Genomic DNA, 70,459 nt, shown 5'->3' with positions numbered 1-70,459 from the left:
CCTCAATTGTGGACTGAAAAGGCAAACCCTAAAATTATTTGTTTACAAGGGGATTTGTTCATTTGTAAATGAACTGTGTTGCAACAGTGTAAATGCGTGGAGATTCATTAGCTGGTTAAAGAGATAACTACATGAAGTCCAGATGCTGTGACTCCACTTCAAGACATCCCAGTGGTAAACAGAAACAATTTAAAAGCAGTTCCTGAAATTACAAGTGTTTTTGTGGATTTTTGCATTCATACCATTTTAGTCATATTTTTCTAGGGAAAAGAAGCAGGTGTAGAGCTAAATGGTTTATTAAAATTCACTCTAATCGATGTAAATTTCTTCCATTTTGTGCAAAAAGTTGTGTAAAATCATCAGATCTAAAAAAGTTTTGATTTTGTCTTATTGGTCATCATGATGCAGAGAGAAAGTGAAGATGGTTATAATTTGTGATAGTTCCATAAGTTAGGTTTTCTTTTTTGTTTTGTTTTTTTCCAGTGTAACTTTGATTTTGCCAGCTGAATTTTTCTGTCCACTCAAGTGTGAAAGCGAACTAAACAAATCAAGGTGAGAAAGTTTCCTACACTTACTTTCAGTTTTGCATTTTAAAGCTGTGCTAAAGGAAGAGCACAATGAGGATGAAATGTTGAAAGTTTCTCACTTACTTTGCTAATTAAGAAATAATTAACTTTTAAAAACACAATTGTCGTCCACCATGACAAAAAAAAAAAAAAAAAGGTTCACAATGCACACAATTAACCAAAAAATGTCAAAGTTGTTTTAGACTGCTGCAATAGTTCTGTTAAAAATATGTACATTTTGTGCAAAAATAAGTCAACTTTATTAAGGAAACTTTTTTGGAAATATATTTTTTAAAGCACAAAATGCTTAACAGTAAATTAAAGCAAGAATTCAGCCCACAACTTGGTTTCCGTGCTCAACCATGCTCACCCACATCAATGTTGTTAGACCAGAAGGTTTTCAGCTTGCAATGAAATGTAAAGTCTCGCTTTAACATTTTTTTTGTACCACCAGTCTCTCTGCGTCAAAGACTTTTTCTGGAAAGAGTCCTTCTGACCTTTTCTGTTCTCCAACAGCATCCTCAAAGCAAAAACTGCATCTATGGTTCTTTTTCTTTGCCTGAAACCATACTGTTGTTCTCAAATTCTCTGTCTTCAGTTCACTTTGTGCTCCCACTCTTTCCCATAACTTCATTGTGTGACTCATCAACTTAAATTCTCTGTACTTTCTACAATTAAGCAAGTCTTCTTGCTTTAAAAAAATGGACACCCCAACACATTTAAACCTCAGAGTATTTACTGACAAATTATGACCTGATCTGTGTAAATGCAAAACCAAAAGTGAAAGCTCTGTCCTGACAAGAACATAAGAGAAAATGTTGGTAATTAGAATGACTGTTACTAAGTATCAGTTTACTTTGTTCTTTAAGGCATTCATGAAAACACAACTGATCCTGTAAAAAATATTCCTTGCTTGTTATAATAGGAAAAGCAGTTTCTGTGGGTTTTTTATATAAGTTCAATGCCTGCTCTTGCCTGAACATGTTCTTTATCTTAGTGTATCCTAACCAGACTACCGTATTACAGCAACAGTTGGTTTAATGTAATAGTTGCATCATCCAGTTCAATTATGGAGGATTAGAAAAAAAAGAATACAAAAACATAATCAAACAAAAAAAAAAAAATCATGGCCATTATTACATAACTCTATCATTAAAAAAAAATCCCTAAAATGGTATTAGGCCCTCATATGAAAGTGCTTCATCCTCCCCGTAACTCTGCAGCAATGGAATATTCCGTAAACAGCAAGTTAGCGAGCAGAGACAGACCCTTCTATGAGTTTGAAAAAAAGTGGTTTTCAACCAGCTGGGAAAAATGGAAAAACCAAATAGAAACATGAAATTTGTTGCCACGCAAACAAGGAAAAAAAGAGCAGAATCAAAGGAACTCATAATGAAGATAAAGAAAGTCAATAATGAGAAAAGGGACAGAAAAGGAGAAGAAAGGCAAAGTTGTAATTGTAGTTTTTGAAATATTTCTTTAGAAGTTCAAACCAACCGCTGCAAGGCCCGAGGGTGTTGTTCGCCTGGGGCCAAAACTGCTTAGTCCGCCACTGGTTTAAACCTGTGGTTGAACTCTAACCTACATAAAACTCTGCAGTGCTGGAGTTTTTCTTTGTGCCATCTGTTGACAGCACTCCTGAATTTATTTCCAGCTAACAAAAACAAACAAAATCACATATGTTGTTACTTTTAAGTAGATGCTACATTTGGGTAATTTTGGAGCCGAATTGGTTTGTTGCCTATTTGTGACAAGGAGTTAAAAAGCGGATAAACTTTACATTTTCATCATAAACTCAACCCGAGAAACAGAATTGGAGAAAACAATCAAATTTTTTTAATTTTTTTATTGAAATAATTGATTAATTTTTGGTGGAATAAATACTTGGTTACCTATAAAATAAACAAGAATACCATCAAACATCAACTGGGAGCTGCATGGTGGTACTGTGGTTAGCACTCTTGCCTCACTGTAAGAAGGCTCTGTTTCAAATCCCAGCTGAGTCTTATCTGTGTGGGGTTTTGTGTGATGATTTAAAAAAAGAAATACTCAAAAATGCTTTCTTAATTTAAAATTATTTCCATACACAAGTAGGTTTCCTCTGGGCACTCCAGCTTCCTCCCACAGTCCAAAAACATATGCCATAAGTTCATTTTGTTACGTTTTCCTAGGTGTGAGGGAGTGATTGTGAGCCCAGAGGCAAGCTGCTGATCTGTGCAGGGTGCAGTAGTCAGGACAGGCTCCAGCAACCCCATGGCCCCAAAAGGATCATAGCGGGAAAGAAAATGAATGGATTGAATGGTGTTGAATAAGCTTCTGCTTTTTTATTCTGGACAAAGTATTACTGACCCCAATGATAACCTTAAAGTCCCACTCCAAATGTATTTTTCTATTGTAAAATCATTCCCAGTGGTCTTTTGATTATGATTATGCAGTTTTAGCCAAACTCAAAAAACATGGGGCATTTTTAAAGATATATTTTAAGCAGGGGTTCATTAGAAATTTGATTCTGGTTTGTGGACGGGACTGTTGTCAGCTCAGATGAAGAAAATGAAAACATAAATGGATCTATTCGTCTTTAAATGGATGCTTCAGAACTGTTGAAGAGCAGGGAGAGTTTCTCCCGCCCATTGCAGTTGCTGCGTCACAAGATTTTGCAAATTTCCTCCTGATTCAACATGATTTAAATTAAAGGCCTCGTGCAGTGGCAAATTTTTTTTTTAATTTAGAAAGTCAATGGAACTTGGAAAACGAATCTGATAAAAAATATTCACTTAAAATGATCCAGCGCGATTTTATTGATCATTTTATGGTCGTGCACAGCTTTAAATTTGGGCGATAGGTGGTGATGGGGGGGGGGCTGCGCGTGACGTCACTTCAGGGATCCCAGAGTGTAAACAACAATGGCTGACGGTTTGAGAAGCGACGTAGACCACGATTTAGCGGATATTTCTTTGGATGAAGGTGATGAGCCTTCATCAAACACGGGAATTTTAACGACACAGGGTTCGGAGGGTCTACAGTCCTACCAGTTTGAACCGGAGGTTTACTCATCTGAGGATGCAGGGGCTTCAGATGACGATGGTGAAAGCTCATACAGCGATAGCGGGGAGAAGACGATCAAACCTGACTATTTAGAGGAAGTAAAAGTCGTAACAAGGTACCCGTAGGTGAAACTGCGGAAAGATCATTACCGGAAAAGGAAAGGCGCCGCCGCTGCCGCGGAGCGTCCTTTGTCGTCCTCCTCCAGGGCCGAGGCGGACGGCGGACCCGGACGAGGGTCTGCTGCTGCTGCGGCGACGGGTGGGCTCGCTCCCCTGCCGCCCTCTCGGCCTCCCTCACCCGTGCGCAACCAACCCCAGTGCGGGTCCTCTTTCCAGACGGCCGGTGGGGTCCTCCTGTGCCCTGCGCGGAGGCCACCCCCGCCGGCCTCACAGCCCTGGGAGGGAGTAAAAACCCTTTGTGCGGGCTCGGCTGCCGGCGCCGGACGACCATCCGGCGAATCCACGGCGCCCCCCATGCCCGGCCCGGGGCCTCGGAACCGCAAACCCCACTCAGCGCGGCGCGGCGGCCTCACCCTGGCCGTCCGGCGCGCGCCCGCCAGGTGCCCGTACACCCCCTGCGTTCCTCCTCCGGAGGGCCGGGGAGGGCTCAAAGCCTCCCCCTGACCGGGGAGTGCCCCTCTTCTTTATTGAAACGGGAAATTCATGAAGGGAGACCCCCTTCTTTGGCACATTACTGCAACCAAATACTACACTCCTATTCACCATTATCCCGTTCGAATCCCCAAATCCACGGCAGTCCAAATTCTGTTATGTTAAGTAATTCCATGCCCAGAAAGTCATCACAACACTAGCGGATCTAGCTGTATGTTCTTGTACTGACGTCACACGACCTATGACCTACTTATCGGTGGCTGCCCAAAATCTGAGCGACCGCGCTATCTTTGAACGCTTGAAGAGAGTGCACGGGGCCGCGGGTGACAAAATAATTATACGGGGGTTCATTTGTGACATAAATACTAATGTTTTATTGCAGTTTAAGAAAAATCACGATTTTCACCGCATGAGGCCTTTAAGAAATACTAAAAAATGCATTTTTTATTTAAAATTATTTCATACATGTCCTTATGAGAAAAGTGCTAAGAAGACGTTACAAACACCTAAAAGACCATTTTAACTGGAGCGAGTCTTTAAACAAGTCATAAATTCAGCTCTAGCTTTTTTAAAAATATTATTCCAATGCAAGAGTGCTGGGAGAGAAAGCTGACAATTGCTAAATCTTCAGGAGACAAAAGCACATCTAAATAATTGTTTGCTCCAAGAGATTATCAGACCTGTGCAAAGATGAAACAACATATTATCAAGTGAATTTATAAGACTAAAGGTCATTTGACCAAATCAGAGAAAATCTGTCAGTTGGTCTTCTCTTTTTAATAGTTACAGAGTATAGAAAGAAGAAGCCTGAAGTGTGAAAGTCACAAAAAACATCAAAAAAGAAGGGAAAGGATTCTTGCTGGTGAAAAAAACATATAAAATGTGTGCGGTACGGAACGGCAGCAGTCTAAGCAGCTCCAGGACAACTTCCAATTTATTTGTCTGTTAGGCAGAAGCAAGAAAAGTGAAATCTATTGTGTGTCACTTGTTCTGAGGAAGAACTAATGTGGGTGCTGGGTGGGGAAGAAAGTGAAAACTTGTGGATTTTTTCTGTTTGTCGTTATTGGAAATGTTTTTCAAGCAGAATGAGCCTCTAGCACTGATTAGAAATCATCCCACGAGCAGTCACGTTTCCCTGAGATGTATGGTTGTTGCCCAGACTTGTGTGGAATTACCTGGATTCTTTATTGTTCGAACCGACTAGCAAGCAAAGACTTGTGGTAGATCCCATAATGTGTTAGTCTTAGTAGAATATACTGTTTTAATGCCCTTTAGCCGAGTGGGAAACAGGTTGCTTACTTTTAAGAAACGTATTTCCTCATCCATATCTATTGCTTTGAGCCAAGTGGCTCCAATGCTTTCTTGAATGGATGTGAAATGCCACGATCTGCTGTAGTCTGGAGTGAATCTGATGAATCAGCTTCAAAATCAGTTTTTCTCTCAGGATCCCTGCTGACAGACTCATTGCGTGTCTATCATTTGTTTCTCACTTATTTGTCTCTTTCAAAACATGAACTAGAAATGTGACAATTCTATATTTCTGAACTTTCTCTGTGTCATTAGATAAATCAAATATGCAACAAGTCCCACCCCCTGTAAAACCCCTGAAGTGTATGTGTCATCATGTTTCATCCTCACACACACATCTGCAGGCTTGCTGCAGTGCTGTGTGATTTGCGCAGGAAGTCTCAGCAGAGGAAATCCGCGTTCAGTCCGTTTAGTTGGAGCCATGGCGCGATCAAAAGCAAAGGTGTATGTCTGCCTCTCGCTGATTCTGATCGGCGTTATTGCTGCCATTGTGTGTATAGTTTTGTTTGTGAAGCGTGAGGATCCAGAATCAACAAAGTGTCCTAATGGAACTTTCTCTAAAGCGGCAGTGGCCACAGACTCAAAGATATGCTCGGAAATAGGAAAGTAAGTGCACTCTACCTCATCCTTATGTCTGTAAAAGCAGCTGTCCAATTTTTACGCAAAGCTGGTAAAACTAAATGGGAGTCTTTGGAGCAACGTTGATTAAAATTTCTACTTATACCAGAAAAAAGCATTTTAATAAGTGTCAGTTATTTCTTGCGTGGTTTGTTTCAGTGACATTCTGACAAAAGGGGGCTCTGCGGTAGATGCCGCTATTGCTGCTCTGCTGTGCACCTTTTTGGTGAATCCACACAGTGCGGGGATCGGAGGGGGATCCATCTTCACAGTGATGGACAGCTCTGGTAGCAGAAACTCTCACATTTGCCCGGATTTCTTCCTTTCCTTCATTTCATAATGTCTGATGAAGTTCTGACCAATACTATTTGACATCTTTAAAGGTGGTGTCAAAATTATCAACTCTAGAGAGGAACCGCCTAAAAAAGTGAAATCTAACTTACTGGAATCCTGTCCCGAGAAGAGCCCGACAGGTAGTCTGTACCAAGAGAATAACATGTTTCCTGTAAATGAATCATTCAAGCCTGTTAGGAGCTCAGTTATGGATCCTAACTCTGAATCTGGTTATGAATGTAAATTCTGACCATGTGGAGGGAGAAATATCACTCTTGTCATACAATGCAATTATATATTCATGTTTAAACTAAATTCTTCATATTTATTTGCTTGAAAAAAATTAACCAAATTGTTGAAATCAAATAAATTCCAACCATTATTAATTTTTTTCAAATTTACTCCAACCATGTTTGGATTTTACATATTCTCTTTCTATATGATGACACATTGTTTCTATCCATAACATGTTTACTAAGTATTTCAGAAGACCCTACTTTATTAGTTAAAGTCATGAACTAATAAAGAACTTTGCCCATTTTTCCATTCATTTAGATTTAAAATGGATCGGAGTTCCAGGAGAAATTCGTGGATATGAAATGGCTCACCAACTGTATGGAAAGTTGCCCTGGGCTGATCTCTTTCAGCCCACCATCAAACTGGCAAGACAGGGAGTTCCCGTCTCTGACATCCTACATTCACACATTAAGAACATCCCAAATTCAAAAGAGACCCAGTTTTTACGGTATGGATAAAAGTATGGCAAGATGATCCAAAACTGCAAAAAATTTAATTTGTTTATCTTCATTCCATTTGTAGACAATTATTCACAGATGACAACAATAACTTGCTTCAAACTGGAGATATTGTTAAGTTTGAGAAACTGGCTGACACTTTGGAGATGATTGCAAAGCAAGGAGCAGATGTCTTTTATAATGGAAAAATAGCTGAAGATTTAGTCCAGGATGTGAAGGCTGCAGGTATGATCAGTGTTTTCATCAAAAACTGGAATTAGTTTGAATTTGCTGAGCAGACATTTGTGTCATTGTTCTTCCTCAGGAGGAACACTCGATCTGGAGGACCTGGCATCATACAACGCTACTTTGACTGACGCCTGGAATGTGTCTATGGGGGAGTATCAGATGTACTTCCCCCCTCCGCCTGCAGGAGGAAGCCTCCTCACCCTCATCCTCAACATCATGAAAGGTCCTTAGTGGAAGAGCTGTTGAACATGTGAAACAAAATTAGCAAAAAGCTCAAACTGAATAATATTTTCCAAGTATGTTTGGTTCTATGTTGGTTTGTTTGCAGGATATCAGTTAAATCCCGACACTCTGACTGGAAAAGAAAAGACGCTGTTTTATCATCGTTACATTGAATCCTTTAAATTTGCAAATGGACTCAGGAAATACATTCAAGATCCAAGGTTCACCTCAGAAAAGGTTAGTTCTGCTGAATTCTATCAAAGTATTTTCTTATCAGCTACATAACTTTAGCTGAATTTATTTAGTTATCCTTAACCGAGCAATGAGCATTTATTGAGAGTTGTCAATTTCTGTTTCAGTAATTTTCTGTAGTTAAAATGTAATTATATGAGTGCTTCTTGTGATTCAAGTATAATGAAATGCAAACAATGTATTATAAAGGAAAAAAAACAATTATGAATAAAAGAGGAACTATAAGAAAATTTGATTTGGAAGCAAATTTTAATTGGAACAAATGCAACCACAAGAGGACACAATGCACGGCTTTTATTTGCCAATCTCAAGTCTTAGTAACTGCAGGAGATCCTGTCAGGAATGGTATTCAACATAAAACCAAAGTCATACTAAGAATGCATCAGGACAGAAGTTGGTGGACTTTGGCAAAAGAATGTAAATTGCAGTGGTAATCACATTTCTCCTGAAAATAGAGGAGCACTTAAAGAGGGGAGCACACAAGTTACATTTTGTGCAGACTATTCAATCTAAAAGATTCATTTTGAAAGAGACTGGAAAGTTGTAGCTGGGGGGAGTGTAGTGCATGGATGGTAATGGTGGTGATCATCTCTGGTGGTGAGGAAGATGAAGAGCACAGGGGGAAAACAGAGGATTAAGTAGTAAAAGCTGAGAAACGTTATAAGGATGAAGACACCAGAGGAACAGCTCATGGTAGATGTTTTGTAGAGAAATGCAGAGAAGCAGATTGAAATGGTTTGGACACGTTGGGAGGAGGGTCAGAGATTATGTTGGTAAAAACATACTGAGATTGGAGCTACAAGACAAGATCTCACTGTGGCGGTGCCCAGCCCCCATAAAATACAGGACCAAGTGTGCGGAGGTTGGTGAAACCTGATTTGCTGTGGCGAACCCCTGATAGGATATACCCAAAGGTGAATCACAACAGCTAAATAATGTAACTTAAGAGGGGATTCATAAACCCGGTGATGTAGTGCATGAGGGTAGCTGGTGTGAGTGGGGAGGCAGCAGAAAGAAAATAGATTATTTACTTGAATGAACACATTTTCTCTGAGGTTTCTAGCTTTTATTCATATATTTTGAGTGAAATTTGCATTTTTTATTTTTACACTGTAATTGAATTCATAGGTATTTCATTAAATAGTAACTTCAATTGATTTTGCATTACAACTATTTCCAGGATCCTGACTATAAAATTATCTCAGATGGGTAAGAATTCAACAAGAGGCAATAAACACATTTTAATTGTGTCAAATTGTTGAAAATTATATTTATATTTTTCACAGAGGGCAAATCAATTTACAGAGGAGGGCTTTGCCAACTACGTACGAAACTTGATCACCGACAACAGGACACATGACCTCCAGTACTACAACGTTACTCCACATCTGGACAGCATTGGTACCACGCATGTGTCGGTGCTGCATGAAGACGGATCTGCTGTTGCTCTCACCAGCTCTGTAAACACAATGTCAGTGACCCGAAAGTTCTGCTTTACAGTGCAGAATTAATTTTTTAAAATTAACTGCATTCAGTAAGAAAGTAATAACACTAAATAATTGTGCTTTTAAGAATAAAAAGACTGGAAAGGTTTAATGGTGAAGTAAAATATTTTAAAGAAATTACTTCTGAAAGCTACAGGTATTTCCAAGCAAAAATCTATTTTAAAAACTGTGTACTTAGATCTTTAGATCTTTTTTATGTGAGAAATGAATTGATGTTAAAATCTGTCTCCTTTGTATTTTCTTCTTAAAGTTTTGGATCTATGGTTATGTCTCCAAGAACGGGCATCATCCTCAATAACCAGCTGAAAGACTTTTGTGGGGGAGCAGACAGTGTCTTACCTGGTAATCTCATCAGCATCGGTTTACTTTTGTTTTATCTTCAATAATGTTGAAGCTCCTTGAACCACCACATTAACGTGGTGGAGGGGTTTGAGTGCTTGGGTGATCTCAGGAGCTATGCTGTCGGGGGCTTCTCCCCTGGTAGGGTCTCCCATGGCAGACAGGTCCTGAGTGACAAGCCAGACAAAGTTGCGGTTCAGAACCCCATTTATGAGTTATGACATGAGAGATTCCGCTACGTCACCCGGATTGGCTTCACCGGGGCCCCACACTGGAGCCAGGCCTGGGGTTGGGGCTCGTAGGCAAGCGCCTGGTGGCCGGGGCTTCTCCCACGGGCCCCGGTCGGGTCCAACCCAGAGGAGGAACGTGGGATCACACCCCAGTGGGCCCGCCACCTGCAGGGGAGCTCTGAAGGGGCCGGTGGATTGTGGTTTGGGTGGCAGTCGAAGGCAAATGCCTTGGTGGCCAAAACCCCGGTCATGGAATTTGGCTTTTGGGACATGGAATGTCACCTCTCTGGGAGGGAAGGAGCCTGAGCTTGTGTGAGAGGTTGAGAGATACCGGCTAGATATACTTAGGCTCACCTCCACGCACAGCCTGGGCTCTGAAACTCAGTCCCTCGAGAGAGGCTGGACTCTCTACCACTCTGGAGTTGCCCATGGTGAGAGGGGTGGGCTTACTCGTGACCCCCCAGCTCAGCCGTCAAGTGCTGGAGTTCACACCGGTGGATGAGAGGGTCGTGTCCCTTCGCCTTCAGGTGGGGGACAGGTCTCTGACTGTGGTTTTGGCTTACGGGCCAAACAGCAGTTTGGAGTACCTGGCCTTCTTGGTGCCTCTTGGAGGGGTACTGGAAAGTGCCCCAACGGGGTATTCCGTCGTCCTCCTGGGGGACTTCAATGCCCACGTGGGTAATGACAGTGGCACCTGGAGGGGCGTGATCGGTAGGAATGGCCTTCCTGACCTGAACCTGAGCGGTGTTTTGTTGTTGGGCTTCTGTGCACATTATGGTTTGTCCAAAACAAACACCATGTTCGAACACAAAGGTGTCCATCAATACACATGGCATCAGGACACTCTCGGTAGGAGATCGATGATCAACTTTATAGTCATTTCAGGCGATCTCCGGCCGTGTGTTTTGGACACTCGGGTAAAGAGAGGGGCTGAGTTGTCCACGGATCACTACCTGGTGGTGAGTTGGATTTGCTGGCGGGGGAGGAGGCCGGAAAGACTCAGCAGACCTAAACGTACTGTGAGGGTCTGCTGGGAACGTCTGGCTGAGCCCTCCGTCAGGGAGGTCTTTAACTCCCACATCCGGGAAAACTTCAAGCAGGTACCGAGGGAGGTTGGTGACATTGAGTCCGAGTGGACTATGTTCTCCACCTCAATTGTCTCTGCTGCTTTCCAGAGCTGCGGTTGCAAGATCTCTGGTGCCTGTCGGGGTGGCAACCCAGTGGTGGACACCGGAAGTAAGGAGTCCTATCAGGCCTGGTTGGCTTGTGGGACTCCAGAGGCAGCTGACAGGTACCGGCAGTTTAAGCGAGCTGCGGCCCGGGCTGTGTTGGAGGCAAAAACTCGGTCCTGGGAGGAGTTTGGTGAGGCCATGGAGAAGGACTATCGGTTGGCCTCAAAGAGATTCTGGCAAACCATCCGGCGACTCGGGGGGGGAAAAGCAGTTTTCTGCAGGCACCATTTTCTGTGCAGGTGGGGATCTGTTGACCTCAACTGGGGACATTGTCGGGCGGTGGAAGGAATACTTTGAGGATCTCCTCAACCCTGCTGACACACCTTCCGTTGAGGAAGCAGAGGCTGAGGACACTGGGGTGGAACTGTCCATCACCCAAGCTGAGGTCACTGAGGTAGTCAAAGAGCTCCTCGGTGGCAAGGCTCCGGGGGTGGGTGAGGTTCGCCCTGAGTACCTCAAGTCTCTGGATGTTGTGGGAGTGTCTTGGTTGACACGTCCCATGCAGCATTGCGTGGCAGACAGGAACCGCACCACTGGACTGGCGGACTGGGGTGGTGGTTCCCCTTTTCAAGAAGGGGGACCGGAGGGTGTGTTTCAACTACCGGGGAATCACACTCCATAGCCTTCCTGGGAAAGTCTATGCCAGGGTACTGGAGAGGAGAGTCCATCCGATAGTTGAACCTCAGATCCAAGAACAACAGTGTGGTTTCCGTCCTGGTCGTGGAACAGTGGACCAGCTCTACACCCTCTTCAGAGTGCTGGAGGGTTCGTGGGAGTTCGCTCATCCAGTCCATATGTGTTTTGTGGATTTGGAGAAGGCATTCGACTGCGTTCCCCGTGGTGTCCTGTGGAGGGTGCTCTGGGAGTATGGGGTCCGGGGAGCCTTACTGAGGGCTGTCCGGTCTCTGTACGACCGGAGCAGGAGCTTGGTTCGCATGTCGGCAGTAAGTCAGACCTGTTCCCGGTGCATGTTGGACTCCGGCAGGGCTGCCCTTTATCACAGGTTCTGTTCATAGTCTTTATGGACAGAATTTCTAGGCGCAGCTCGGGGTCGGAGGGGGTCTGGTTTGGGGACCACAGGATTTCCTCTCTGCTCTTTGCAGATAATGTTGTTCTGTTGGCTCCATCAAGCCAGGACCTCCAGCATGCATTGGAGCGGTTTACAGCCGAGTGTGAAGCGGCTGGGATGAGGGTCAGCACAGCTAAGTCTGAGGCCATGGTTCTCGACCGGAGAAAGGTAGTATGCCCTCTCTGGGTGGGTGGAGTGCTCCTGCCTCAGGTGGAGGAGTTTAAATATCTTGGGGTCTTGTTCACGAGTGATGGAAGATTGGACCGTGAGATCGACAGGCGGTCAGTGTACCGGTCCATTGTGGTGAAAAGAGAGCTGAGCCAGAAAAGCAAAGCTCTCAATTTACCGGTCGATCTTTGTTATAGTACTCCCCTATGGTCATGAGCTCTGGGTCGTGACCGAAAGAACGAGATCCCGACTACAAGCGGCTGAAATGAGTTTTCTCCGGAGGGTGGCTGGGCGCTCCCTTAGAGATAGGGTGAAGAGCTCAGTTACCCGGAGAGAGCTCGGACTAGAGCCGCTTCTCCTCCGCATCAAGAGGAGCCAGTTGAGGTGGTTCGGGCATCTGATCCGGATGCCTCCTGGACGCCTCCCTGGAGAGGTGTTCCGGGCATGTCCCACTGGGTGGAGGCCCCGGGGAAGACCCAGGACACGCTGGAGAGACTATGTTTCTCCTCTGGCCTGGGAACACCTCGGGGCCCCCCCAGAAGAGCTGGAGGAAGTGGCCGGGGAGAGGGAAGTCTGGGCATCTTTGCTTGGATGGCTGCCCCCGCGACCCGGTCCCAGATGAAGCGGAAGAAGATGGATTGATGGATGGATGGCTACTCTTTTACAAACTTGATGAAAATACATTTTTTTTAAATCTGATATTTCAATCAACAAATATAATGAAAGAAAGATGCAGTTTTTTTTTTTATTTATTTGAACCTATTCCTATCGCTGATCTTTTCCCACAATGTAAGTAAAAATTGTGCTTACAGGCAAGCGGCCCCCGTCTTCTATGTCTCCCACTGTGATGAAGTCTAAATCAAAGATGCTTGTGATTGGAGGATCTGGCGGGAATATGATCACAACTGGAGTGTCATCGGTACATCTTCATAGCATTCAGACAAACTCAAGATAAGATTTGTTTTAACATGTGTAGGTTCTCTCTAAGGATTTTGGTTTTCTCCTAGAGTGCAAAATGTTGTTTCAAAGGTTAATTGACAAAACTAAATTGTTTCTAATGTATTAATGTGTGTGTATACTGTCTGTGTATTGCCTTGCAATGGACTGGTGGACTGTCCAGCGGGAACTCTTCCTTCACCTGACAGTAGCTGAGTTGGTTCTAGCAACCCCATCACCTGAAACAGAATAAGTGAATAAAGAAGATCAAGAAATAATAAACTAATTTCATTATTTTCCAGGTTCTCATCCACCATCTATGGCTAGGAAAAAGTCTTGAGGACGCCATTAAGAATTCCATTGTTTTTGTGGACTCTAATAATGAATTAGAGTTTGAGCCAGCTTTTGATAAGGTAAATGGAATTTATTGATAAAATAACATAATGCCTTTGCTCCGTCTGAATTTTCTTTTCTTTTCCTTTTGCTCCTCAGGATGTGATGGAGGCTCTTAAAGCTCTGGGACACAAACAAGCATCAACAGATATATTAATCCACTCAGTTAATGCTATAGAGAAAAAGGACGGCTGCATCTTTGCTGTGTCTGATCCCAGAAAAAAGGGAGGACCAGATGGTTACTGAGTTCAAATCATAATGTAAAGAATTCTGTCTCTCACAGTCGTTTTAGTTCTTCTTTAAGAATCTCTTACATTTTACACTTGTTAGCTGTGTTGAAGTGAACTTTTGTTATTGACATAATGTGTATTTCTTGCACTCTCACAATTTTTTATGATGAATATTTTAAACCTCATCTATTTGCACTACCTACCACTAGATTTGCTCCATTGAGATGATCATAAGTGACAGAGAAAGTCTTTTATTTTAAAAAAAGGTCTTGTGAACCTCTGTTAAAAGTTATAAACTGTCATTTTTGTGGGAAAAAAAATAAATTTTCTCTTAAAATTTGTTTTATTCATACCAAAAAATATTAGTTTTTTACGATTCTCATAAAAATAACAATAACATTAAAACAAAGTAGTATCTTATGTTTCTAAAATATGTGTGGCTTCTACTGGGTTGTGGTTCAGTGAGAAATCGACCCAAATGGCTCTTTGAAGTGTTAAAGGTCGCAGACTCCTGCTCTAGAGGTTGGTTCAATCTGGTATCAGACATTCTTGTTTGCTGTTTTATGTTTGAAATAGTTGCAAATAAAACATACATCACTTCTTGTTAGTAACAACAATCATGTTCAAATGTAAAAAAAGCCCATAGTTTTAGAAACTTGCATCACTTTAAACTGTTTTTGTTCATAACCATCTGAAAGAAAAATCATTTCATTGTCTAAAATGTCTTGTCGGTGTTTTAATGTTCAAATATGAAAATATTATTTTACTTTTAAATGAAAGTTGAGGTGTCATGATAATTTAGTGTAACAGGACTTGCTTTAAATTGACACAAATTAATTGGAGCTATAAGATATATGGTTTTCATAGTTTGTGGACTTTGCATCCCTAAGTTGTGAGGAAATCAAGGCCATAACCCATTATATTACAGATTCTATCAACCTCTGTGTGGAGAACACTGTACCAACCAAAAAGGTTGGTACAGTGGTTACCAGTGGTTACCTCTGTGGTTACCACAGAACTGAAGGCCCTTCTGAGCAAGAAGAAAAGAGCTCAAAATGTTAAGACTGCTCAGTCATCCATTGAAATAGAAAGTACTATCTTTTCAATTGACTCACAGTCAGGTCTTCTGTCTTTTCTTCTCATCAACTCTGAGGACAATCAATATGAAAAAAGCAAAAAAACATGGCTTATACTTTTATAGTAATTTACTACCTCAACTTCAGTCCCATTCACAAACACATTCACACACTGATGGTATTTCTGTTGCTGAACACTGGCACCAACCTATAACAACAAGGAGCAATGTGGGGTTCAGTGTCTTGCTCATGGGCAGAGAGTGCTGGAGCTGAACTTGAAATCTTCTGATCAGAGGTGGACTGCTCTACCTCTGTTCCTTGATCACCCCATAATGCAAAGCAAACTATTTTAAAAGTTTAAGTAAGATCATCTTCGTGGGGTTCAGCCCGAAACCATAAAAGTAATATCGACAGGTGTCATTTCGGAAAAATGTCCATCACTGAGGTTTTTAGTCTGTACAGTCTATTCCTGTGTCAGATGAACCTCTCATTCAATCCATACGTTACCTTTGGTGTTTGGAGTAAACCTCCAGCTGATCACGTTACACTTGTGTTAAAACCAAAACAACTGATTAAAAATCTACAAAAAGAAAAATCACACTAAAGCATATTAACCAACAAGTTTGATAAATAATCTGTGTAATTCTGTGAATAGAAAACATGTGAATGTAAACTCAGTTATGGTAATGCACTTAAAAAAATATGGTGAGGACTATTATTAAGTTGAGGGTCATGAGAATAAATGGATAAAGCTGAACTTCAGTCCATTCTCCTAATGCCATTTCACAAACTGACGAAAATGAAACAATTATAATAATAATAAAATGCTGGTTTAAAGAATATAAGGCCTTCTTTCATGCTTATAAAGCCCTCAGGCATGACTAATTCATTTATATTTATTACTTTCACATTTATTACTTTTTCATTCACTACATATGACTAACCAAAAGCTTGTTTTAATCACAAAGTCTTCAGCTGATGTCAATCAATCAATCAATCAATCAATCAATCAAAGGAGGAGCTTCAAATACAGCCTCTTTATTCTGCAGTCTCAAGTTGCTCAAGTTTTACAGTAGAGGGCAGCCTTTTTCCAGAAGACAAACAGGACTGTTTGAAAAGCAGATTATAGCATCCAAAACCATAAAACTTCTTGAAAATTTCTGGTAAATTGACAGCTAATTCTTTGCTTAAAGTGTATATGAAACTTAGCATTCTTTAAAAATTACCATAAACTTAATGAAATAAGTTTAGGACATACTATAAATTATTTTTATAACTTGAACAAAACTTTTTTGATAAAGTTTGTGATCAAATGAAGACGCCTGTGAGCAATGTTTAAGTCCATAAGAAGCTGCATGAAAAGTTGTTAGTTATCTGAAATGCTTCAGAACTTCTGGTAATGTGTTATTTCTGGGTTATTCTTCTCTGTGATTCTGTGACAGATGTTTGAAGTCAGGTCGGTGAAAAAGCAGCAGATATCCAAAAGGGAGTATTCAAGAGCTGCTATTAAGGCTTTTACCTAATGAAAACACACTGTAAAAGTTTCATCACTAAAGTATACGATGCATATTCTCTTCACAAAAGCTTCTGAGGTGGATTTACATCAGTAGATGATTGACAGTCTTCCCTTCCAAGTCTAAAGTAAATCATTTTTAACATAATTTGTTGCACTTTAAATATCTAGTCAGAATTTCAAACGGATCAAGCTGTTTTAAATTAATACAATCAATTTTTTCAAAGTGGTCTGAGATTATGGATGTTATTCAAAGTGCGTATCTTTCTTTGTACAGATTTTTCCAACTTTTCTTGAAATTTAGTTTTACTTTTTTTTTTTTTTTTTACGTTTTTGATTCACTTAACCCCCGTGTTATCTTATGGGGTCCAGATGACCCCACCCTTTTCGTTGATATGTGATCCATTCCATGACAAAGGTAGACAGGATTTTATGTCTGCCACGGACACCAGTGAAGATAAAAATCCTTAAAAAAAAAGTTCAGAGCCCTGTCTTGTGAGGTCCAGATGACCCCACTTTTAATGTAAACATGCCTAGGTTAGGACAAGGGTTAAGTAGATACCCATGAGCAACCTTAATATAAAATATATTAGTTTTTTTTTCTTTTTTTTTTCTTATGAAGTATATATGTCTGAGGGCGAATCTTACAGGCAGCATGATTTTGAAATGTTTTAAAGTCCTGTTCACCAATCCACACATTCACACACTGATGGTGGCAGAGTTGCTATACAAGGATGCCGGTGCTAGCCTGACCCCCAGAGGCAATGTGGGGTCACACATGGCAAGGCAGGCAAGACAGGAACCAAACCTGCCACCTTCCTGTCAGAGGGTGACATCTGCAGTCAACGCCGCAGAGAGAGTGGACGGCTGCATCTTTGCTGAGTCTAATCCCAGAAAACAGGGAAAGCCAGATGGTTACTGAGTTTAAACATTGTTTTATAATTGTTATAGAATTTATTAATCAATGGTGCTATTTTAAAGCCAGACAATAACTAATTTCCATCTCTTTGATTGTGTGATTCTGGCTATAATAATTGCATTCAGGTTAAAAGAATGTTTTACACTCTAGAAGTTAGTTCAATCTGGTATCAGACATTCTTGTTCATTGTTGCAAAGTGAGAATCTTTGTTTTTGAAACAGCTGCAAATAAAACATACATCACTTCTTGTCAGTAAGAATAATCATGGTCAAATGTATAAAACTTTTTTAACTGATTTTGTTCATAACCATCTGAAAGAAAAATTGTTTGTGTCTAAAATGTCTTGTAGGTGTTCAAAAATGAAAATACCTTTTTTGTTTTAAATCAAAGCTGAGGTGTCATGATAATTCAGTGTAACAAGACTTGCTTTAAATTAACAAAAATTATTTGGACCTATAAGGTCTGAAGTTTTCCTTTTTTAATTTTCTCTCTTTCAGTGGAGTAAAAAATGACAAAAGTTAGTTGTTTCTGACATCTGCACATCTTGTCATTAACCCTTCAACTCTTGATCATTGTGGTATTTTGCTTTTTTTTATTAATGCTTTAATTAAGGTAAAATTAAAGATAATTGTATTGTAACACACTGTTTTTAAGTTTAATTACTGATCACACTGATACAATTTATTTTCTTGTACTCAGATTCAATAGAAATCAAGGAAAATATGCCGTCTGCATTAGAGCCCCTAGTGAATGGAATAACCTTCCTTCTTCAAAACATTCTTTTACATCTTTAACATTATTTAAGTGAGCTATTTCAGCACATTTACAATATATTTGTACTTGTTCTCATTATATGACTTGATTCCTAAACCTTTTTTTTCCTTTAATTGTAATATTTTGTTTAGTTTTGCCTTTCTCAATGTCTATGTTCTGTGCTTTGATTGAATTTCTTTTGTAAATGCATTGCGGTGAGCGACGAAAAGTTGAGGGCTGTTCTGCGTGAATGTTTGTGTTAATGTAGAATTTTGTGAGTGTCGGTTATATTATTAATATGTATCTTAATTGCACCCTTGTTTGTCAATTACATTATACTCTTTCTTCATTTCAGTTATCTGCCTAAAGAGGAACCCCTCAAAAATGAGACATGCGATCTCAAGGGGCTGATCCTCACATTGTTTAGTAAATGTTAAATAAATACATGAGCATCACATCTTAATGGAAGGGCAGGGATGTAAGAAATCAGTTTTTTAACGATTTTCCCATCAAACATGAATACACATGGGAAAGCAGTGAGGAGGAAATGTTGCTGAGATATATTGCTCACAAAAAATTTTAATTAAACCTGTTTCAAATTAAACCTGTCTGATCATTTTCTTGTTGGTTAACCAGCTGAGGGCCTCGATAATCAATTTCAGCTGTATTGGTGTTCATGGAATTAACAACAGGTGCACTTCAGGTGCAACAATTAGAAAACCCTCAAAACAGGACTGGTGTTACATGTGGAGGTCATTTCAAGTTTCTCCCTCTTGATCTTTTTTGGCTGGTTTTCCACTCGTGTTGATTTTGGCTTAATAATTATCTCTACTGGCAGTAAGAGGCGATTCCTTAACCCTACAGAAGTTGCACAGGTTGTCCAACTTCTCCAGGATGGCACATCCACAGGTGCTGCAGTAAGAAGGTTTAATGTGTCCCCCAGCACAATCTCCAGAACATGGAGGAGATTTCAGGAGACTGGTGGTTATTCTGGGAGAGCTGGATGGGGCCATAGAAGGTCCTCGACCCTTCAGCAGGACCAATACCTGCTCCTTTGTGCAAGGCGGAACAGGCTGAGCACTGCTCGTGCCCTACAGAATGACCTCCGGAGGGCCACTGGTGTGAATGTCTCTACCCAAACAATCAGGAACAGACTTCATGAAGGTGGCCTGAGGGCCCGACATCCTGTAGTGGGCCCTGTGCTCACTGCCCAGCACCGTGGAGCTCGACTGGAATTTGCTCAAGAATACCAGAATTGTCAAGTCCGCCACTAGCGCCCTGTACTTTTCACAGACGAGAGCAGGTTCACCCTGAGCACCTGTGATAGACGTGAAAGAGTCTGGAGAAGACAAGGAGAACGTTATGCTGCCTCCAACGTGGTTCAACATGACAGGTTTGGTGGTGGGTCATTGATGGTCTGGGAGGGCATATCCATGGAGGGACACACAGACCTCTACTACCTAGGAAATGGTGCTCTGACTGCCATAAGGTATCCAGATGAAATCCTTGAACCCATTGTCAGACCCTACGCTGGTGCAGTAGGTCCTGGTTTCCTCCTAATGCACGACAATGCCCGTCCTCACGTGGCAGGAGTATGCAGGCTGTACCTGGAGGATGGAGGAATTGAAACAATTGAATGGCCTTCACGATCCTCTGACTTAAACCCAATAGAACATCTCTGGGACATTATGATTGGGTCCATTAGGCCCCGCCAGGTTGCTCCTCAGACTTTACAACAGCTCAGGGATGCCATCACACAGATCTGGGAGGAAATGCCATAAGACACCATCCGTCGTCTCATTAGGAGCATGCCGCGACATTGTCAAGCATGCATACAAGCTTGTGGGGGCCACACAAGATACTGAAAAGCATTTTGAGTTGCAGAAATTAGGTTTTGGGAAAAATTGACTAGTCTGCCACATCTTCGTTTCACTCTGATTTTATGGTGTCTACACAATTGAGCCCTCTGTAGGCTGAAAACTTTTATTTCCATTAAAAGACTTGGCATCCTTTTGTTCCTAAGACACTGCCCTGTCTTTATTTCTATAGATATCCAACTTCATATTAAGATCTGATGTATTTAATGTGTTTCTTTAAAGAGCTCCTTTAAATTTTGTGAGCAGTGTAGAATTACAGAAACAAAATTTGAGTGGGTAGCTGACTGTGTGTAGTAACAAATCAAATCAAGAGGAAATGTGCAATTAATTATTCACAGCAAACATTTCTCTTTCGGGGTCACGGGGTTGTGTCCTGTGCAGGTAGCCAGTCTGTTGGAGGGCATTCAATCACCCCCACAAACACTTACACCGAAGGACAATCGATAAAAACATGTATAATAAAAACATGCTGTTTTAAAGAATCTAAGGTTTTCTTCTCTGTTTAAAAAGCACTCAGGCATGACTAATTCATATTTATTATTTTCACAGATAAAATATGATATTTTGACACATAATTTTATTAATTTACTATGCATGACTAAGTAAAAGCTTGTTTTACTCACAAAGTCTTAAACTCCTGTCAATCATTCTAGAAGGAGCTTGAAATAAAGCCTCTTTGTTGACTAGATGTAATTGCTCAAGTTCTACAGTAGAGGGCAGCACTTTTCCAGAAGACAAACAGGACTGAAGATTTAATTACATTCTAAAAATATGACATTTATTGAAATTTTCAGGTAATTGATTACTTATTCCTAATTTTTTGTGTGAAAATTTGACATTCTTTGAAAAGTATCATACATTTAATGAAGGCTTAATATATACTTTGACTCAATTTTGAATTTTGTACAAAACCTTTTTGGCAATGTCTTTCTAAAGTTTGTGATCAAAAGAAGTCCATAAGGAGCTGCATGAAAAGTTGTTATGGTCATCTTAAATGTTTCAGAACTGCTGATAATGCATGATTTCTGGGCTATTCTCCTCTGTGATTCTGGGACAGATAAATGTTTGAAGCCTGGTCAAAGAAAACGCAGAAGAAATCTCAAAGAAATTATTTAAGAGCTGCTATTAAGTCTTATTCCTCAATATGATCACACTGTAAAAGTTTCATCATCAAAGCAAATGACGCACATTCTCTTCACAAAAGCTTCTGAGGTGGATTTACATCAGTAGATGATTGACCATCTTCACTTCTAAGTCAAAAGTAAATCAATTTAACAAAAGCAAAGTGCTGTTTGCCAACTGGCACAGCAGATAGGAGGTTAGGGCACCAGGCCAGAGGAGGTCTCAAGGGCTTTCTTTTAAAGGACTACAATAGTTGGTTTGAAGAGTCTGCAGGAGCAATGATTATCAATTCATCCCCATCTGAGTTCTGTAGCTGACACAGTACAACATAAACAAGCGAGCGCTGAGAGGATGAAGAAAAAAATAAAAAATAAAAACAAGCAAGCATAGAAAAAATAAAATAAACACAATTAATATGTCTGAACAGCTCAGTGTGTCTTCAAGCTGTTTTTTGTGCCCTCGGGTGTCACAATGACAATTTTTTAAATAGTTTTACATTTTTTAAAAAAACATTCTAATCCTGCTGCACTTTCCATATTTAGTCAGAATTTCAAATACATCAAGCTGTTTTTAAATTCATACAGTCAAATTTGTAATGTTTTGTTATTCAAAGTATATTTTTTTCTATGTGCATATTTTTCAAACTCTTCTTGATCTTTAGAAATGTTTTTTTTAGCCTTTGCATTCCTTGAAGTAGATGTCCATTAATATATTTTGCTGCACCATGATTTAAATTCCTAAAAGGTATTTTTATATGCTTGCATAGTGCTTTTATATATTGGTTAAGGCCGAAAGTTTTTTTAAAGTCCCGTTCACCAGTCCACACATTCACACATTGATGGTGGCAGATTTACCATACAAGATGCCAACCTGACCACCAGAGTGGGGCTCAGTGTCTAACAGAGGATCACACTGACACATAGGCAGGTAGGGCAGGAACCAAACCTTCCACCTTCCTGTCAGAGGTTGACCTCTCTACCACAGCTCACACAGCTACCACAGATCAAAAGATTAGTATTATTGTATTCATTTATTTTTTAGTTACACTTAGTTTGGTGGATTTGTTCTGAAACATCAGACTTTTCTCCCATAAGTGTAATTTATGCTCCAGAGCGACTTATATATGGTTTTATTCTTCTTGATTAGACATTTTTTACTCTTGTGACTCCAGTGCGACTTTTGCTCCTGAAAATACGGTAATTTTAAAAACCAACAAAAGTAATCGGATTTGATGTGCCCAGATGGCAGAAATGACATGATAGATGCAAATATTATTATTATTGTTTTCTTATCTCATTTAGAAGAAGGGAAAGTGTGGTGAAGTGGTTGGAGGATGATTAGAGAAATGCATAAAAGAAGGGAGGGTCACAAGCAAAAAAACAGGCCCCAACAAGTTTTGTTAGTATCACTTTCACAGATGCATGTTTACTAAAAAGGCTGGTTCAGTCCACAGACTCACTCATCCACACACTCAAACTCAACAAGCCTTCCTATCGGACACATTTGTCTATGCAGACCAGACCCATAAGTACATACTGCTAATAGAGACTCATTCCCACACAGAGGGGATTTGCATACATGCAGATAGATGTCAAGCATTTATCCTTCCTGCACATATACAAATATCTCGTTTGTGGAAGAGCGAGCAGGCACCTGTGCTCAGGTGTGGGAATGTTTAAGGTAAACAATGATGATACACAATATTTAGAGTAAAAACACAATAAGCCAAACCCCCCAGTGGAAGGAAAAGTAGCAGTGGCAGGGAAGACCCCCAGACGTAGCAGGATCATCTTTTTTTTTGTATAAAAAGTCTGTTGACCCAGGTTTTGGAAAAATCTAGTTTTCTATAATCATTTTATTCGTTGTGACAAAGTTCTGTTCACCTTTCAGCATAACCTGTCAGGGGTTGCCAGCGAATCAGCTTTCACTGATTTTTCACCAGTTGTTTGGCAGTTTTCACCGGATGCCCTTCCTGACACAGCCCTGTATTTTATTTGGGCTGGGGACCGGCACTGGGAGACCTAGACTGAGACATATAAAACTTTAAAATAACTCAAAGTTAAACTTAACCTAAAATCAACTAAAAAAGAAAAGTGTGACGAGTCAGAGTCACAAACACACATTTAAAAAAAGGGGAGTGAACACTTTTTTGTTTGTTTCTTTGGGGCAAAATAAACTTTTAAGACCCATTTGAGCTAATCCTTCACAAACACACAGAAGCCCCAGTGAAGCAGATTTAACCACTGTGGTAATACAACCCAAAACTTGATGTCCACGCATGTGAACGCCAGGTCTTAAGATATTCTGTGACATTATCTGTCACCTGGACTCTTGCTGGAAAACCTGGAGAATTCTTAAAGTCTAAAACATCACTTCCTAACCTTTTCTGGTTTCATGTAAGTTTGATCATATTTCATTTGAAAGCTCTTTTTGGTGAAAGTTCAAATAGTGGTAGTTGTGCTGGGCTTCTAGTAGAAGTGACTGCAGGTAAACAAGGTGGGTCACTTTGCTAGAAGTGAAACCTGCAGCAGACAGTTAAACACTAGAACACTGGCAGCATTGGAGGAACTAACACTAAGAAAAACAACTTTTGTTGTCTTGGCGTTAAAGCCACTCCCCTCGTCTCTTTCACTTTGCCCTGAACAGAATAATCAGGTCATGTAGATTAGATCCATTCCACAAAGCTATTACTAAATCAACAATCCAGAGGATTATTCCAGAGAAAGGCACTTTAGTAAGAAATCCTTCTCAGGCATTAGCTGGTGGTTAAAGTAGCAGACCTCAGTCTGTCACCAAATCCTGGGACAGGTTAACAGACAGAAACTGATCACAGGTAAACAGAAAGTGACAGAACAGGAAGAGTTTCTAATAAACTTTAATTACTTGAACTGGTGCCAAAACCATGGCACTAATTTGAAGCCTGCAGACACGAGGCTAACAGACATCTCACCTTTTACCTCAACGCTTATTTCAGTTATTAACTTCACGCCTCTTTCAGTCAGTTAGTTACACTTTAGGAAGTAATCTTGTTTTTTGACGAATCGTCCCTCTTCCATTTCAGGTCAGGTGACAAATGCTTATCCACACATCTGTGAGCTTCTTCAGCATTCCATCAACAAATATTTAACCGTAGGCCCAACTCGTTTTCTGTCTGCCACATAAACATCTCTATCATCACTTGAGAAAAGAGAGGAGGACATTTACAGGTTGATTTTCTCATAGTTTTATGGGCATTAAATCTATTTTTATGACCCACCGTGTACATACTTGAACCAGGAACTAGTCTGAGCATAAAACTAAAACCTAAAAAATGTGATGAATGTTTTACAAAATCTTTGATTGCTAATCATCGTATTTCAGATTGCATTTGTGCTCCAAGTATTCCTCCAATCCGGTCGGTACCACACAGTGCGTGACACTGATGTCCTGCAGCTCTTCCTTTAAAGGCTTCCTTGTGGAGTCTGGGTTGTGTCTCTTTGACAGCTGTGTAGGTTGCAGGTCATATTTTGTGTTCTCTCTATAGTCAAGCTTCAGCAGTGAACACTTGGGCATCTTCTGCCTTTATTTGGTTGCTCATCTGGTTATCGTGTTCTCAAACCATCTCTTTATGTTGACTGCTGAGTCATGATATAGTTTGATAGATTTGCTGACAATTTTTGTCTGAAAAGATGTTTCTGCTTGAATAATCTGATTTTTTTTTTTTAGTTTGTTGGTTTAACTTTTGCTGTTGTTTGTTCCATAGACTTAGGAGAGCTGAGGTTTTTTTTTAGGAGGAAATGTTCTTCAACACTTCAGTCTGTATGGAACTGAGAAAAGAGTGACAAGTTAAATGCCAGGAACACTCAGTGAAAGGTTAGAAGCACCTTTTAACCACAAAACAGAGTTACCAACGTGATTGGCATTGAAATACTGTTCAGTAATCCCACCTTTAATGTGGAGATTACAGTAGAGATTTATTTGATTGTAAAAAAACAAAAAAAAAAAAAACTCTCCACTTTCACTGACAGAAAAGATTACCATTTTTAAATTATTGTCAGTTTGTACAAATAAGGCGTGATGCAAAAACCCGTTTCTCTGGGTCTTCCACTTCTCCAAGACCTCTGGGCTACAACACCTTTGGTTTTTTACAGGCTTCCTTTGTTTTGTAAACCATCACATTTCAAGCTCATATCTAGTTTATCCAGAAAGGTTTATCATAAAAAAGTGCATGAAGGCAGATCCCATCGCCTGTAGTGTTGGGTCCTGTCCCGTCCTGACGCACTCCTCTCTTGCAGTAGCGCTGTGCACGGAAGTCTGGGCGCTTAGGAAACGCATTCCGTTCAGCTGCAGCCATGGCGCGGTCGAAAGCAAAGGTTTATCTCTGCTGCGCGCTGATTCTGATCAGCTTTATATCCATCATTGTGTGTATTGCTGTGTTTGCGAAGCGCAGGTGTCCAAATGGAACTTTCTCTAAAGCGGCAGTGGCCACAGACTCAAAGATATGCTCAGAAATTGGAAGGTAAGCGCACTCTCATCCATATGTTCGGATAAAACGCACGCGCGCGCCATTCAGGCTATTACGCAAAGCTGTTAAGTTGAATCTAAGTATCCGGAGACAACTTTCTAAAGTGTAATTGTAGCAATGAGTGACAGTTTTGTCTTGCGTGATTTTTTCAGGGGCATACTTGAAAAGGGGGGCTCTGCGGTAGATGCCGCTATTGCTGCGCTGCTGTGCACTTTTTTGGCGAATCCGCACAGTGCGGGGATCGGAGGGGGATCCATCTTCACAGTGATGGACAGCTCTGGTAGAAGAAACTCTCACATTTTTTTCTGTTTTTACTTCATTTTCTCTCTTTAATGTCTGATACCTGACACACATGAAGATGAAGTTCTGACCAATAATATTTGACATCTTTAAAGGTGTTGTCAAAATTCTCAACTCCAGAGAGGAAGCGCCTAAAAAAGTAAAATCTGACTTGCTGGAGTCCTGTCCTGAGAAGAGCATGACAGGTAGTCTGGCTTGCATGTTTCCTGTAAACGAGTCTGTCCAAGTCTGTCTTTCCTGTTTTCTGTTGTGTCAATTCACAGTCTGCAGATGTACAGATATAGCACTCGAAAAAATAAGTTGAATGTCTTACCATTAAAAAACTGGCAGTTATAATGTGTCCTGCCGTGAGGTTCATTACCTTGAAATACTGACACCTAAATTCTGGATGCCAAAGTAAGCCCTGACCTCACATGGTGAATGAAGAATCATCTCTGTTGTCCAGAAGATGAGCTGCAAGTTTCAAGACTGAAGTGAGAAAAGCCTTTTTCTCACTGACCGAAACCCATAGAACCCCAAAAAAACCTTTTACTATTCACAATATGAATTGATGTTATTGTTACAAAAAAGTCAACAATCGTAGACTGAATTATTTCTATATTAAATATGAATGGAAAACAATGTCATTTTTTGACAAAAGGTCCAAATCACTTCCTTTTATGCTCCAGCATCATTGCACTCCAATGAAACATTTTAGGCAATGCAAGCAAACAAGTAATACAATTAAAGTTTCTGTTGATGTAACTTAAGTTTATTTTGGTGAGTCATCATCCTTTTCTCTATTTACTTCTACTGTTAACCTGAGCATAAACAGGACTTTGTTGGCTTATGATCCAATAAAATACCTTTACAGTGTGAAGGATGTGCATATATACAGTATATATGTTCATCACTTCCTCCTCTAGACAGCAGCTAACAATTGTTGTGTAATGTTAGTTAAGGTGCTATAAAATGACTCCAAAATTAAACAGCAGTGCAGAAACCATGAAAGTTTATTTTACTATAATAAAAGCATCAGAACATAAACGTAATAACTAAAGTTAAATTCTTGCTAACTCAGTAATCACTGTTATTTTTTGGAATAATAGCAATTTTATTTTTCTTCAGCATGAGTAAAATATTAAAAGTATCCCACCTAATCATATTGGTGTTTTCATTTGCAAACATCTGCACCAGGGGTGTCTCATTTTGTTTGATCTCAACTGGGCCGGACCAGTAACATCACAGCAAAATAACCCATGGTCGGTCAAATTGTCATCTGTAGCTTTGTTTTTGTTTTGTTTTTTTCTCAGTTGAAAAAAAAATGCCTCAAACAACCTAGTAGCCTAATCTCTTATTATTACATTGTTTATTGCGTTTATTTCTTCATCTCTTTTTATGCCAGTCTTGTGTTTCCTAGTGGCAGAATTGCACATTGCGGTCATTTCTTTAACCCCTTAATGCCTGATTTTATTTCTAGCCATGAAAAAATAATCCCTTATGTTTTTGCTTTTAGGTCATTTCAGAGCAGAAGTAGTTTGTCACATGTTTGTGACATCAGGCATTAAGGAGTTAAAGAACCATAACTCGCCACAGGAATTGCTTAGAAACTTGCCTTTTTCCCAATATCCTTAAATGTTTTTCTCTTCATGACTGGGCTGGATTGAACCCTCGAGAGGGCCAGATAGGGTCGTATGTTTGACACCCCAGAGCTACATCTATGTTTAGACTAAATTTTATGCGTTAAAAAAAAAAAGTTAAACATAAACCAAGTTGAATTTTATGCAATGCAAATCATGCAAATTATCCATACTGTTGAATGTACTCAAACTATTTTGGTTGGATCTTATATTATCTTTGCATGTGTGTTGACGAATGGTTTCTTTCCATGTACTGATATCTGGATTACGTATTATGGTCAATGTTTAGAAAACCCTACCTTATTTATGAGACTAAAGGAGGTTTCTAAAAGAAGTGAATTGAGTGTCATAAACTAATAAAGAACTTTGTCCATTTTTCCATTCATTTAGATTTAAAATGGATCGGAGTTCCAGGAGAAATTCGTGGGTTTGAAATGGCTCACAAGCTGTACGGAAAGTTGCGCTGGGCTGATCTCTTTCAGCCCACCATCAAACTGGCAAGACAGGGAATTCCCATCTCTGAAATCCTACAACCATATATTGAGCGAATCCCAAATACAAATGAAACCCAGTCTTTAAGGTATGGATCAAATATAGCAAGATTGTTCAAAAAAAGAAAGCAAAAATTGCAGTAAAATTTTGTTAATTTTTATTTCATTTCTGCTTTAAAGAAAATTATTTACAGACACCAATGATAACTTGCTTAAAACTGGAGATATTGTGAAGTTTGAGAAACTGGCTGACACTTTGGAGATGATTGCAAAGCAAGGAGCAGATGTCTTTTATAATGGAAAAATAGCTGAAGATTTAGTCCAGGATGTGAAGGCTGCAGGTATGATCAGTGTGTTTTCATCAAAAACTGGAATTAGTTTGAATATGCGGAGGAGACATTTGTGACATTGTTCTTCCTCAGGAGGAACCCTCGATCTGGAGGACCTGGCATCATACAGAGCTACTTTGACTGACGCCTGGAATGTGCCTATGGGGGAGTATCAGATGTACTTCCCCCCTCCGCCTGCAGGGGGAAGCCTCCTCACCCTCATCCTCAACATCATGAGAGGTCCATAGTGGAAGAGCTGCTGTCTCATATGAAGCAAAATTGTTAAGATTCATTTGAAAAATAGCTTAAACTGATCAGTATTTTCAAGTATTCATGCTCCTATTTGTGTTTGTTTGCAGGATATAAGTTAAATCCAGACACTCTGACTGGGAAAGAAAAGACGCTGTTTTATCATCGCTACATTGAATCCTTTAAATTTGCAAATGGACTGAAGAAATACATACGAGATCCAAGGTTCACCTCAGAAAAGGTTAGTTCTGCTAAACTCTGCTAAAGTATGCTAAAGTTATTTTTAAAATGAGAAGTGATATTTTTGTGAGACTTTATTACCTCAAATTTCAGTTTCAATGATTACCTGTAGCTATTTGCACACATTTCTCTCACAGCATACTATTTTATTAAGAACTTTTATTTTATTTTATCTTATTAACTTATGTGCAGTCTTAATGTGTTCAGTCCTGTTTTTATGGAAACATCAGCTGTCTGTCAATGCTCTAGAATCAAAATGAGGACATTTTGACCTTTTGTAAAGGAAGGCACCACAGGGAGCTGTTGCTCTCCATAGCTCAGGAACATGAATGGGAATCTGGTTGGGTGTTCTGCAGATGCCAGATTCCTTTGACTGATGGTGAAGGTCTCTGTGTTGATTCAGTTTGTTGGACTAGTGAAGGGTTATGGGTCCCAACAGATTTTATAAAAGTTGTTTGCTGAGGATTTACAGATTGTCTGTTGGGTTTTGACAACACATTGGTTTGGTTTCTCTGAAACTTGCTTGTTTTGCTTAGTTTGTTGGGTTATGTGTTTTTCTTTTTTGGTCTAGTCCACATAAAGACTTGCTTAAAGCAGAAGGGCATTCTGTAGGAGCACACTGAAGTTTCCTTTTTCTTTGTTTGCTTATTTTGGTCTTATTTTTTTAAGGTATCATCCCAGCCTGATTATTGTGATTTGCGTTTTGTTGCCCCTTGTGGTGTCTGGTGTTTTGGTGTAATTTATTGCGTGCCTTAAACCTGTCTGCCTCTTGTGATCTTCTAAGCGGTGTCCCATTTCATTCTTGGCAGACCTGTATTATAATTATGAGATAAAAAAACAACACATTGCATCATAACTAATGCAAAGTCTTTTGTCACATTTGTGCATTTCTATCATCAGCACTGCAAAACTCTTTATTTATTATACTTTTTAAATTAATTTTTAAGCCGCAAAGAACATGATTTTGTATTCAAGGTAGATTGGTTACTTTTAGACTTATTGTATATTTTAATGGGTGAAATAGTTGATATCCTGATGTACCTGCTAGTAAAGCAAGTAATGTATATTTTCATCATTTTATGAATAGGAGTTCTTGTTTTTTTCTGGAGAAAATAAAAAAAAAAATGTATTGACTTAAAAGTTTGCAAACAGCTCTGTTTAACATAAGCAGACCCAACCTATGTACAGATAATGGCAAAACACAACTTTACATCATACTTTAGACAGACTGGATTCTTTGTGATCTTATTTCCCTACACTTCTGATCTCTACTTTATAAAGAAAAATAAATACTTCTATGTTGTATAACATAGCTGAAAAGGGTTTTATGGGTTTTGCGATAAGAACATGAGTGTATTTAGTGTTAATGGGGAGGTTGTTGAAGAGAATAGTTATATGGAAAAGGATGATTTGCTGTGACAAATCCAAAGATTGTAAACTTTCCAGTTTTATTTGTTACTTTAGCTTTACAAATGTTTTAAACTAATAGTTACCCTAACAGTTTAGATTCTCGCTGTACAATGCTTAAAATTGGTTTTAAACTTTTAAGGCATTTATTTTGATTTGGCTTATTTTTTCAGGTGTGTGGTTAGGGTCTTTGATCAGTCGTATCAATCTGTTACAGATATAACATTATAAATGTTGATTATGATTCTATAACTGTTTAAAGACCCACTCAGATGAAAATGGTGTTTAACATGTTCTTGTGTTATTTTTCTCTTGTTGGAGGACACATATAAAATAATTTAAGATTAAAATTGAATATTTCTTTATTCATTTATTAAATGAAAACCTTTGGTTTGAAAAAGCTCAAAAACCATAGGAAGACAAAGTCTCTCTTCTCTGCTGCAATACACAAATTCTTCCACATTTCCTCATCTGAGCAGCCATCTGGCTATATACTGTGCTGCTGGATAGCTTTGATATTAATTGCCTGTTTTATTTTTTATTTTTTGCTACTCTAATGTTAGCTTGGGATTTTTAGGTGCTATAAGCTAGCGGAAGAGAGTGTAAACAAATGCCTGATGAAAAATTAGCCGAGCTAATTTCCTCACCAACCGTTCTACCCACAACCCAGATGAGAAGTTCTGATGACCTCCCGCTTTGGTGCAGAAAATGTCTTAAAAGACGACACAGGCTTTATGATTTTGGCTTCAAACTGCATAATCATAGCTAAAAAAACACTGTTAATGATTTTAAAATTAAAAAAAGAGAGCAGGAAAGGGAGGTTTGAATGTTTTACTGAAATTGTCAGCCTATGAACATGTTTTCTATGATACTTCTAACTTTTTTTCCATATGTTTTAAGTTAAATGTACATTTTTATTTTAAGCTGTAATTAAATGAATGGTTATATCACTCAATTAAAAATATTTCAATGGTTTTGCTGTCATTTGGTATTTTTTTATTTGATCCTTTATCAAGATATTGGATAGGAAACTGTCTAAAATATGTGAATCAATGCTCTTTTAATTACAATTACGCCGTTTTAAACTAAAATAAAAAAAGCTGGGTTATTTCTAGGCGATTGTTTTTACATAGCGGCAGTAGTTCATTAGAAATTTGTTTCTGACTTGTGGACAACAATTCAAATAAACAACTACTCAAATGTGATTTTGAGCTTAATTTCATCAACATGTGTCCTCTGACATCAGAAAAATGCCTCAAGAACATGTCAAAAACACCAAAAACACAATTTTGAAGGGAGCTGGTCTTGAAATTCTCTTGTTTGTGTCTGAATTTTTGCAATTTTTCTGTATTTTTTCCAGCGGGCAAAACAATTCACAGAGGAGGGCTTTGCCAACTACATACGAAGCTTGATCACCGACAACACGACACATGACCTCCAGTACTACAACGTTACTCCACATCTGGACAGCATTGGTACCACGCATGTGTCGGTGCTGCATGAAGACGGATCTGCTGTTGCTGTCACCAGCACCATAAACACAATGTCAGTGACCCGAAAGTTCTGCTTCACTGTTTAGATCTCAATGTTTTATATTAACTGCATTCAGTAAGAATACAAAATACAAATAAATAACAAAGGAAACAAATAAATAGTTGATATATTAGTGAAAATATTAGAGATGGCTAAAATATTATGTTTTTAAATGTTAAAGACTTTCCTAATAAAAAGCCTTTTTATAACAGTGAACTTAGATCTGTGAGAAATGACTTCATGTTTAAACAATTGTTTTTGCATTTTCTCCTTAAAGTTTTGGGTCCAGAGTTGTGTCTCCAAGAACAGGCATCATCCTGAATAATGAGTTGAAAGACTTTTGCGGAAGAGCGGACAGCATCTTACCTGGTAATCTCATCAGCATCTTGATTTTTTGTTTTGCATTAGCTTCTATTAGAAAAAGCAGAATGCCGCTAGATACTTGATTATAACAAACCCTTGTTTTTAAGCTCACTGTCAATCTGAAATATAACAGAGGCAGCCTTTCAACATTTAAACTCTTCTTATTACTGATTTTTTAACATAGTCACAACTAAAGGTTCTATTCACAGGGGAGCGCCCCCCCTCCTCCATGTCTCCTGTGGTGATGAAGTCTAAATCAAAGATGCTTGTGATTGGAGGATCTGGCGGGAGTATGATTACCACTGGAATGGCATCGGTATGTGTCTACAGTAAATGCAGAAAAGAGTTTAAACTTACAATTCTCATAGCAAAGCTGTCTTTTTTATATGTCATTTAGATTAATCATATTCCAACCATAACTTTTTTTTTATATAAAAACAAATGTTTTTGTTTTCCAGGCTCTCATTAACCATCTATGGTTAGGAAAAAGCCTTGAGGACGCCATTAATACAGCTATTGTGTTTGTGGACTCTAAAAATGCAGTGAAGTTTGAACCTGATTTTGATAAGGTTAAAGGCATTATTTGATTTAAAAAAAATAATATAATGCCTTTTCTCCAGCTGAATTATGTTCTTCTTTTTGCTCCTCAGGGTGTGATTGAGGCTCTTAAAGCCCTTGGACACAACCATGCAACGGCCCAAAAATTTTATAACGTGGTTAACGCTGTGGAGAAAGAGGACGGCTGCATCTTTGCGGTGTCTGATGCCAGAAAAAAAGGAGAGCCAGATGGTTACTGAGTTCAAATATGATGATTGTCATTGAAAGACTTTTGGAGGAGTAAAAACAAAGAAACAGAAAGAAGCAGATCAAAATGGTTTGACTAACTGAACTTACATTGATAATGTCAACAGAAAGTTTTTGGACTGTTTTACCCTTTTGTGCATTTTTAAAAGATATTTAACACTATGTACACTCATTTTGTTACTTCAAATGTGATATCTTGCCAGACACTGAGAGAATCCACTCATCTCCATCTTTCTGTGTAGGTGATTCTGATAATCCAGGTCCATAAATAATATTTGATGAAGTTAGTTCCATCTAATATCAGGCATTCTTGCTTTTTGTAGCAGTGAGAACTGTTTTGTTATTTATGATATGGTTGCAAATAAAACGTGTATCAATTTTTGTCAGTGAAAAAAGTAATGTTCAAATGTAAATATGCCCATAGTTACAGGAAATGGAAATATTTGAATTCTGCTTTTTTACTCACATAAGGTAACAAAAATAAAAGTTTTATGTCACTCATCCAAAGGTGCAAGGACCCACACACAACCCACAACCTTCTTGTCCACTGACAATAACTCAAAAACTTGACGGTTGAGCCAGGGTCTCACAAGTAAGCCCACCCCAGCCCTTCACTTCTCACCACGAACAACTCCAGAATGGTAGAAAGTCCAGGGACTGAGCGAGAGCCCAGGCCAATTGTGGATGTAAGTCCATCAATTTTACCCTGGTCCTTTGTTTTTTAATGCTTTCTGCCCACTGCTGGGCCATGAGCAGATTGTTGAAGCTGGCATCACAGATGGAGCAGAAGCATTCCGGGTTGTCATCCTTCACCTTCATATTAGCTAAAATGTCTGCAGGCTTTTCCTTTGGTTGAACCGCTCTGCAGAGGCTTCCCCTACAAACGAGACGTCAAGGAAACCGGAAGTTTTTCTGGAAGAGATGAAGGTTGCAAGTGGACCAAAGGGAGGAAAACATCTTCAGGAGGGATGTCGATTATTAATAGCCTCTTGGTGTGAAACTTACTGGTACTCTGATAGTGAAACTTAGTCATAATTTTATAGGTGAAGATGGTACATAAATGACACGCCTTTGTCCAATCCGTGTTGCCATTTTTCCTATCCTGCTGACAGACAACATCAATTATTTACAACATAAATCAAAGAAAGGATAGTGGACGTCTTCACAATGATTTCACAAACTACAAATGTAAAACCAAATGTTCTTGTTTAGGAGAGAGAAACCCAAGTCCTTCACTAGGTATAACAAATATTCTTCATTTGGTTTTAAAAGTGTGGTTGTTACGCCAATATTGACAGTCAAAGCGATCAGTCATGGTGGAAGTGAGGTAACTCCGGAATCCTGAGAAAAAATCGGAAGTCTTTCACACGTTCTGGAGTTCCTTCAAAGTGTCAGATGAGGGCAGTGTTGGCTTTTTTGCCTGGAATGTCAAATCCTGCTCCTTAAAAGTGGAAAAGAACAGAAGAATTAAGAAAATAAGTCCATCCATCCATTTTCTTGACCGCTTCTTCCCTTTCGGGGTCGCGGTAAGAAAATAAGTAAAATAAAAAATTAACAAAGACACCAATACTTATCTTACACATTCAATAAATTGCTTTTTTTTGTTATAGAGTTTACTTAAGTGTGCAGTTCAAGAAGATGATGTTTTATTCCATTGTCCCCTGAGCTGCAGACTTCTATAATGCTCAGGAACGCTCATCTCATCCCATTAAGATGTCAGAAACCAGACCATTTTTTTCCCTTTACAGAGCAATATAGAGTTAATAGACAGTTTCAGAGTATTGTATTCTCCTTATGTTGGAGATCTGGAATGTTTCATATTTGTTACATCATTTGGTTTTAAGACATCCAAGAAAAACAGAAAAAGAAAAACAGATTAAATGACATTTGGCTTCAAAATGTATCACTCACATTTGAAATTTGCATCAAAATGTGGTAAAACAGAAATCTGCATATTTTTAGACTTGGACCCACTCAATCCTAATTTTCCCGACCAACAAGGTGTCAGAGTTGCAAACCCTTCTTCACCCTTAAAAAATCCACACTGATTTGTTTTGACATGCATGTAATTTTGAATGGAGGATGTAAGTTTTGGTCCTTTGCTGATTTTGTGGGTTTGGATCCTTAAAAAGAAACTGACAGTCTGTTGTCCAAATGGTAAGTTCGTTTGAACAGTGACAGATAGAAAATCACAAAGTAAATCAACAAATTGACTTTAAAGAATTTATATGTATTAATAAATGAACTACTTTTGAAACTGGCATGTCAATAGTGAGATAATAATTTTTTACTGGCCATACTTGCGCTTTTTCAATGTAAATTAATACAAATCAATAAAGTATTTCCATAACTAATACATTTTTTAAAAGAAAATCAGCCTAGAAGAGGGAAATGTTTCCCGAGGGAAACAAAATCTTTTACTCTTAAGTGAAGTCTTCACAGAAAATTTGAAAGTTACTAATACATATAATTTAATAAATATCAAACACAATTGAAAAATCTTGAAATTGTAAAAATACATAAATAAATAAAAGAACTTGAACTAATAACATGTGTGGCAGGAAAAAAGGACATTTGCTCAGAAGAGGGATGGTGGAAGAGTGAGAGACACAATGAAGGTCAGAAGAACATTTCTCACATTGAAGGATAGAAACCTTGCCTTTCTGTGAGAGGGGGGGTTGACAGCCCAGAGTTGGGTCTCCTTACTGCCTCGTAGTGGTTTTTGTGTAATCCTTGATATTTCTTTGCAGGGCGCCATGGGAGGAACCAAATAGATTCTGAAACACAACACCTGGAATGATTGATCACCAGGATATAAGTCTTTTTAAAAGACTCTTTTACTCCATGCCCACAGTATCTTTCCTTCTTCGGGTTGCTAGAGAGCCTTGGACCTGACGTAAAAATAAAAAGAGAAATTATTCCCTCGAATTATTAGTTTGTGGCCACAAATTGGCATTTTGTCAACACAATTTATTGTTTTGTGTGCACAGAAATTAGCATTTCATGGCCACAAATTTGTATTTAAATTGAATTTTGTGTGCACAAATTAGTATTTTAGTATCATTAATTCCTACTACTAATTTGTGCACACAAAATGGTAATTTGTTTACACAATAAGGTATTTTCTAGTCACTAATTATCATTTTATTATCATTTTGCTGACACAAATTAGTATTTCATTATTATTAATTCCAACGACAAATTTGTGGCATCAAAATGCTAATATAGGTGTACAAAACACTATTTTTGGCCAACAAAATGCTAATAAAAATGCTAATTTGTGGCCATGGAATACTAAATTGTGGTCACAATGTTCTAGTTTTAGCACACATTTTAATTTGTGGGCACAAATTATTATTATAATTTTAATGCGATGTCCAGGGCTCTGAAGGTTACAAATGTGCTATTTTAACATTTCTTCACCCATCAAACTTGGCTGTCATGCTTGGCTGTAAACTGAAACTTGATCAGCTAAAGAAAAATATCTGTGTTCAGATAAATGCTCATTTGGCCCTCTTTCTTTGTAATTTCCTTAATCTTTGTCATGACACTTAATCAGGAGCTTGGTCTGCATAGCTGCCCTCAACCTCCGGTTCTGTTCATAACCTTTATTGACAGAATTTTTAGGTGCACCACGGCCCGGAGGGGCCTGGTATGGGGATTTCAAGATTCCATCTCTGCTTTTGCAGATGGTGTTGTCCTGTTAGCTTAATCAAAGCCAGGATCTTCAGTGTGTGTTGGAGCACCTTGCAGCTGGGTGTAAAATGGCCAAGTCTGAGGTCATGGTTCCCTCTTTGTTGGGAGGAGAGCTCTTGTTCCAGATAGAGTAGCTTAATAATCTTAGCTTCTTGTTCACAAGTTAGGGAAGATCAGAGCATGAGATCGACAGGGAAATTGGTGCCGTGTTCCCTGTTATTGTGCCAGATGAGGGAGAAGAGGGAACTGAGTCAGATAGAGAAGCTCTCAATTTACATGTCAATCTTTATTCCAATACCCACATATTGTCGTGAGCTCTGGGTCATGACTAAGAGAACAAGGTCCCGGATACAAGCAGCTGCTGTTCCTATGCATAGAGAGAAGCCAGCTGAGGTGGCTCATGCATCTGGTCCGGATGCCTCTTGGACACTTTGCTGTGGAGGTGTTGTAGCAACGCCCCTCTGGGCAGGGACCTCAGGAAAACCCTGGAGAGACTACGTCTCTTAGCTGGCCTGGAAACGCCTCAGGATTCCTCCGTTGGAGCTGGAGGAAAAGGCTTCCCCTGTGACCTGGTTCCAGATGAGTGGAAGAAAATAAATGATGGAAAAAAGTCACCAAGTTTGAAGCAACATTTGTGCCACTAAGACACGAGCAAAAGTCTTTGTTTTTAATATTCCTAAACCACAGACAAAACGTTTAGTTTTAATAACTAAACATTCTAAGATGCAAATGAAAACGTTAAAGATTTGCTTTATTGTAAAATCCCCTCAGTGCTATAAAAATCATTTTTTTTGGTCACAAAATTAATTTTTGCATTTGCAACCATTATAAAACTGCTCGACATTGTTTTAATACACTGTTACATGGGACAATTTTCTGTAGCTAAATGTTTAAGTCATTGGGAAATTTTAAAACCATGGTGATCATAGATTAACTGTGTTTGCCCAATACTATCCCCAGTGCTTAATGTCCCATGGGGCTGTTTCTGTGGCTTCATGGTTTTAAAATAGACCACCATTCATTTACTTTCTGCTTTATTGGGGACTGGAGTGAAATTGGCCTGTTGGAGGTCCTGGCTTCTCCTGCTCTTTGACTCTGTGGCAGCAGAGCACTCCATGTTCTTAAACTTTTTCTATATTCTATCGTTATAATAAACTCACATGCACACATAGCCTATAAAGAACAGGTGGTGAAGGTGTGTTAGAATGATGGATGTTAACATGTGTAGCATATGCGTATATGTGTTGCAGAGATTTTGATTCTTTCTTCTGTCTTATTCAGAAGAAACACAATACAAATAAAAGATATAAAAAAAGCATTCAGTTAAACTATGGATGTCAAGAATGAATGTGCACTCCTCCATGTCTTCACCTCCTCATTCCACAACTTTTCTATTTATTGCATTTGTAATGATTACTTTCTGAGCCTGAGTCATCTGGCCTGTCAGTCAAGTCTTTAATATGTTCACAGGAGGCCCCCCCCCCAGACTTCTCCATGTCCCCCGCTGTGCTTAAGTCCCAATCAAAGACTCTTGTGATTGGAGCATCTGGTGGGAGTATGGTCACGACTGGGGTAGCGTCAGCGTGTGCCGTTGCAATCACACTAAGTGCCATTATTATTTGCTGCCCACAGTGACCCTCCGTAAAATAACTCTCTTTTCTTTGTCTTTAATGTATTCCAATACTACACATTTGCTTTCTGGGAGATTATGACAGAAATATATATTATTTTTCAGGTGCTGATCAACCAACTGTGGTCAAAAGAGAGTTTAAAAGAGGCCACTGATGCCCCTGTTCATGTGGTTTCTAAAATTACAGTAAAGTTTGAAGCTGCTTTTCTCAAAGGTTATTATTGGTTGTTGGCAATACTTCAAACCACAGCTTAATTTTTTTCCTTCCAAATGTTCTGTGCCCCTCAGTATTTGATCAAGGCTCTTAAAGTGTCGGTATTGGATGCAATGTTACAGATAAAACTGCAAATATGCAAATAGTCAGCAAATATAAAATATGCAAATAGTCAATTCCATGGAGAATAAGGACGGCTTAGTTTTTTAGTGCGTTTGATGCCATAAAAGATGGAGAGGCAGCTGGTTATTGAGACCAAGACTTCTGGAAAAATACTTACAGCTTGCAATGTTCCCTCTAATTTTTTGTGTGTCTGAGCAAACAAAAAAAACTCACTGAGTGTTCCTTTGACCAGAGTGAGCAGTACAGTTCACTCTGTAGTCACATCTGTATTTGAACTGTCTGAAATCTCAGATCGTAACAAGTCATGTAGCTTATTAAAAAAAGGAACTTAATTAACTAATTTTCATCAAATTGGGTTTAGTGTAAGTGATTTGCAACAATAACAATGAAAAGAAAAAATGAAAAAAAAAGAAAGAAAATCAGGAAGTGGGTCCTGCTCCTGATGTCTGGGAATAAATTCAAATTCAATTTCCTTTTTAAGCCCTTTTCCAGCTATAAAGCATCTTAAAGTGCTTTTCATAACTAATGAATAATAGAGTTAGTTCTGACTTTTGGGACCACCTGCAGACCCACACCTGAGAACCTGAAGGACTCGGGAGGATCATGAACTTAAATCTGATAAAATGAAGGTTCAATTCCATTTAAGCTTTAATAAACAAATAAAAGAACCTTAATATAAGCCCTAAAGCTGACTGAGAGCAAAGATTTCAGAATTGGAGTGATGTGCTCCTTCTTTCTGGTCCTGGTTAAAAGGAGTGCAGACGATAGTGTTATTCTGGAAAAAAGAGCATTAGCCCCACATTAATCTTATCTAGATGTTAACAAAGTGTGTATTAATACTTCTGCTCTGAAGTGAAGCCATGAGTCTGTGCGTGGATCAGAAGAAGTGTAACACATGCATATTTTAGAGATGACTTTTTCACTTTAAATCATGCACCATTTTTAATTAAACTTATACTACTCCTAAATTATGTCTTAAAAGTTATTTTATAAATTATCATCCACAAACGAAAATTATTGGCAGATGAAACAAAAGTAAGAGCAAGTCTGCTGTTTTGGGACTTAAAGTTTACCTGACTAGGTCTACCTGTCCTCTGCAAGGTGCTTACTCACCAGCTGCGCGGGTTTATGAACGTGCGCTCAGCTGTCTGGGTGTCAGAGAGGCCAGGAATTCTGGTGTGCTCGCGCTTGCATCAACTTTTCATCAACTACACTACTCCAGTGCGTTGTAAGTTGCGCGCGCACCCCCATACTCGCTGCTGCGATGTGAAATGACATGGAGGAAAAACTAATAGTTGGATGTGCTTAAATGAGATCGGAACTAAGAGAAGGAATAGGACTTTGGGAACGACCCCTCCCCTGCTCTCAGGTAAAAGCTCGTTGTTCAATTGAGCACCAGAGCTCACGCGTTTGTCATGTTGTTGTGCGCGAAACACGCTCTGGAAAAAAAGTCCATCAACCCCTTCCCCTGGTGTTTTGGAGCGTTCACTGCGCGTGCGGCCAAATTGAAGACAGAAAGCAAACACTGCCTTTCATCTGAACTTATTGTAGCCTGGACACTTGTCTTCATCAGCATCCTTTTTTGATCGCATGTCAACCTCTGTTGAAAGTGACAAAGAATATATGTCTTATATGATAATTTTATTTAAAGTTCAGAATAAATTGTATGCTGTGCGCAGTACAGATCTGCTGTGCGCAACGAGCGTGGGAGCAGTGCGCAATTACGCACGTGCGCAGCCTAGAGGGAACAGTGCGCAAGTCAAATGCTGTATTTGCAAAATCAGTTAGTAGCAGGCTCCACTGAATGAGGATTTGTTGCATAATCACCAATGCACACCCATACCTGACTTTTATTTTCATTTATACACTTTGAAAAAAAACTCTCGTGCAGTAGCATCTAACAGTTAAAACATTTTGATCAGATCCTTTAATGTTTTTATTTCAATTTGGCTAATTTATGAAGCAGCAAAACTCTAGGCAAGCCACATTGGGACACTCAGTGTAGTCATCTAAAGGGAGAAATTGGTGAAATCTTCATTTGTAGAAATGCTGCCAACAACCTTGAATGAGATTTAGACTGCAGTTGTAGAAACATTTTAGAAAGACACCTTTGACAGAAGTAGTAGTGCAGAGATATGAAGGAGTGATGCTGGCCAACTTGATGCATCCACAGAGGAAAGAAAAGATGCTGTAAAAATATTTTATTTCAAAATACCTAAGCACTTATTTAGATATTTTTTTTATTTTAGTGACAAAAACTAAATTTTTATTGTAAATTACTTTGCAGGCAGGGACTTAATCTGAAGACCGGTGCGCCATTGAACCCGTACAAATAAATCTAAATCATATTCTAAGAATTTATTCACGCCTGCTTTTAGACCGCTGTCAATTCCAACAGCGACGTAGAGCAAATTGATATTTTACCGGCGATGTGCCAGATTAAATGAGTTGAGAAAGGAAAAGGTCAGGAGTTGACGTTCTGGTGTTTCTGAGGTGGGCTGCATTGCCCTGGCACGTGGTATTTTGACCACAGGGGGTGTGACAGTCACACTGTGCCCCGACCTTCTGGGAAGCACCTGTTGCAAATGCCACATTACCATGTCTGCCAGCATGAGCAAAAGGTTGCCAGGAGAGGATGGAGGGCAGGGCCTCTTGTGACCACTCTGCCCTTCCCTGGCAAAGCGACGGCAGCTCAGGCTTTTCTCTGACAGCACACAGCAGCACAGATGATCCACCGGTGGCTCATAAACAACCGCAGCATTCCAACTACCAATCCAGAACAGCACGGTCTGAGCTGAGTTCATTTGATGGCTATTTTTTGCAGACAATCTGTGCAAATAAATCCAGCATTTGTGTCTGTGTGAAGCTGCAGCTTTTCCTGATAACACTGATATTTCAACAGATCAGATGGCTTTTTTTGTCAAAACTGAAATAACACCAAACAGCACCTCTTAGTTTGGGTCAGTCCTTTTATTGGCAGTCGTAAGTTTGGCATTGAGACAAATACACACAGGGAAAAAGTTCAACACTGACACACAAAAGTGGACTTGAGCGCAGAGTTCAAGAAGACATTCATCAAACACATTCCACATAAATGGTGCTCTCTCTACACGGGAGCAACATTCATCAACCAACTGGTTTACTGTGTAATCTCATCAGTCATGTCCTCTTTGTCTACCGCTCAGGCTTACATGAAGAAGGGGGGGGGGTTGCTGGATTTCATAGTAATTAAACTCATTACAATTACGGAGACGAGAGACAAAACACACAACAATAACACAATTACAGCAGCGATTGGACTTTTACAAACATGTAAAATGCAATAAACATTTATTATATATTAGGTAATGTCCACATTCCTTCTAACATTTAGCAGTCTTGAGGTCACCGTGTCACCTCCAGGAGGTATACTTTCAATGTCTGCTTTTGCAAATCTCAGCCATTTAAATATTTTGAACAAAATAGTGCCTTAAAGTGCTTTGGAGTGTTTTGCTACTGCAGACGGACTATAACTGAAAGCCAACGCTCACAGATGTGTGTCAGGACCACTGCAACAACACATGGAAAGGTCGACAAACATGTGGAGACAAACGGCAGTAGGGTTTTGGGCACAGCTCAGCAGCCCAGATTAACATCTGTCTGTTGTGTCACAAATGCACTGAAACACTGTGGCGGTTGGAGCAGCTCAGTAATTACAAAGGTGGATATCAGGCTCTCAGGCCAGTACAAAAACACCGACAGCTTTCCATTGTTGAGTCCTACCTGTTTTCTTCTAAGATTGCTTTGTTCACCAAAGTTCACAAAAATAGCCAATGGAAACACGGCAGAGGCTATTTTTTTGTGTCCTCGTTTACATCGACACAAGGGGCTGCGGGGGCATTCACAAGTGGACATTTGGAAAGGGGGGGAAAAGGCAAAAAGTCGACCTAGCAGTTTTCTAGGTGTCACGTGATGGGTTGTCGGCTGTATAGTCTGTTGAACTTGTGTCATAGCTTTTGTTGAGAGATTAACAGAGAACACACAATGCAGAGCTAGGCCCTGCCTGCCAGGGACAGCCTCAGCTCTGCTCGAGAACCCAGGAACACTGTTTCCACACCGACACGAGTCCCACTTCAGCTGCCGCGGGGATGCCGCTGATTCAACTGACCGACTAAATCACATCCGCTTGAGACTGGCTCCTCGGCTGCCACCGTCACGGAGAAAGAGCAACAGAGGGGGAGAAACAGAGGGAGGGAACGCTTGTTCTTTAACTCTTCCAGCCCACCCTCCAATGAAACCACATCTTGTTCCCAAGAGCACCAACACAGTAAGTTCGCCGTCCTGGCCGTCGCAGCAATCTTGGGTGGGTTACTCAGAGATGGTTAGGAGTAGCTTGGTAGCTGTGTCAGGACGAGAAGTTTACAATGTGGGCACTGGTCTTCCTCGTGCCTCAAAGGGTGACTGGGCTCGTGGTGTGAGGTCGTAAAGGTGAAGGGCGTAAGAGAGTGCTGTGAAACAGCCGGAAAAGCCCACAGAACAAAACACTCCATCACCTCTCACAGTAGTGGAAGGTGAAGTCTTTGGAGAGCTGTTTTTCTCCTAATCCCCAAGGCTCCAACTCAAATTTGTTCTCCAGCTCATCGTCCTCTTCCTCCTCCTCCTCGTAGTGGCTGGGCTCCTCAATAGAGGTCTCCAGGTGGTAGCAGTAGGGCTGACCCTCCGTGTACTCATAGATGGTTGGGAGGCTGCTCTTCAGGCTGCAGCGCCGGCGTAGAGCGACCAGAAGCGGTTGAGGCATGGTGAAAATGTCCACGTTGTTGCCCAGGTCAATCCATGCCAAGCTGGTGAACTTCTGGGGGTCTTTGAGCATCTCCGTCAGGTCTTTGAGAATACCCAGCGTGAGGCGGTTGCCGTTAAGAGCCAGAGTGCTGAGTTTGGGCAGCGAGGCCAGAAGCGGCAGCAGCAGCCTCAAGCTCTCATCCTGGAGGTCAGTAAAGCTGATGTCCACAGCCATCACACTGTCTCTGTTGTTTTGGAGGTAAAATGCAACTTGACGGACATCACGAGTGGACAGAGGGATTCCGGACAAGTCCACAGTGTCACTGGACAGTTTCTTCTGTAGGGTCGTCTTCAGACTGTTGGGAAACATGCAAAGAAAAGTTACTTCAGTGACGCTTTGAACACGAAAAATAACAGAAACCTTTTTGATAAATTGTCTAGAAATGTATACAAATATGTACAAAGTGTTACACTCCAGTCCTGTGACAGTATTTATATTTTAACTTCATTTATCTGATTGTTGCAGATCCTATTCTTACACAAATACAGCACCAGAAGCTAACTTTTAGAAACGTTTTTTCTTAGCAAAACAAGAGAATCTTACATTCCCCTAAGAGTTTCTATGAGACCAATGAAGATAATCAGTTTAATACTTTTCTCACCGACATAAAAAAAGAAGATCATTGAAGAAGGGAGAGCTGCTATTATATTTATTTGCGAAGGACCATAAACTCTTTCCTGGATCCAACAGTGTGGAACGTATCTCCAGTCAGAAAGCCCTTAATAAAGTTGTACGTTTTCCCTGGTTTTTCCAGAATATGTCCTCAGATAAGACTGTTCAGAAGAATCAAAAACAGTAAACAACAGCTAGATCTGAGAATTTATAAATCTTAAAATGTAAGAGAAGAACAAAATGTAAAACTTGAATATGCATGTCTGAAAAAAACATCCTTTAATGAAATCAGGACAGAAGTTTGCATCTGGATAAATATCGACTCCCACAACAGGACAGATGAGACAAAAGTGGTATTGTTCATCGTAATGCCCAATTCTGTTTTGAGAAAACGAAACATTTTAGTGGGAATATTTTTCTACAAGGCTTTTATGGTTTACAATGTAAAAAGCACTCAGGATAACATCAAAACGTTTAACTGTAGTACTGGGGAAATTACCCTAAAACAACATTAAAATTCTGTTGTCTTTTGGTCTTGGTGACGTTTGAAAATGTTAGACACTTTACCCCACTTAGACAAAAATAGTCAGAAGCGGTGACCGTGTAACGCCTCGTCAGCTCTCGCCTTTAGGGATTTTATCCTCCTTCAGTGGTTCAGTGGGTCATGCAAAACACACAGATGTGCTTCTGTTTACGAGTTGGATAGGAACATCTTTTGTAAGCGTGGGACATTTCTCCAATTTAAAGGTAAATTGAGCTATAAACTGAGACAGGAACAACAAATTAAAGAAATCAATAATCAAATGATCCATATAATATCTCATGTACAGTGAGTTACATATTCAACTTCTTTAGTAATTGTTATTATTAGTCAGATTTTCTGAAGTAAATTTAAATTGAGGATAATAGTTGGTACAGATTGATGTTCTAGTTCTACTGTTCTGGGTCTAGATGTGCCTTTTTTCCTCCCTCCATGGGAGTATGCAGTATTTAGTGCAGGTCTGCCATCTGTCTATTTTGTTGCAAGCCTCTGAATCTCTTTAAGACTCCTTCAGGAAATATTACAAGTAGAGTCTGCACAGAAGGGATCCATCCCAGAAGCAACAGTTGCTTCACATTTCTGAGGAGAAAGCATACATTATTTACGCTCTCCTTTGGCCCTGTGTTCTCAGTCAGTTCCATTTGCCTGTGCCCATCTCCGCCCACCCATGAGGACGTCGTGCATTTAACTTGGGCTGTTCCTGAAATGGCCCGCGATGCTGCTGTGGTGTCAGAGTAAATTAAAGCATCCCCTGGTGCTTGATTACTTACAGTGACATCCAATGCAGTACCTGTCACTTGTGATGCTCTGAGGTGTTCTTTTTTTTTCTTTTTGTTTAAAAATTGATGTGCTGATTTTTTAATGGGTGGTGCTGACTTGATGAGCAGCCAAGTTTACTTATGCAACCAAGAAAAAAAAACAAAAAACACCTTTGATCTAAAAATCATTTTAAAAATCAGTCAAACTGTGGTTAATTTGATTATTTTTATTTTTTTTAATAATTATCATCATTGCAGTTTTCCCTCACAGTAACATCTGACAAAATTGTCATATTCTATAGAGGTAAAAAGCAGTGTTTTGAGGCATCCTGTTTAAAGTAATTTCACCACCTCCTTCAACCTTATTCATACACAACAATACAGAAGTCTTACAGAGAAACTAAGTTGAAATAAAAAATCTGCAAAGCAGATTGCATCAGGTGCTTTAAAGTTTGGTGCACGGACACCCACATTTACAAGAGTTGATATTTTCCTAACCTCTTTTTTATTGAATGTATTAGTCTCTTGTGTATAGTAAACAACAATTTCAGTTTTCCTCTGATTAAACATGATTAATCTTTCCAACTGAATCAATAGGAGACAAAGAAGAAACTATATTTGCTTCAGATTGTTTGAGGACAAAAAGAAAGTGGACTTAAGAGGTTAATAGAACAGAGACAATCGTCAGAAAATTAGGAGACAATTCTACTCATAGGGTCAGCATTGAACTTTACAAAGTAAGCAAGAGCATTTCTGACTCATGGTTTCCACCAGGCTCAGTGTCAAACCAATAAAGCCAATAATACTTTAAAAAGTTAAACATCTAAATCCGAATAATATTAGTAGAATGGACGGAGTTCTAATTTTGGATCAGTGTGGCATTTTGGCCCTGGAATAGACTGGAGACCTGTCCACAGTGCACCCTGTAGCTTTTGCCCAACAGTAGCAGGGATAGGCTCCAGCACCCCCACATTTTGAAAAAGTGTTTTAGAAGAATCTGAGTGCATAGCCAATGCCGGACAATGATGGTACTAATAAAATGGATTTTAGAGAACACTGAACTTCCAGAAGTGGAAGGTTTTTACAGAAGTGATGACAGCTAACAGAATTTAGGAAGCCTGGGTAACAAAGAAAAGAAAAACTACAGAACAACAGCAAGAAGAGGCAATTCTCCACATTAGAGTATATTGTCCAAATCGATACCCTAAACATAAATCTGCAACTTAATTGCTGATAGATTGAAACATTAAAGCAAATTCAGAAATATATATATTTTAAAACGACATCATTTACAAGTTTGTACAGATTAAAATTGGGTATAATTAGGTTAAAAATGGTGTTCAGCCTGAAGTACTATGCTAACTGTTTCCTGTGCCTTTGTAAATGATTGCTGTGTACTTTTTGAAGAATTTTTAAAAAGGTTTTGATATCATCCATTTATTTTTGAATGAAAAAAGTCACTTAAGCTAGAGCAAACTGGATAACAGTTATAAAACTGCGTCTTTTGGAATGTTAGCTTAGCAATTAACACAAATAAAGATTTTTTAAAATGAAATTTATGCCATTGTTATGCTTGCCATATTATATTAGATTAAAATATTGTTTATTTTTCTATACTAATGGAATTATTTGTATTAGTATCAATGTTCAAGACACTTTAAATGATGTGATCTGAGCCTTTCTTGACTTTAATATGTCCAAACATAAAGTTGGAAAGGAAACTTTAAGATGACTTGAAGACAACTCCCCGCTTGTCAGCCCCGAATGGTCTCGTCTCGTCTCTCTCCAGCCTTGACAGGCATTTGTTCACAAGCACAAAGGAACTCGTCAGACCTCACAGCATCGTTTGTATTAATATTCTGTTCTGAGTGAATTTATGTTAATGATTTATGCTGTCTCAGCCGGCAACAGAGCCTCCTTCTTCACTTGTATTTTAGCCAGCAATACACAAAGTATGTAAAGTCTTCCATTTTTTTAATCTAATGCACCTTCAGAGTGCTGTGTGCCTGATAGATCCTTTCTGCTCCGTGCTTAATTAACTATCTATAAGCATAACAAAGCACGCTTTGTGCAGATCGGCAGCTCAGTGTCTAATCTGGACAGATCCCAATGTTTCAGTCTCTTCTTTTGTGCTGATAGCGCAACTCACTCATATTTATTTCCAGAGAAGTGTGCAGTTTTCAGCATCTATTCAATGGTAAAATAACCAGTTTGACAGAAAAAAATGATGCAGAAAACCTTTTTGTTCCCACATAAACTGCAAGAATATCTTATACAATTAAACTATTTTGTTCTTTAATTTATAAAAAAAAAAGTGTAAAACTAGATGTTATGTAAAAGTAAATTAAAAGTGAGAATCACACTGGCAGTCTTTAGAAATTTATTCACAGTTGTGGCTGCCATGCCGTTCTTGTCAGGCACGCCTCCGGCCAGCTCTGTCCCATTTCAATGTCAGCTACAAAGATGAAAATCTTTCCTGCTTGTCAGGGAGCCGAGCGCTGCTCTCTGTTGTTCTGTGCTGCAGAGTTATAACAGAGTGGATATCTGGAGAGAAGGGCTTACCAGGCCTGGGATTTCCGTCTGGACATGCTCTGCCTCAGCCACTTTGAATGAGGGGTCAGGTGGTAGATCAACTGTCTACAAATCTTATCAGCAGACTTTATAATGTCTGTGTCCTAAAGAAGAGAACAGAGAGTGTTCATTATGAGTCATAGCACAGACACAATGAAGCAGCAGTTTTAAATGTGAACACATTTTCATTGTTGCTTATTTTACACCAGTATTTTTATTTTAAATGTGCATTTTCTTTTATAATCTCAAACATATCAGCCTTTAATGTGTTTTATATGAACAATAATCATGGTCTCATTGTGCTGCTGAAACCCAGAGCTGGTCTTGAGCAAAACTCAATTTCGTTTCCTTGTTGGAGCAAGAAAATCTAATCACATGCAGAGTGCATAATGGGTGGTGGAGAAATGGAGGGCAGGAAGCAGCCAGAGGAGGTGAGATTCAACGGAGTCATGGGTAGACACAGCTAAATCACTTTATTAACCATGTTGGAGAAGCTCGGTCGTTACTTTTTTTTTTACAAACAGCCCCATATAAGGTTTAGGCACATTCTCGTTTATGCTTTAGAGATATAAACTATTCCCTCTATTTTTTATGAATAGTTTGTCTGCAATCTGTACTAGATCTCAAACTAAACACGTTTTAAACAGATCAAAGAAGAAGCAGCTTTTTTAGCTTTTTTTCTGTAGATATTTTTTGTCTTAACTGACCTTCTTCGGACACTGCATCTCTCGAGCTAAACTGAGCAGAAGTTCATGTGAGATCGGGTCCACGAGGTTCAGGAAGGCAGCGTTTTTGTACAGGATGTCATTCAGTGATGTGCCTTCCAATCCCAGATCCTACCAAAGCATAAAAAGACAAGGAAGTGAAAACAAATCTGTAAAAAAAAATGTTCATGATATTAAGCCTGAAAAGGAAGCAAATAAATATAGAAGTAAGGGCCAGCATGCCTTAGGTACCAGGTGAATAAGGGTACTATAACTCCAAATGGGAAGATAAAAGGAGCGGTTTGCTTCAAATATTCATTAAAAGGAGGCTTTCATCTACAGTTGGACAGGGAGATCTAGGGGGAGTCACGGAGGATGGCAGGGCATAAAAAGCAAGTGTCACACTGCATTTTCCAACTCACCACAGCACATTTACTGTTTACACAAAAACACCCAAATCTTTCTCTTGTGAACTGAAGATTGTTCTTCTGATCCAATCACAAAACATTGATTTCCAAACCTAAGAAGCTGTCATCTTTCTCTTACCATATATGTTTAAAATTGATACTTTTAAACAGGCTGTTATTTAGGAAGAGTAAATAAAACAACAATGCAATTGCAGATTCCCTGAATTATTTTCATTACAAAAGTATTTTTTTCTGTTTAGGTTGATGCTCTTTATGTACATTCTTCCAACATTCGGATGACCTCAATAATGACCTAATAATGAACTAGGTTGAACTAAAATAAAACATGATAGTTTGAAAGAAAATTACTAATTTCAAGAGGACTGAACAAATTAAATTCCCACAAACTTGAACTAGTATGAATTAAACTGAATTGATTTAAAGACCCACTCCAATTAAAATTATGTTTTAAACATGTTTTGCGTCATTTTTCTCATGACGCAGGTCATATAAGAAAAAATAAAAAAAAGCTTCAATTTGCATTCCGGAGAATTTCTTTATTCAAATCGTGGTGAATCGGGAGCAGATTAAAAATGCCATTTGAAAAAGTTCTCGATTGTGATGCAGCAACTGAAATTGGCGGGGCAAAGTCTCCCCGCTCCATTCTGACGCATCCACTTCCAGACCAGTAGATCCGACCATTAACGTGTTCATTCTTCTCGTCTGAGCCAGCACTTCTCAAAACAGTCCAGGTGGAGAACTCGGATAGTTCTCGTTGTGAGAGGCTGTAAGCTAGTGGGAGAGAGTGTAATCAAAGACGAGATGGGATATCAGTGGAGGCTGACTTCCACGCCACCACAACTCAAAGGAAAATTTCTGATTATTTCCTATCATGCTACACAAACTTTGACCTAGAAAATGACAAAGGTTTTGGATTCTGACAAAAATTGCACTAAAAGACCACTGGCAATGCTTTAACAATAGATCAAAATGTGATTTGAGTGTACTTTATGGTCATTTGGGTTAAAAACTCTAAGAAAATCTTAGTTTTGAACATCTTTCAAGTCAGTTTACATAAAAAACATGACAAAATCCAAAAAGATTTACAGCGAAAATACCTCACGACAAGACATATAGTTTCTGAAACAAACAGTAGTCAGTTGCATAGCTGAGAGTACCGAGCCCTGCAATTTGCATTTATCAACATGTCCACCTTCAAATTCCTAATGAGGTAAGCTCTTGTGCAGTCTATGCAACTTTAATGAGAGAAGAAAGCCTCTGAGATGCTCCATACGATGTGCTCCCACGGCACAGACACACATCCACATTCTTTGTTTTTCTTCAAAATAGTTCAGCATTGATTATTATAGACACGTTGAGTGGGAGGCTGGCAGCACCACATCACCAGCTCCCTTCCTAACGAGTTCAACAGTAAACACAGACTGAACCCAAACCGTGGGAGAAGCAGCTTCTGCCCGTCTGATGTGCAAAGATTTTAAAAATATCCCTCGTCTGTGTTCAGACACGATCAATTGTCATTTGCGAGCGTGACATGAAACAAGGGCTTCCTTCCAACATCTGGAGAAGAGTTCTGATCTGGAGCAGAGCCCTGTGCTACACAGCAATTAGGTGTCAAAGAAATGCCTTGAAAATTCACAGAACATTATCTCAGACATCTACCTGCTTGCACTGCAAGATACAACAAAGTGGGGCTCGCTTAGTCAAAGTAGAGCTCACACAGGGAGATGAAGCCCATGTTCCCTGGGATGTGACTGTCATGGAGTCTTACGTAACAGTTTATCACCTCGTGTTGATTACGCTGGCTCCACTCTCCTGTATCATGACTTTAGAGTAATTATCATTAGATTGCTCGACAGCTGAGAGGGCTCTCCCTGAGGGACAGGCTGCACAAAAAGGGATGTCTGTGGAGGCTGTTACACCTTGAATGCAGGCACCTATTCTCTCCCATTTTAATGTTATAGACACCGACAGGTGAGAACAAGGCTTTCAAAACAAGCCGCTAATTAGAACCCAACATTGTTCACTCGGTGTAATTGGATATAGCATGCTCTAGGTCACGTCTAGAATGTCTATGTTCTGTTGTGATGCTGCCAAAGAAAGCTGGACTTAATTAAATGCAATAAATAGCAATGTAAAAGTAGAAAACAAGTACATATGCATTTTAGAAAAAAACGGAGAGTGCAAATATGGCAATGTTGGTGCAGTAGGAATATTAGGATTGTGTACTAATTATGAAAGTACATTTCAAAAATTGTCATACATTAACATGTATGTAAGGTTTACATCTTTTGATGTATTGTAAAAGCACTCTCAGTTTTAGACAAAATTGAAAAAAATAAAATACAATTTGAAAAACTATTGTTTTCTAGGAGATAGTTTCTGCAGGTCAGCAGTAGTTCATCTTTTCACTGCCTCCTCCTACTTCCCATCATCCATCTGCATACAGTCTCTTCCACTAGCTTACAGCCCCACAACCCCAACGTAATATTAGCGGTGCATCAAAAATTGAGCACTATTGGAGCTATTGAGTTGTAAAGTTTTGAGCCAGATGCCAGCTTGAAACAAAGATCTATTTGTCTGCAAGTGGATGCATCGGAGAGCGGAGCAGGGAGCTTGTGGTTTCTGGTTTATAAGGTCAACGTCACCTAGAAGCTTTGTCCAACAGCATTCTTTCTTTTGAATAAAGAAATGCCAAAAATGCCACAAAAATGCTTAATTTCCTTTATAAACGTCATCCATCATAAGAAAAATGTCACAAGAACATGCCAAAAATACCAAAAACAATTCTCACTAGAGTGGGTCTTTAACCTTTAAAAACCTGAGGCATCGCCAGTGACGTTTAAATATAAAATCTTTAACATACGAGCCGCTTTCATCCTTCAGAATCTCCGGGAATCACGTTAATTGTGTTAACAGTTGAAAAGTTACAGTAAATCAAAGAACATAAATACTGGAATAGTGAGTCAAATAAGTGGGGAAATTAGGTTGTTTTTCTATATTAAGAAAAACCCAGAGATAAAAGTAACTTTAGTTTGGATTTCCTTAGTAAATTAATTAAAAAACCAGATGGACTCACATAACTTTGCTTCAGGCATTGCATTTTCAATAAGGGAGATGGTTGGTACAGCTTATAGCCAACAACAAAATAAGTCACTGAAAACACCGACAGAGGCCTGATTTTCTTTTTTCATCTTAAGCAAGAGTGAAAAACAGTGTGGAGTAGTATCTCATTTCACATGGAAAAAAACTGAACCCCAGGGCTTACATTGTTGATGCTGAAAGAGAGGGAAAAAAAGGGAAGGGGTTCATGTGGGAGCAGGAGAACAGCCTAAGGAGGGAGGGGGCTGGAGAGGGGAAAAACAAAGGCAGATGCTGGGGGCTTGGAGGAGACTCTATTTATGTACATGTGCGTGCGGAAATATCCAGATCACATTAGAGTCAGTGAAATTTGGGGTAATGCAGTGACACAGTGTGCAGTCCTCCGCATTTAGAGAGCAAGCTATCCTTTTGGATCCAATGTCAACACTGTGCACGTTTACACACAGCAGAGTGAACGTGGCTGTGAGTCACATGCTGGGAAGCAGAGTGGGCACACAGCTCTCTTAGACTGGCCTACTTTCCACACAAAGAGGAAATGGCTCAAGAGGTCAAACCATACTTTTGGGGTCACCCAGTGCTCCCACTCAAAGAGGAAATGGCTCAACTATACTTTTGGAGTCACCTGGTGAGTCCAAGGGCCCACCAGGTCAAAGGCCAGAGGATGACATGTTTGCAGGAGACAAACAAACCTCCTTGACTCGTGTCCTCCACCTGCAAAGCGGCACTTGTGGAAGTGCACGTTCATCCTCGCTGCTGACCTTACCTTTCTCAGCAATCTGAGCACGTCGGTCGCCTGCTCCATCCTGCGCTCCCGCAGCAGCTTCTGGATCTCCTTGATCCACGCCACGCGCCTCATGTAGGGGCTGTGGTTCGTCCTCCGCAGCATCCCCGGCAGTTTGTCGGATTTCAGCATCAGGGCAAACAGAAAGTCCCCGCCGCCCCGGCTGCCCCTGTCGCCCTCTCCGGCGCCGCGCAGAAGCTTGCGTCGCTTCTTGGAGAAATTTTCGTTGTCCAGGCTGTTCTGCCTGCTCAGTCTGGAACCCATGCTAGACTGTTGTTGTTGTCGCCGCGCGGATGCAGGTGGTGTCAGTGGTGCTGCTAAAACAACATTAACAAAAGGACACGCGCCTCCGTGCTTCCTGTCAGGATGCTCCTCCTGCGGGGAGAACAGCGCCGTGGTGTCTGCGCTGGAGAGACGCGCAGAGGATCATCCCACATTCATTTGTCCTCTCTCGTGCACCCGTGCACACGTTGCATCTCTCCGTCCGTGGAATACGTGTGCCAGGCTTGGGGGATGATGAAGGCGATCCGGCTGCCTCATCCTCCCTGCTTTACGCTGCTGTTTGGGTTTGTGCAACGTGGAGCGTCCGACCAATCACAGCACCGAGTGCCTCCAGACCCACCCGCCTCTCTGGGTTTCACAGTCCCCCACCAGTGACTCCCCACTGCAGAATAAAGGGAGTCAGGAAATGCAATATAATATTTCATGCAATAGAAAATCATATAAAGGCACAAACTGGACTGTTTACGCACACATTTCCTCTACTTTCTACTAGTAGTGTGTGCATTGACTGTATGTAGAGAACTGGACTGAGTGACTCCTCCCTGTTGTTCCAAACAGGAAGTCCCGCTGGTCACAAAAAAAGCTGAAATTCTACAGACCTCAAAATAAACAACTATTACTTAGTTATTATATTTGCCATAAAAAAAATAATGATTTCTCCGCTACATCTTTTTATCTTTTTAACATGTTCTTGCCAATCCTATTTTTCCACAATATTTTTGCTATTATTTAAGTTATAAACTGACCAATCAGATGTCTCAGTGAAAGTAGGTGGTGTCAAAGCATTTGACTGACACATTTTCCTGAATATGATTTCAGTGAAAGGGGTGTGGCCTTCTAACATGCTCACTACTGATTGGAGACAGTGGTTGCCATAGATATGTAGACGAAGACCGACATGGACCAATCACGGCTCACTGAGACCTTCTTGTTCCAACATGGTGACGTGACTGACATATCACGGAAATATGGCAACTGGATTGACTTCATTTGTTTGGAACTGGAAGAAAGTCATTTTCTATTGGGGATGGCTCACTTGCTCAGTCCAGTTCCCTATATACAGTCACTGTTTGTGTATTGGCAAGAGTCTAGCGATATGAAATGTATTACGATACATGTTTCAAGATACGATACGTATCCCGATATATGCAAAGACAGTTACAGAGACAATATTTGACTTTTCCTTTTTTTTTAAAGATTATGATGTTGAAAAAACTGTGCTTTTAAAACTGTGCTTGAGCAAGTGTTTTCCAGAAACATATAAGTGTGATGAAGCAGTGTGACAGGGTGAAAAAGAGTTCTTGAATGTGGCTAAAATGCTATATTTTCTTCACAGTCTGCACTTTTTTTTACACATGTGGAAGTAAACACATGTCACCTGTCATCACCACAACATCTGTCTTTTTTCAGAGTATTATGATCCATCAGGTCACTGAATCAGAATATTTTGCTGTGAAGTACAGCAGTACTTTTGTTAGCTTTGCCTTCAGCATTTTAACGGAAACTCTGTGCACAGTCTGCATGACCTCAGTTGTTCTTATATGAGTCATGAAGCACCAAAATCCACATTTTATTCTGGACCGATACCAACATGACTCAGATTTTCAGTTCAGTGCTCACTATTAGTTAAAACTGAGTTGAACATGTCTAACATGTAACAACAACCGCAAGCCTCATGAGTTCATATCTATCACAAGGTGGTTCTTGCAAGATCTTGCTGTTTTGATGTGATGTAGGGCTGCTCAAAGAGGCCCAGTGTGGCGTGCTACCAGCTTGCGGTTGGGAGTTTAAGTGGAAAACAAAAATAAACTGTGTGTTTTCTCTTAAATAATTAATGATTCATCATCTTGTCACTTTTTTAACCTATACAAATATCGCCAAAGTATCACGATATTTCACTGAAGTGATACTTTCTTACATCCCAACTTTCTACTGTTCAGATTTTTGTCTTCTCGGGAGGCTTTGACTCCCCCTTCAGGGGTGCAAAGTTGGTCTCATCTCCAGCTGCTTAAAAGTGCATCTCCCCCCACTGGGTCTAAGTGAACATGAACCTCTTTTTGGCAATTCTTTAAACAGATCGCTCCTAAATAAGCTGTCATATCCTGTTTGCATCTGTCACCCATCATTCTTTGACAAGCATGTCCCAGTTTTTGAATGTCTGGTTTGGGGGGCGCTGAGGGGGAGCCACGCTGGATCCAGCACACATCTGTTACCTCAGCATCTCCACACCTGTTCTATTTGTGGATCCAGTCCTCGTGGGTTAAAGGACTTTGATCCTAATTTGACCTTATTCCGTGGTGGGATTCAGGCTTGCCCTTGCTTAGTGCATGCCACATAATCTGCAGGCAAACAGTTATTTCCCCTGGTTGTGCTTGCTCTCTGTAGATTATCCCCGCTGCTCTTTTTTTCCCTCCTCCAAGATGTGATTACAGATGCCCCTTGCCCTCTATTTAATGTTTCATCCCCATGAAACTAATTTGTCTTGTCAGATGTTTGGCTCTTGAGGCAATACTGATGAAGCAATTGATTTCTGCAAGTGGAAAACGTGACTGATTCTAGTCAAACCAAAGAGTTTTGACCTCAAAATGGGCAGGATCTGGACAGACTCAGTCAGGATGGAATGATTGACCTGGCCCTGATTTATCTGGAGTTAGGTTCTGTCCCGGGGGCAGGGTACATCCAGGTCGCGCGTTCGTCACAAAGCCGCGCAGATGCAAATAATCGTGTTCACATCTGCTGTCAGTTCAGGCTCACCAATAAAATCTTTGTTTTCCTACAGGCATAAAGAGCAAATGTGCAGTGGAGCGAACATCAGTTTTTATCTAAAACTATCAGGTCGCTCAAATTCAGTCAGTCCAGTTACTTCTCATATGTGGGTCAGTTCAGGACAAATAAGGTTTTGACTTGGAAGATTAAAACGACTGTGTGATTATTTTTTCCTATCATTTTAGGTTGTTGTTTACAAAAAGAAAAATGATTTCAAAATGTTTTTTGAGAAGCAACAACCACTAAATTTGTGTTTGCTAAATCTATTTACACAAATAATAGAATAAAACATCAAACCAAGCAAAATCAGATTTAGTTCCATCCAATTTATTCCATTAGAATTTGCACGTGTTTATCCCAGATTATTGCCATAAAGCCAAATTATCTTTACTTTATTAATATTCTTTTCAAAGCCAACATATTGCATTGAAGGATTTTCTGTGTAATCCCTCAGACTGAGCTCCAACTGTTGATAGGAGAAGTTGTCATAAAGAGATGAGCAGTAAAGAGGTGACATCTGTTCACAAAAGTATTACTCTGTAAAAACAGCCTTTCCCAGAAATACTGCATCAGCAAAAAATAATCAATACCAATAATAATAAAATAAACAAAAAGACACAAAAATCAAACAGGCAAAGATGACCCTGACAAAGACAAATCAGGTGTAGACATCTTGGACGCTCACAGATCCTTAGAAGATTCCTATGTCTACCACTGACTACTTTCCTGTTGCTTCTGATGTGCTTTTACTTAAAAAGACACATTTTCTGATCAAACTGTCTCAGAAACACGAAGTTGTCTTTTTAGATCATAAATATCAGTCACATTTGTCTGATAGAAGGTGTGTCACCAGCTTCTAACTGGAGCACATCACATCTCTGAAGCCCCTGTCATTAAAAGACATGCAGCTGCCCATAACAACACGTGACATCACCCTCTTTCCATGCAGTCATCTCTCAGCTGTTTGTGATTCTGCAGACTGCCCTTCTCCTGCTGCTGTGTGAGTGTGGCCTTTAATGTGCTGCCGTACATGCAAGCATGAACAAGCCACCCAATTCACTGTGCAAAAACAATCAAGGAAAATTGAACTTCTAAGCCTTTAGCCGTGGGACTAATATAGGACCAAGCTCTAGCTGACACTTAGGGAAAAAAACAACCTCAGGTGAGTGATAGCAATGCAAATAAATTCTGATGGAAGGCATTTGTGACCTGCAACCAGCAGAAATGTAATTGTCCCCCTCTGCTATACATCCGCTCACAGCAATGAATAAACTCCATCTCTGAGGCAGCTGTGAACCTGGAAGATCTATACCGTTATAGCATTGATTAGATTTACAATCGTTGCAGTTGCACTGAGCAACACAGCAGAACCCTCTATCAGTGTGGCACAGCAGCAGGAGAGCAGAATGGCAGCAAGAAGGTAAGTGCTGCCATCTTGGACCTCTGCTCCTCTGTGAAGTCTCAGGCGTCTCAAACTGTCTGAGGATGCCTGCAGAATAATCCAGACAGACTTTGACACGGTTACTGAGCACAGCGATGCTGCCAGCTGAGCCAATCACACGTGGCCCCCAGTCAGAGCTGAATGCGGCCTGCATCTGTAAACAGACCGCTCACATTTTCACTTTGGCAAGGCTGACAGATTGATATCAAAGCGAAACGAAAGGCTTTAAAGGACCATAGAGACAAACTCAAGAGATTCATCTCAAAGTCATCATGAAAGGGAGGCTCACAGTGCTAGCAAAATAGATGCTAAGCTGTTAAAGATCTTCATCTAAAAAACAATTTCAGATGTACCTAACATTTAAAAGAGTTTTTAATGTTATGTTTACATCTTAAATAAAAAATGAAGCTTTTTTATTCAACAGTTTTACCCTCCTATTTTATTATTTACAACTGAAACCAAAACAAACAGGTAGAGCAGGTGGTTATAGATTAGGAGCACGAGTATTGTCCAAAAACCACTAACTATCAGGGCCTCCCGATGACACATGCATGTTTCCTTAAAAATAGAGATGACAAAACGTGCATCCTCAGACTTAAGCTAGTCATACTTCACCATTCCTGTTCACAACCTTGCAGTCAGCTTACAGATCAGCTTTCTTCCCTTTTCCTCTAAATATTTTCATCAATCTGTGAAAAGCAAAACACCAAAGGTGAGTGACGCTTCTTTACAGATCAGCAGGAACACAACTTGTAGAATTATGTGGTTGTCATTTTTAATGATGATAATGGACTGATTCAGCAGTGTGTTGATGTTCCCGAACAGAAACATGGTTGGGAAGTCCCTGATTGCTGGCGTGGTGGTCCTTCTAGTGGCTGCAGTGAGTCTCTTCCTGGGGGTATTCATGGCTTTTGGAAAGAAAAACGCGCCTCCCTCTTCAGACCACTTCTACTCAAAGGCGGCAGTGGCAGCTGATGCTGGAAAGTGTTCAGAAGTTGGGAGGTAAAGGGACATTTGAGACATTTTTGGATCTACTTGCATGTTTTTTTTTGACTGATAAGTGTTTTCTCGTACACTTAGGGACATTTTGAAGAAAAACGGCTCAGCTGTGGATGCCTCTATTGCTGCTTTACTGTGTGTTGGTCTTTTGAACGCCCACAGCATGGGCATCGGAGGAGGGCTTTTCTTTGTCATCTACAACGCTTCCACAGGTGAGAAAAATATTGCATCACATCAAATTAAAATGGTTTCATTAACCTTTATTTTCTTGCAGGGAAAGTGGAAACAATTGATGCAAGGGAAACAGCACCTATGAATGCCACCGAAGACATGTTTGGGAACAACACAAAGCTTTCTCGCACAGGTAGAAACAGCTGTCAGAGGATTTCTTTAATAAAGGTTAACAGAGACTCTGGTGATGTGCAGTAGCTGCCAAAATATGACCATAACAATTCCTGTAAAATGGGTTACCTGAACTGTTTGTTGTGGGCTTTTAGATGAAATAGTGCAGAAATTGTTCAAAGTCATTTTTTTTCAACATCTTTGATAAAAGTGTTGTTAAATCAAACTGAATATACTCTAAACCTTTGATTAAAAGGCTATACAGTAAACAAATAGTTTCCATCTGAACTTAACATTGTGACATTGTACCGTTTTACTATAAAATGTTCTTTTCTGCATGACAGGTGGATTGTCTATAGCCATTCCAGGGGAGATCCGGGGTTATGAGATGGCACACAAAAGACATGGAAGACTTCCATGGAAAGAGTTGTTTGAGCCCAGCATCGCTTTGGCCCGCGATGGTTTTCCCATAGGAAAAGCCTTGGCTCATGCCCTCTTTAAGAGCAAAGATTCCATTCAAAGGAATGCCAACATGTGGTATGTCTGATTTTAAGCTGCTCTTTGATTGTAAAGCATCACCTTAAGCTCTCTCATGTCAGGGACCTTTGATCAAACAAATTGACTATTAAAACTTCCTCTCAAGATGAGGTAACCTATTTTTTTAAGTTTTAAAGTGAGCTAAATTAGTGATAAAACATATACTTGCTTCTCTTATCTCCACTCTGGGACTGGATCTCTATGGTTTCAGAGAATATAAAGCAAGGAGTCGAGAACAGAAAGATGTCAGAGGCATCAGCAATCAGATGACCTTCCAATCTTTCATTACAGCCACTCTCTTTGGCACAATGAAACAGCAGATGCTCAGATAAGCTTGAATAAAACAACAAAGCAGAAAGAGATAAAAAGTTTTACACGACAGTGAATTTCTTCGAGCAAAGATGTGTAAACCTTCGAAGGACCAGGAGATATAAAATCACCTTGTAAATAATGGCTTTTCTTATCAGCCCTGTTGAAGTTGTGGCACATGTTCGTTGTGTTCGTATATTTATGTGTTTTTGCACATTTTTTTAGTCATTTAGAAAGCTTTTCTGCTGTCTAAGGATGTACCATGTGATTTGTTTCTTTTATTATGGAGCAATTTCTGTCACAGAGTGATAGATGCGTTCAGAAGGCAGATCAGTTTATCATCTGGACTGTTTTTCTACAGATCGTGCTGCTTGGCTCATGTAAAAAATAAAGCAGATTTTAGCACAATCTGTAGAAATCTTTCAAAGTTTTCACAGACAGATAGTTCCTCTTGTCTTTAAGAGGATAATAATTTCCACAAGAATGGAATCTTGAGATTAAATAACTCCTACAATAGTTTTTTTTTAATGTAAGCTTAATTTAATAAATTTGAAACCCAGAAAGCTCCTCGATTTAAGTAATTTCATGATCTGAGAAAGATGCACTACAAGGGAAGTTTTATTTTTTTTATAAGATAATAAAAAAGCTTTTAATTCTCTGAAGTCAACATTGAGCTAAAAATTTTAAAGAAAAATAATTAGTAGTATAAGCTTTAACTTTGCCTTTTTATTTGTTCTTTTGGAGGAAAACTAAAATAAAAAAACATTTAAGCTTTCACACTATCATTTTGCCTGACGGAGCCCAAAAACTATTATGATAATGCTATTAAGTGTGAACCAAGTGAGACGCTTCTGAATCCATTTCATATGCTGTTTGATTTTCTATGTTCCGATTCAAAGATTCTTTCTTGTTTTTCTCTCGTCTGTTCTCAGTGAGGTGTTTTGTGACTCTGAAAACAACATCTTGAAGGAGAATGACATCGTTAGGTTCCCAAAGCTCGCTGACACATATCAGAGAATAGCAGAAGAAGGCCCTGATGTGTTTTATAATGGGACAATGGCGAGGAGCATCGTCGAGGACATCCAGGCAGCAGGTGTTGTTCCGTCTCCCGTCATAAATATAGACAAATTAGTTTATGCTGGTAACACTTCAAAGAACTCAACAAAGACAGGCTGGAGGGAGAGCTATAAATAGCAGCATGTGGTTATTTTTACTCCCCAGTCTACTTGAATCATGACAGCTCTGATCGTGTTCCAGGTGGCATTATAACCCTCGATGACTTGCTGGAGTACCAGCCGGTGCTGAATGAGAACCCTCTTAAGCTGAACATTGGGGAATACACCATCCACATCCCGGACGCCCCCTCCAGCGGGCCCGTGCTGGCGCTCATACTCAACATAGTGGACGGTGAGCGGCCTGGCCGAGTGTGTGCAGCCATGCAAGAGAGAGCGTGTCAGGCTTCCCCGGGTCATCCCAGGAATGATACCCCCCCACTGCTCTGAAAGCAGACAACTCCTCTGATGCCAAATTAAATTCACATCCATCCCTCCATCATAGAGGCAGAGAAAGATCAGTGCTTCAAAACAACAACAGCAGAGCAAAAAAATAGAACTTGGAATAAGAATCTCTAATCAATTTTTGGTTTGAATTACTTTCTAAATTAGAAACTTGAAAGTTAAACTGCCTTTTTTTAAAAAAAAAAAAAGTAAAAAATAAAATTAATAAAAAACTCTACATGCATGATTCAGATTAATCTTATTTTACTTACATTTATTTACTTACAATCCTACATTTAGCATCTTCAGATGACCAGTGGATGTAGTTGAAAGTGATTTCATGAAGTGATTTTGTAATGTCCATGACACAATCAAGTTTAGTGATGCTGTGTTATTTTAGGGCCCAAGGCCACAGAGACCCTCAAAAGGGTCTTCAGCTTTGTCCCTTCTGCACCAGAGATGTCTCCAGATTCTCTGAGTAAGAATGTTATCCACCTTAAGTGGTCCATGACAGCTTGCATAGTAGGGATGTGAGAAAATATGGATTCAGTAAAATATTGTGATACTTCCTTTTGGGATACTTAAAATGCTGCCAAGATGATGTTAAATTATTTATTTAAAAGCAAACGTGTAGTTCAGTCTTTGGCTTTCCAATGAAACTGTCAGGCTTTGGTGGGCAGGACGGCTGGCAGTTCCAAAAAAACAAGTTTTTAATAACAAAAAACAACCCAAAAACCAAGGAAGAGCTATCTGCTGAAAATGGTATCAGTCACTAAGGCAAGATCTGTCCACTATTGCAGGAAAGGCTGAAGGATTGGCTAGAACATCAAAGTACTGAACAGAGTAGAAGTGATTGACATGTCCAAAGACAAATAGACCTTAATGAAACTTAGCACCGAAATGAGGCACCGTTTACAGCAGGTAAAAAGGTTCAAAGCAACTTTTACATGAGATAAAGGAGCAGTGCTAGATGTTCTGGTCATTAATACAATTAATTTAATCATTTTATTTATATGAAAAGTGTGTTAATATTAAGATAAAATTTTTTTGGAAGTCCTAATCTTAAAAAAAGTGAAATTTTGTCTGGTACGGTCTTGGAAAACATAGGGATACGTATCGAATCACATCGGATCAGGATGCGTTTCATACATCACCAGACAGTTATCAATACACACCCCTATTGCATATTTCAATATATTTTAACTCCCAATTTCAAAGTTGGGAGTGCCTGTGCTTATTTTTACTTCCCGTCTTCTGTTGGGAGTTATTTTATTGCTCATCGTGTTACTGACCTGATATTAAGTAACTTAAATGGCTGTGTGGTTTTCTAGTCTATATATCTTTAAAAGTATTTTTTTTGCTGTTTCAGCCGATTTTATTTTTATTTATAAATAATACATAACATAAAATTAATAGTATATAAATGCAAAACAGTCAATAAATGGGAAAAGGAGCAGAAAGAAGAAAACTTATATTATCTGCCCCTATTGCTGAATCAACAACATCAAATCAAAATGTTTAAACAATTTCTCCCTGTGCTGACTAATTTGAGGCCTCGTCTTTTGCAGATTGCGTCAAATTTTAGACAAACGTATTTAGTCATATAAGATTTGAAGGTATTTTATTTTTTTGTGTTTGCAAGCCTTTTTGTTTTGCCTTAATATGTAAAAAAAAAATTCAAATTTTGAACTGATAAGCTTGATTTAAATGTCCGTCAGCAAATATTTGCTTGATCTCTGAACTTTTTAAGTGAACACAAATGTTTTTTATTTTGTTTGTTTTGTTTTGATAGGGTACAATTTCTCAGACACTAGTGTCTCCACAGCAGAGAAAAAGACTCTGACGTACCATCGGATTGTAGAAGCTTTTCGATTTGCTTATGCCAAGAGGAGCAGACTGGGGGATCCAAGATATCTCAACATTACCGATGTGAGAGCTCATGTTTTTTGCTCCCTCATTATCTCTGGAGCTTGATGGGAAATGTGCAGCCCTAATGAACTAAACAACTCCAGCGCTCTCTAGGGCAGTATGGGAGTAAACCGTCTCTCTAAAATGACTTTAATTATCCCCTTTAAATAAATAATGATGCTCATGCCTTTCCTTTTTTTTCTTAACTGTACTTCAGCTGATCCATAACATGACCTCAGACTACTTTGCTGATGGCATAAGGAATAAAATTACAGATGACACCACCCATCCAGACACCTACTATGAGCCTGACTATTTTGTCCCAGAAAACCATGGCACGGCACATCTGTCTGTCATAGCTGAGGATGGGAGCGCCGTTGCAGCCACCAGCACCATTAATCTATAGTAAGACTTCAGATCTCAATTTTTGTAAATGTTTTGATTTATTGAACAATGATTCCAAAATGTTTTATTTGACCTCCACAGCTTTGGGTCTAAAGTCATGTCTCGATCTACTGGGATCATTTTCAACGATGAAATGGATGATTTTAGCTCCCCGTACATGACCAATGGATTTGGAATCCCACCGTCACCCAACAACTTCATCCAACCAGGTTATCTACACTTTCTCCTATTACAAAATGCTACATTTGACTTTTAATACTCTTTATGAGGTCACTGAACTTCAAGACAGGACTGTGAATTAAACTCACCGAGCGGAAATGACTTCCCTTTTCCAGGAAAAAGGCCGCTCTCATCCATGTGTCCCACCATCATATTTGATAAAGAAAACAGAGTGAAGATGGTCGTAGGAGCCTCAGGGGGCACAAAAATCACCACAGCTACTGCCTTAGTATGTCGTACTCACTCACTCACTAACATCTTTCCCCACACATTAGAGGATGAAAGTTAAGCTCAGTGTTTTGGAACAAAAACAGGTCATCCTGAACTCGCTGTTCTTCAACTATGACCTGAAGAAAGCTGTGATGGAACCACGAGTTCACAACCAGCTGAACCCAAACATGACTGTGGTCGAGCAGGGCTTTGAAAAGGTGGGTACTACATAGGCTAAGGGGACATAACTAATAACGGAAATAACTTAATTTGTGATGGTGATTTATGAAAAACATCAATATGGTATTGATATCTGCGATATTGACTGGTATTGGATCGATATCCAAATACTCAGTATCGCCCAGCCCAACTGGTCATCGGACTTGTGAGATTCTTAATAAATAGTACTTTTTAAGATATTTCTAACATTTCATAATCACCATCTTCAGCCATAGTCATGTGCAGAAAACTAAAAGGTTTTTTGTTTGCTTCTGCCTTTGTAAATCCTCTCCAGAGTGTTCTGGATGGACTGGTCCAGAAAAACCATGTGACCCAGCTGCTGGGGACTCCAGACTCCGTGGTCCAGGCTGTGGTAAGGCAGGGAGAGCGTTTATGTGCAGAGTCTGACCCCAGGAAAGGAGGCTACCCAGCTGGATACTGAACTGCCCTTCATGCTCCTTTGTGATTCCTCAAAGACATTCAGACAGAAACGCGGTTCAAAGGAATCGACGCTGAAGACTCCAGCTATCTTTCAAAAACGGAGATACGGACAACACTTTTTCTGGTGCCCAAGCATGGAATTCCCCATATTTCAGTGCTTATTTGCCCAAACTGGATAAGTTAATTTCCCCCCTTTTTTTTCAGTACCGTAGTTTTAAGTTAAAGCAAAAGGTTGCACATTGACTTTTGCATCATCACTCAGAAGAAAGACTGAACAAGAAACCATCTTTATCAAAAACATATCCAGTTTAGGAATTTTAAGAAATTAATGTCAGACAGTTCTGAAATTGGATTAAATATGCCACAATTCAGGTATTTAAACATGGATCTAGAGAATCTGGGGTTGTTGTCCATGATATTTTGTGAGGAAAACTAGTTATTTCTTTGAAACTGTGTTTAGAAAAGAAAAGTTTGTTTTCATGTCAGATAAGCCACCAATAAAAAGCAGGAAAAGAAAGCAGGTACGTCTAATATTCAAAATATGAACATTTTTAGGTTGTTTACCTTTTTTAAACAGACAGTCTGTGTGTTTTCTTTTAGGATTCCACGGCTTAACTTTCCATTTTTAATGTTTAATATGGAGTAGAGGTCAAGTGAATGTAAGGTGTACTCCGAAAAATGCATTTGCAGATATATTTTTCTAAACATGCATTGTTCTCATGTTTGATGTCATGCTTGTTATTAAACATTTGGAAAAAAATATCGTTTATTAAAGAAATTGTGTTATTTTGTGCAGGACTAGTTGACGTAAAATCTAATTTTTGCTTGTAGTTTTACATGCAACAAGTTAGAGACCCCAGGTGAGCTTTAGACTAAATTTTGCCTGAGTTTTGTGCAACAGTTCAGTGTAACTCCAATAGAAAAAAGTTAAATATAAGACTATGCTTATTTTTCTTAAAAAAATAATTTAATTATAAATGTTTCAACCATCATCCTACAGGTTTTCTGCTGTCAAAAACAGCAGCTTTAAAAAAGCGCAGAGCTTGTTGATGAGCTGAATCAGGTGTTTAGGCAGGAAATACAAAACATGCAGGATAATGAAGTCCAAGGACCGCAGCTGAGAGACGCTCAAGTAATAAACGTCCAACAAAAGGGGCAAACAGCCTTTAATCTTGGACATTCAGCACAGCACCGCTGTGTTTTATCTCAAAAAACACCCGACATGGTCAAACCAATCAATAGATTGCAAAAAAGACCAAGCTTTTCCCCTCTGGTAGCAGAGTAAAGTATAAAACAAACATTGGCTTCATTGTTTTTATCTTTATTGATAACATTCGAGGTTTACAAGAATAAGCTGAAGGAAAGTAGGATTCTAAAGGTCTGATGACACAAGCAGACAGTTTCTCTGAAATGAAATGTCACATTTGAGTCACGACAAAGATTTCCCTAAAGCCACAACACTACGGTGCCTACAATTATTGACTCAATCAATGTATCATTTTGTGCATAAAAGCACTTTAATGCTACATCATGTAGAGAACAAAGATTGTGTTTGTGCTTTTATTTAAACCAAGACACAGAAATAAATAGATAATAAATTATTTTTATTGTTTTGTGTGTATAATTTGATTTATAATTAACTGAATGTTTTTAAAGATCTACTTTTTGCATTAAAATAGCCTAACCTGACTTTTTAAATTCTTTAGAATTTTTTCAAAGGTGAAAATTTGCTTTATTTTGAACCCATGAAAACTCGATCATTGCCATATCCTCAAACTCTTTCTTGTGAAGGTCATCACCTTTCTCTCTGCCACTGACATGGTAAACAAATTTAGTTCTTCTGATACTGAAACGCCCAACCATGACTTCTGATAATGCTAACTAAATGTAACAGAAAGGACGAATTCCCTTTGTGCAGCCCTCTGGGATATTAGCTTCACTAGAGCATCAGAGTAACAGAGGCTGTCTCATGGTCAGACAGCAGCTAGACGCATTTAGACACGGTCAAGATGACCCACTGAAGTTCACATTGACACCAGAACAGAGAAAAATGGTGATTTGCAGAACTTGGAACGTGTCCTGCTTGTTGATACGAGGCTGGAAGACTGCAAGCCTCCATGTTTACACCAGACTGTGAGCTTGCCGTCTGAAAGCTGCAGGGAAAATCAAGACTCATCAGACCAGACTGACTCTTTTCAGCCAAGCAACAAAAGCCCAGCTGGTCCGGCACCAACATTCGTGCCGCTTTTTTCAGGTCTCTTGATCACTGCTCTTCCCCATGCTGGTGCTCGGCTTGAATTCCAGGTCATTTCGCCCATGTCATGCACCATGCTGCCACTTCGTTGGATCATTTGACATTTAGTTGGACTCACGCTTGAACAGGTGTAACTGATGTGATTGTAATGAATCAAATACTGATTAAAAATAAGACAAGATGAGAAAACGTTTATTTTTTAAAGGTATGAAGATAGAATTTTAGACAAAACACTCCAAAGCCAACATCTGTAGCTGAAAACATCAAGGGGAATTCACTTTCCACTGTGTTTCTTCATCGAGGCAACACCGATTTTTATTTTCCATCTCTGGCTTACAGCTTTATTAGCATCTTTTGGGCAATATATGCATCATCCAGACCACTGAAACACATTAATCTTGCAGCTAACTGTGATATTACCCTCATTCATCAAAAGGCAGAGGGTGAATTACCACAGGTGAGGCAAATTTCAACTTTTCTGCACAGAATTCCTGTCAGACTAAGTTGATGAACCTTGGAAGAAGCTTTAAAACATTAGTTATATTCAGCTACAAAAACATATATCAACAAACCATTTTAGGCACAGAGAAAATCAGAGTGGGATCTTTACACCACCTAGTGGTGCATTGCAGCATGACAGGTCTTATTGTGGTAATGGAGTGTCATCAGAGACGCATGGAGACTGGCGGAGCTGGTGACTGCAGCTCCTGGTCCAGCAGCCGGAACAGCATGGAGCTTTTGTTGCTCTGCAAGGTCTGTCCAAGGGAGCGGTGCAGCTGAGCCTGCAGGTAGTGGACATCCCGCAGCCGCTGCTTACAGTTCAGCTTAGAGAAACAGGCCGCAGCCTCGTTCAGGGAGACGACGGCCAAGCGTATCAAATGCAGATCTGCCAGGACACAAAAAGCAGCGGGATTTAATAGGAAAGGAACCTGTTTAGCTGGCAGGATACAAGCGAGAGGTTACCTGGTTGACCTTGTCCATTTGGCTTGAACCCAGCTACAGCCATCTGACAGCGAGCTGCCAGCAACATGGCGCGGCCTTTGTCCAGGACGGCTCCGTGCGCCAGAATGGGCTCCATGGCTTCGTGGAGAACGCAGAGCGCCTGCTCAGGGACTCCCAGCATCAGCTGCGAAAGGAGAATACGGCAGAAACTTCAGCCCAAACATGCTGTGCTCCTTCTCATTTCTCTATCAACACCTGCAACACCGCCCAGCATGAACTAAACTGGACGCGTTCCAGCGCTTGAATGCAGTCGCTGTTCCTGCTGGCTGACACCTGCGTGAAGGCCAGATGAAGGATGGTTTCTGAGGCCAGGGCCTGCAGGTGGTGCTCTCTGGCCAGAGCCAAGGCCTGCAGGACGAGAGGAAGGGCTGTGGAGAAGCCAGATGACTCCCAGTGAAGCTCGGCCGTGGACAGCATTGCCCTAGGTGAGCCAAGAAATTATGAGGATACATAGAAAAAAAATCAAAGAAGAAATAGTTCTGAGTTGATAGAAGCAAGTTTCTGTAAGAATGCATGCGGAAAAAAAGCTACCTGATGATGATTTCCGTGCATTTGGTCTTCTCACAGTGAACCTGCAGCTGCTGTAGGATGTTGTGCGCCTCTGTGCTGCGGTTCAGAGCCTTCAGAACTTGTGCTTTTCTGAAAACACAGCATTACCATCAGATCAGAGGGAACTGACGCGTCAGAAGCCATACTGCCTGTGGCACCCTCCAGTTACCTGTAGAGGCCTTCGGTTTTGTTTAAGGCGGAAATCGCTGCCACCAGCGGCTCTGCCAAGAGATACTTTCCTTTGTTCATGTGTCTGTCAAACTGGATCTTCAGATCACAAAGCATCCAAAGCTGAACAGGAGATCAGAGCAAACAATGTTGATCTGTATAAGAAGCTTCCTGTTTACAAAACTTTTAAGAACCAATTCACCATTCATTTTATTTTGATTGATACACCTTAGATTCAGTGTGCTGCTCAAGGACACAGACTAGAGTAAAGGCAGAGCAGGAGCTTAACAGTTCTTGGAGGTTAAACGTTAATCATGATAGAAAATGAACCTATTTAAAGAGCGTTCACATCATTTTTTATGTTAAATATTTGGCCCCTTTCACGTGTTTAACACCAAACAGGAGAACTCACCTTTGCGTGTTGTGTGTGAGGAGGAAACTGTTCCTTCAGATGCTGTAAAATCTCTGAAACCGCCCCATACAGACCCTGCAACAAACCCCCTCGTGAGTCAGAAAGCAGACGTGATGCAGCACTGGGAGGATAATGAAGCTGCCCAGCAGGTGGTTGGTGGCGAGGGGGAAGGGGAGTCGAGTGTGTTACCTGCTCAGCGTGCAGCTCGGCCAGGTGGCAGAGAGCAACGGCGAAGGCCTCTGTGTTGTTCTGCTGGACCCCGAAGTTGACTGGCTCCAGACTGCTCATGTTGAGAAGCAGCTGGGCCTGCTGCAGAGCCATGGTGCTGCAGAGGACACAAGACGCCACGTTTTCACTTACTTTTCTGTGCAAAGACCTAAGCGTGCAGAAGAGATTCAGCTGTCGGAAACACTTATCCACGCGTAAGACACTCGTTGCACTGGTTTGACCTAATGCGAGTCGGGGGGAGCGTGTGTTTGAGCGAGCTGTCAACAGTGAGCCGAGCTGACGCGTGTGTGCTGGGGTGGAACTGCGACGGGACTGACCTCTTCCCGTACATCCTCCATATGGACGTGGTCTGGGCGAGGCTGATCTCGATCAGCTCCGACAGACTGTGCTTCCAGTGCAGGATGTCCGTGTCCTTCAGAGCGTCCATCAGCTTGTGTGCAGTCTTACCCTGTGTCGCCCCCTGCTGGACCAAAGACTGAATGCCCAGAGAAGCCAAGTACTGCAACACAAAACAGCAAAAGAATAAAAAAAGATTAACAAAAGGGGAAAAAACAAACAAATGTTTAAAAAATTATGAGCCATTATATAAATACGTATATATACATGTTTTTTTTTTTTTTTACCCAGATGTTGTTACAAAGCCCAAATCTAATATTGGATTTCAATCTCCAGAATGGTAAACTTTATTTGGATGATATTTTTAATGGATGATGGTGCCTACCTCTGACCTTCCTATTGAGCTCTTTTCAACAGAAAGGACACATTATGTCAAATTTTTCAACGAGTACTGTTTATTCATATGTTTGTATAAACTAAATCAGAAGCAGCAACTGGGAGCTGTGACCATTGGAAATACAATGTAATACAGAATCTAACATAAAAATGCAGTAAACAAATTATTTACTGATAGTTTGAAATATAATTTAACAGTTGTTGCATTTAAATATAATGGGTGGAGGTGGGACTTGAGCTCTGGATTCAGGTGGATCAGGTGATACGCCCTGACGGATGAAATTATTTCCAGTTATGAAAAAAAGTACTAGTGTATTTGGTTTCAAGTAGATGCTAAGATAAATTTGCATCAATAGGCAACAAGGAGTTAAAAAGGTGCAGGTCCAGTACGCTCTTTACTTCTATTTTCAGGAAGTCAGTTTTCT

At 39.9% G+C, this 70,459-nt stretch overlaps 5 protein-coding genes across 5 annotated transcripts in view; 3 read left to right on the top strand and 2 right to left on the bottom strand.

The window, feature by feature from the left end:
* The first annotated feature begins 4,864 nt into the window (after positions 1-4,864).
* Positions 4,865-14,315, top strand: ggt5a (gamma-glutamyltransferase 5a). The gene is made up of 12 exons (XM_024276313.2): positions 4,865-6,136; positions 6,308-6,435; positions 6,532-6,621; positions 7,037-7,226; positions 7,301-7,461; positions 7,541-7,687; positions 7,793-7,923; positions 9,225-9,409; positions 9,694-9,785; positions 13,294-13,400; positions 13,720-13,830; positions 13,910-14,315. Exons 1-12 carry the CDS (start codon positions 5,952-5,954, stop codon positions 14,054-14,056), a joined length of 1,674 nt encoding a protein of 557 aa, XP_024132081.1. The 5' UTR covers positions 4,865-5,951; the 3' UTR covers positions 14,057-14,315.
* A 10,226-nt stretch (positions 14,316-24,541) lies between these two features.
* Positions 24,542-33,640, top strand: LOC118597871 (glutathione hydrolase 5 proenzyme-like). The gene is made up of 12 exons (XM_024276314.2): positions 24,542-25,798; positions 25,957-26,084; positions 26,200-26,289; positions 28,114-28,303; positions 28,395-28,555; positions 28,637-28,783; positions 28,903-29,033; positions 31,800-31,984; positions 32,250-32,341; positions 32,545-32,651; positions 32,794-32,904; positions 32,986-33,640. Exons 1-12 carry the CDS (start codon positions 25,632-25,634, stop codon positions 33,130-33,132), a joined length of 1,656 nt encoding a protein of 551 aa, XP_024132082.2. The 5' UTR covers positions 24,542-25,631; the 3' UTR covers positions 33,133-33,640.
* An 8,113-nt stretch (positions 33,641-41,753) lies between these two features.
* On the bottom strand, positions 41,754-53,706 carry lrrc75ba (leucine rich repeat containing 75Ba). Its single transcript, XM_024276187.2, has 4 exons — positions 53,098-53,706; positions 48,811-48,939; positions 48,095-48,207; positions 41,754-43,916 (listed from the first exon to the last, which is right to left on the bottom strand). The coding sequence occupies exons 1-4, from the start codon at positions 53,377-53,379 to the stop codon at positions 43,331-43,333; spliced, it is 1,110 nt and encodes a 369-aa protein (XP_024131955.1). The 5' UTR covers positions 53,380-53,706; the 3' UTR covers positions 41,754-43,330.
* A 4,532-nt stretch (positions 53,707-58,238) lies between these two features.
* Positions 58,239-65,506, top strand: ggt1a (gamma-glutamyltransferase 1a). The gene is made up of 12 exons (XM_024276186.2): positions 58,239-58,606; positions 58,685-58,815; positions 58,878-58,967; positions 59,290-59,482; positions 60,724-60,884; positions 61,049-61,198; positions 63,080-63,216; positions 63,413-63,600; positions 63,682-63,809; positions 63,936-64,048; positions 64,134-64,247; positions 64,544-65,506. Exons 1-12 carry the CDS (start codon positions 58,416-58,418, stop codon positions 64,688-64,690), a joined length of 1,743 nt encoding a protein of 580 aa, XP_024131954.2. The 5' UTR covers positions 58,239-58,415; the 3' UTR covers positions 64,691-65,506.
* Positions 65,507-67,107: 1,601 nt separating this feature from the next.
* Positions 67,108-70,459, bottom strand: part of anapc5 (anaphase promoting complex subunit 5) — an 8,469-nt gene continuing 5,117 nt past the window's right edge. Inside the window, exons 10-17 of the mRNA XM_024276065.2 lie at positions 69,620-69,801; positions 69,264-69,399; positions 69,075-69,149; positions 68,664-68,785; positions 68,477-68,584; positions 68,219-68,366; positions 67,907-68,069; positions 67,108-67,829 (exon numbers count right to left, since the gene is read on the bottom strand). Of these exons, the coding sequence (XP_024131833.1) occupies positions 67,609-67,829; positions 67,907-68,069; positions 68,219-68,366; positions 68,477-68,584; positions 68,664-68,785; positions 69,075-69,149; positions 69,264-69,399; positions 69,620-69,801 (1,155 nt within the window). The 3' untranslated portion in view covers positions 67,108-67,608. The remainder of the gene's footprint in view (positions 67,830-67,906; positions 68,070-68,218; positions 68,367-68,476; positions 68,585-68,663; positions 68,786-69,074; positions 69,150-69,263; positions 69,400-69,619; positions 69,802-70,459) is intronic.

This window comes from Oryzias melastigma, linkage group LG9 (genome assembly GCF_002922805.2).
Source record: "Oryzias melastigma strain HK-1 linkage group LG9, ASM292280v2, whole genome shotgun sequence".
Lineage (NCBI taxonomy): Eukaryota > Metazoa > Chordata > Actinopteri > Beloniformes > Adrianichthyidae > Oryzias > Oryzias melastigma.
The sequence above is the reverse complement of the archived record's forward strand: the minus strand, read 5'-3'. Positions and strand labels throughout refer to the sequence as shown.

Bases quoted from the DNA above. Each gene is read 5' to 3' on its own strand.
- ggt5a (XM_024276313.2), top strand. From the start codon at position 5,952: ATGGCGCGATCAAAAGCAAAGGTGTATGTCTGCCTCTCGCTGATTCTG. The intron at 7,924-9,224 runs GTTAGTTCTGCT...TATTTTTCACAG, and splicing joins CAAGGTTCACCTCAGAAAAG to AGGGCAAATCAATTTACAGA. The intron at 13,401-13,719 runs GTACATCTTCAT...ATTATTTTCCAG, and splicing joins TCACAACTGGAGTGTCATCG to GTTCTCATCCACCATCTATG.
- LOC118597871 (XM_024276314.2), top strand. From the start codon at position 25,632: ATGGCGCGGTCGAAAGCAAAGGTTTATCTCTGCTGCGCGCTGATTCTG. The intron at 26,290-28,113 runs GTAGTCTGGCTT...CCATTCATTTAG, and splicing joins TCCTGAGAAGAGCATGACAG to ATTTAAAATGGATCGGAGTT. The intron at 31,985-32,249 runs GTCAGTGACCCG...TTCTCCTTAAAG, and splicing joins ACCAGCACCATAAACACAAT to TTTTGGGTCCAGAGTTGTGT.
- lrrc75ba (XM_024276187.2), bottom strand. From the start codon at position 53,379: ATGGGTTCCAGACTGAGCAGGCAGAACAGCCTGGACAACGAAAATTTC. The intron at 48,940-53,097 runs GTAAGGTCAGCA...ATGCTTTGGTAG, and splicing joins TGCTCAGATTGCTGAGAAAG to GATCTGGGATTGGAAGGCAC. The intron at 48,208-48,810 runs GTCAGTTAAGAC...TCTCTTCTTTAG, and splicing joins AGATGCAGTGTCCGAAGAAG to GACACAGACATTATAAAGTC.
- ggt1a (XM_024276186.2), top strand. From the start codon at position 58,416: ATGTTCCCGAACAGAAACATGGTTGGGAAGTCCCTGATTGCTGGCGTG. The intron at 58,968-59,289 runs GTAGAAACAGCT...TCTGCATGACAG, and splicing joins CACAAAGCTTTCTCGCACAG to GTGGATTGTCTATAGCCATT. The intron at 61,199-63,079 runs GTGAGCGGCCTG...TTGTTTTGATAG, and splicing joins CATACTCAACATAGTGGACG to GGTACAATTTCTCAGACACT.